Source organism: Pinus tabuliformis, chromosome X (genome assembly GCF_031772625.1).
Source record: "Pinus tabuliformis cultivar Carrire ecotype Pingquan chromosome X, CPIR1, whole genome shotgun sequence".
NCBI lineage: Eukaryota > Viridiplantae > Streptophyta > Pinopsida > Pinales > Pinaceae > Pinus > Pinus tabuliformis.
Window position 1 is genome coordinate 433878719 of NC_142308.1, and position 72089 is coordinate 433950807.

General features: G+C 37.8%; 1 protein-coding gene and 1 pseudogene across 1 annotated transcript; one reads left to right on the forward strand and one right to left on the reverse strand.

Moving 5' to 3' along the window:
• Positions 1-30887: 30887 nt before the first annotated feature.
• Positions 30888-34018, forward strand: LOC149140427 (FT-interacting protein 7-like; annotated as a pseudogene).
• Positions 34019-51315: 17297 nt separating this feature from the next.
• Positions 51316-52047, reverse strand: LOC149140428 (uncharacterized). Its single transcript, XM_089450981.1, has one exon. It carries the CDS (start codon positions 52045-52047, stop codon positions 51316-51318), a length of 732 nt encoding a protein of 243 aa, XP_089307107.1.
• Between the last annotated feature and the right edge of the window lie 20042 nt (positions 52048-72089).

The following is a 72089-nucleotide window of genomic DNA, read 5'->3' on the forward strand; positions in this document are numbered from 1 at the left end:
CCTGATCTTTGAATTTATACCAAAACAATTCTTCACAGGCTAGTACATTGGACTAGGACAGATCTAAATATAGCTCCAAAACAGGTCTACCAATAATCTTTACAGGGTCTGCAATAGGACCACAAAAGATTTGAAAAGTAGTGACAGCTCTGAGACACCTGTAATCTGGTCCGAATTCTGAAGCACTAGGTCCAAGCTCCTTATTCCTCCACAAATGAGTGCCACTACAGGACTGAATATGATATCACGTATGAGTTCTGTTTCTTTGAATACTATCTTGAGATGACTTGTTTCTAAGGTGTCACAAAAAACCCAAAAAACTTGTATCAAAGTGCCACAAAAATTTGCTGAAGTATAATTGTCTTCAAACTTCGTCCTTCTGCTTCAGATTCGAGTTTTGAGTTTTCTTCAACGAAATTGGATGGTTAAAATGGGTTCCCAAATCCTTATATATAGTGTTTTTTTGCACAACAAAATGAAAAGATACGTCACTGTATGGAGGCCGACTTGAAAAACAAGGTGCAGGTCGACTCACTGTCAAAATAATTTTTTCTAACTTAAAAAATTCATTATCTCCTCAACCGCTGGGAGTTTCGGGGCTAGTAAGGGCTCATTGGAAAGAGGGAAAAATCCTCTTTAAGATCCTCTTTAAGATGGTCTAGGTCCCATTGAGAAAAGGTGCCTCTAAGGTCGAAAAAATATTTTTCTTTGTGACTGTCCTTAAATTATATATATATATATATATATATATATATAAAATTTATTTTTATTTTTATTTTTTAACTTAAAAAATCATTTTCTCCCAATCTAATAAGAGTTAGAGGGTGTGTAATAGCTCGTTGGAAAGGGGAAAATGTCCTCTATGAGCTTATGCCAAGTCCTTCCTTAAATGAGGTCATTTTACCACCAAGAAAGTCATATTTGTGAAACTGTCATTATTTTATTTATGGAAGCCATTAGGATTTTATGTCTAGGGCTCCTTCTTCATGGTCTTAGGCCTTTATAGCTTTTTAGGATAAGGGCATCTTTGGGGAATCATTATTTCACAAGATATTTAGGGCTTAGGGCATCCTATTTGCCAATCAACATTTAATCATGCATCATAGAAGGGTTTCATGGTAAGGGATTCATCATCATGCATCATCAGATCATCCAAGATAGATCATGGGCATCTAGGGCTTCATTAGATCATGCATCATGGGTATGCTTATTAATGCAAGCATTTCATTAATACACATAGGATTAGGTTTGGGGATTCCTTAGGGCATCATGAGCATTATTCAACATAGGGATATACATGCCATCACAAAAGGGTTATCACAAGAATATTTTCCATCTCCACAAATGCCATATTGACATCAATGACAACCTTGATTAACATCATCATTTTCTTACCCAAATTCTCATTCAGGCTCGCCCAGGCTATCATTTAGCCTCGCCCAAGATTGTCGTTCAGCCTTGCCCAACTCGTCATGTCACCTCGCTCAGCTCGTCGTGCCTGGCTCTCCATGTCAACTTGCCCAGCTCATCGTTCGACCCCGCCCAGCTCATCGTGCACACCTGCCCTGGCTTGTCGTTTCTCCTCACCCGATGCCTTCACGTTACACCGCCCAACTCGTGGGTAAGGGCGCCTGCACCTTCGTGCAACCTACCCACACCTCGGGTCTGGCTCGCCCAACCTTCCCGCGCCCCAACTCTTCACTCACCTGACTGTTCACCCATCTGTTTAGACTTCAGGCAGGCGCGCCCGTGGCAGCTCGCCCTGCGAATGTCACCCAACTCGTCCAGGCATCCTCGCCCTCCAATTCACCCGTCGCCTTGCAGTTTGGTTTTTCTGTGATTTCGACCTAGTACTTCGGCTCAACCCGTTCACCTACACCTTGGCTTGGATAGTATGCTCGCACTTCCTTTGCTCGTCAAGTTTGCTTGGTGTGCTTGGAATGACTTGCATTCTTGATTGTCTTCTCCTCCATGCATCCTCCATCCTTTTATATGGTTCCTCCATGGATGTCGATGGGTCGGCCTGCCCAGGACAACCATATAACTTGGCCACCAAACATGTCGGTTCGCCCATCCTCAAGTTGGCTTGCCCAACTATGGGTCGGCTCCACCCAACCGTTTGGTTTTTCGCCTCTCATATAAACTTGTCGCAACTCGTCCCACACTTAGTCGTTTTTCGACTTTCTCAAATTTTCGACCCCCGTGCTAGCTCGTCGCAACTCGCCCTCTTATCATACTTCGTTGCACATGACTTATGCCTTCACCGCATTTGACTCAGGCGCGTTTAACTGACCGCCTGATTCATCGCCTTTAACCGAGAATCATGTCACTCGGCTCGTCGCACATCACCAACTTGTGGGCGTGACATATTCCCCCACTCTAAATGGTTGTCGTCCTTGACAACATCATCCCAACAACCTCCATCACCAAGAATGTAAGTCCACACAAATATGTGTATGGGTATCAAGATGTGCCCACCTCTGATCTGCCTCATCGATATGCCAAACTCTGCAAGAAAATCATGCGCTGGTACCCCTCATGTCGGTGACTAGTTGGGTAGCTAATCCAACCATACATCGCCTCCATAAGAACGCATGCCCCTACATCATCATGACTCATCTCTGCACACTGCTGCCAATCATGTCCATCTCAGCCCAGATGTTTGCTCAAAATGTTGGAGACTCACTGCCATGAGCAACTAACAATGAGCCTCATCCCCATGATAGTCTAAGAAGAGGGGGAGGAAGTGGAGGCCGAAGGCTCTCCCTCTTCCTCGCATATCAGCTCAATCCATATATAAGGATCTTCCACCTCTAATCTCTGCAAGTATGCTTCCTGGCTCTCCGTCTGATCATCCGGTCTAGCATCCTCATCCTTCTCCATTTCCTCTAGTCTGCTTGATAGATCCAAGATACTATAATACAACGCTCTAATCACCTGTGACTGCTCCATAAGTTTTGCCTCTATAGAAGACAACCTCTTATAGACTTCCTCATCTCGCTTGACTTCCTCCACATTCATCATTGTTAGCTTGCATTCGACTGTTGTAGCCCCTTTGGTTGGTATACCAATGGGTACTTCCTTATGCTCGTCATAAATATACAACTTCTTCATGTGTGGAACTATCATAGCTTCAAATTGCTTCATAAATTCCATGCCTAGTACAACTTCATAGTCATCTATCTGCACAACTGTGAAATTGACCTTCCCTGTCCATTCACCTAGTGTCACATCAACCTTCTCAGCCACACCAATCACAAAATCAGATGGAGAATTCACCGCTTTCAATTGTGCTTGAATTGGTATAAATTTAAGCCCAATCTTCCTCGTAGTATCTTCACTCATGAAGTTATGAGTTGCACCACTATCCACCATAGTGAGAATAGTGCCTTTCCCAATCTTCATCTCCACATATTCCAACTGGTTCCTTTCGGGATCTCTTCGTGAGATCGCTTTCGTAGCCACTGCAACTCCCAAAATCTGCATAACTCCAACGAAAGTTTCTTTTTTCTTCTTCTTCGCATCGAATTGTGCCATCACTGCCACTTTTGATAGAAGGACAATTCTTCACCGTATGTGGTTCTTCACATATCCAACACTTCAAGGGCTTCTTCGTCTTCGTCTTATCATACGATCTCGAAGGCTCTTCTTTCGTAGACTTCTCTTTCGGCTTATCAATCTTCTTCTTTCTCTCTTCGGTTCCTTCATAATAATGTTCTACCAAGCGATCAACTGCTGCAAAATATTCTTCATGTGTCTTAATCTTTTGCCTCTTCACCTCATTGCGTGCCCAAGGTTTCAATCCTATAATGAAATTGAACACCTTGTCCCTTTCTGCCATATTAGGTAACTCCAAAACTGCACTTGAGAACTCTCGTTGATATGCTTGTAGACTCCCTATTTGATTTATGTATTTTATCTTCATCCTTTCATCCCATGTCTCGTCTTGTGGACTAAAATGAGCTTGCAAAGCTTTCTTCATGTCATCCCACGAAGTGATTTCCACAACATTGCCATTAGCAATCTGGTCCATCTTTCTTTACCACCACATCTTAGCATCCTTTGTCAAGAATTGAGCAACTACCTTCACTTTGGCCTCATCATCAGACATACCCAAACACTCCAAGTATTGCTCCATATCCCATAGAAAGTTACCAAGAGTTTTCGCACTTCTTGTCCCGTCATAAGAATCAGGTTCTTTGACCTTCACATGAGAAACTCCTCCACCAGAACTTTGTCCAATTTCCTTCTTCAGAACCGTTATCTCATTTTGAGCATCTCCAAGATTTTTCTGCAACTTCAAGATATCTGCCAAACCTTGGTCCCTTGTAGCTCCAATCTCTTTGACTTCTTTCTTTGTTTGTGTATACAACCATTCTGTATACTCGTATCGGCTTTTGAGGTCTTCAAAATCTTCCTTCAACTTCGTGTAGCTATCTCGAAATTCAACATTCTCGGCCTTCATCGAAGCTACTTCAGAAGTTAATTCCTCCATTCGATCCAATACCTTATCCATGAAAACTGTCTCAGCATCCTTGCTAGATTCCCCTGTCATAACTTGAGGTTCCTCCGCTTGACTTGCCATCATCTTTCTCTGTGATCTATTAGCGACCATATACTTCTTGTAAATCTGGTTCAACTGAATCAACCTCTGATATCACCTGTCATGCCCCTATCCTAGCGGTAGTCTTTCAACTGCACATAGGCAGGTGCGGCACTGCTACCCAGTTTCTTTTTAACAATACTCTCGAGTACGGACTACGCCTAACATTCAATACTTAGAATATTTTTCAACTTCACTAAGCATTCATCATTCTCTTACACAGCGGAAACATTCATCATCATCATAAAAGTACAACAATACAATATTTCTTCAAAGGGAGGGGAAACTCCCTCATTAGATCTTGCCCAACAATATATAAATATATAATTTTTACAAGTGTTTATACAACATCAACCTTTACAAGGCAACCCCAAATTTACCTTGGGAAAAATTGCCAAACTTCACTTCCAATTCAGCCTTCGTTCAGCCTCACCCAAGCTTCGTTCAGCCCTGCCCAATTTCTCGTTCAGCCTCGCCCAGGCTATCGTTCAGCCTCGCCCAAGTTTGTCATTCAACCCTTCCCAGATCGTCGTGTCACCTCGCCCAGCTCATTGTGCCTAACTCTCTGTGTCAACTTGCCCAGCTGGTCGTTCGACCCCACCCGACTTGTCGTGCACACTCGCTCTGACTCGTCATTTCTCCTCGCCCAACGCCTTTATGTTACACTGCCCAGCTCGTGGGCAAGGGCGCCCGCACCTTCGTGCAACCTACCTGCACCTCGGGTTTGGCTAGCCCAACCTTGCCGCGCCTAACTCTTCACTCGCTTGACTGTTCACCCATACGTTCAAACTTCGGGCAGGCGTGCCCGCAGCAACTCACCCTGTGACTGTCACCTGACTCGTCCAGGCAGCCTCGCCCTTCGGTTCACCCACCACACTGAAGTTTGGTTTTTATGCAATTTCGGCCTAGTGCTTCGGGCCAACCTATTCGCTTGCACCGTATGCTCACACTTCCTTTGCTCGCCAAGTTTTCTTGATTTGCTTGGAATGACTTGTGTTCTTGCTTGTATTCTCCTCCATGTGTCCTCCATCCTTTTATATGGTTCCTCCGTGGATGTCGATGGGTCGGCTTTCCCAGGACAACCATATTACTCGGCCACCAAACATGTCAGTTCGTCCATCCTCAAGTCGGCTTTCCCAACTATGGGTCGACTCCACCCAACCGTTCAATTTTTCTCCTATCATATAAACTCGTCGCAACTCGTCCCACACTTAGTCATTTTTCGACCCCCATGCTAGCTCGTCGCAACTTGCCCTCTTGTCATAATTCGTCGCACATGACTCGTACCTTCGTCGCATTTCTTCACATGTGACTTGGGCGCGTTTAACCGATCGCCCGACTCATCACACCACGACTCATCGCCTTTAACCGAGAGTCATGTCACCTGACTCATTGCACATCGCCAACTCGTAGGTGTGATAGTGATGGTAGAGTCAAAGGTGATATTATGCTTGCAGTTTGGATGGGAACACAAGTAGACGAAACATTCCCAGAGGCTTGATAATATGATACAGGAGGTATGATGAATACAAGATCAAAAATATATTTGTCCCCAAAATTATGGTATCTAAGGGTCAATGTGATTGAAGCCCAAGACTTGTAGATTCCTGAAAAGATAATTTTTCTGAGCTCATAGTGAGGGTGCAACTGGGTATATAGGTTTTGAGGACTAGAACATGTAATTCTAGAACCTTGTCAAGCCCATTTTGGAATGAAGATTTGATCTTTGTAGAAGCTGAACCATTTGAGGAACAACTTGTGTTATTGGTTGAGGATCGACCTAGTAGCAGTGGTAACAAGGATGTGGAGGACTTAGGCCAAACCATAATTGCACTAAATACAGTTGAAAGGAGACTAGATTACATTATGGTAAGCTCAAGGTGGTTCAATTTAGAAAAAGTAAATGGAGAACCAGATGTTAAGTATCATGGAATAATTCATCTACGCTTGTGTTTTGATGGGGGTGTAGAAATTTTGACTGTAGATTAACTTGATAATGCAATATAACTAAAGAAAAATACTTTAATCTACTTCTACAATCAAACTTGCGGAAGCTTAATAGATTTGAGCAAGATCAAGTGGAACACATATAACAAGAAGAAGAATCAATGCACATGAAACACATAAGAATACTTAGGGGAAAGCCTCAGCTAAAAACCCCACTATATGTATTATCATACAAGTTGGAAATATCTAAGAATTACATAAAGCTTTAGCTCTCACAATGATTCGGATCTTGGGAGGAGGCCCCCAAGATCTAAAAGATTGAAATGGATCTTGGGAGGAGAGACCCCCAAGATCTGAAAACTTGCAATGGATCTTGGGGGAAAGGACCCCAAGATCTAAAAACTTGAATTGCCAGAAGAAAAATAGGAGAATGCCCAATAAACAAAACCACAAAGAAACTTTTTATTAAAACCCACTGATTTGGATTTAAACATGAATGCAACAAAATACAGAGATAACCATAAAGAGAGTTATGCAGCAGAAATACTTCATTTCATTAATGGAAAATACTGAAATATGCTTACAACCAGAAATGGAAATAAACCAGCTAAGGCGATGGTAGCTTATCTCTGAGAAGAGATGTGGTGGCTACATGCCTCTGAACTGTAAAGGCTACATTGTGGCGGACAACCTGTCCTTTTACAAAATGTGGCTTGTTACTTATAGTATTTTTTAGTTACAATACCACGGGTCAATTCCATGGGTGAATGAATACCATGGGTGGATTTTACAATACCACGGGCAGATGCCATTTACAATACCATGGGTAAATTCCATGGGTCAATGAATAATATGGGTGGATGAGTACCATGGGTTGATCCCATTTTCCATTTGGATCATTCCTCCCTCCTTAAGAAGCAATGGTCCCCATTGCGTAAAGTTCCCTCCTATGAAGCCTTTGTTGAATATGAAGAGCCACTGAAGATAAGGGTTTTATGTGGTTAACCCAAAACCCTGATAAACGAAGATCCGAGGATAGAGATACCCTGTAATGCTTGTGACCGACTGTGATTCTGACAGTGTGCGGCCTAGCAAATGGACTTCGATGACAAGGATTTTATGCGGTTGACCCATAACCATGATGTTGGTTGCTGATGAAGTAGCAGGTGCCTACATAGCCTGGGGTGGGAAGGCACGTCTCCAAATAACCCAAGCCGAATGCTGTTGTGTTGAAACTGATGAATGTGAAGCAGGTGCCTACTAAAGTGGGGTGGGAGGGCACGTCTCCAATGGAAACCCACTCCGAATGCTGCTCCAAAGTTAAAATGGACATAACTCGGCCAATATAACTCAAAATATTTATTATAACCTATTTTTAGAAGCAGAAGGATCATTTTGCATCTTCCCATGAGTTGGAAATCCCTATCTGGACACTCTGAGATCTCAGATTCACGCTGCAACAATTCCGCCATCACAAAAATTCTGATAAAATAGCTGATTTTAAATCAGCGATATCTCCCACATTCGGACTCCGATTTGACCCTTTTTTTTTGAAATTGGGTGATTTTTCGAGAGGAATCCAGATCTGGTATTTGTTTTTGTAAATTTTGTACCAAATGTTTCAGATTTGATCTGCAAAGTCGCCGCCCAAAAAATTCCTGCAAAAAAATTGAGACTGAAATATGCATGAAACCCTCATTCCCATGGAATCGTAACCTGCTCTGATACCACTGATCCGGATCTTGGGAGGAGGCCCCCAAGATCTAAAAGATTGAAATGGATCTTGGGAGGAGAGACCCCCAAGATCTGAAAACTTGCAATGGATCTTGGGGGAAAGGACCCCAAGATCTGAAAACTTGAATTGCCAGAAGAAAAATAGGAGAATGCCCAATAAACAAAACCACAAAGAAACTTTTTATTAAAACCCACTGATTTGGATTTAAACATGAATGCAACAAAATACAGAGATAACCATAAAGAGAGTTATGCAGCGGAAATACTTCATTTCATTAATGGAAAATACTGAAATATGCTTACAACCAGAAATGGAAATAAACCAGCTAGGGCGATGGTATCTTATCTCTGAGAAGAGATGTGGTGGCTACATGCCTCTGAACTGTAAAGGCTACATTGTGGCGGACAATCTGTCCTTTTACAAAACGTGGCTTGTTACTTATAGTATTTTTTAGTTACAATACCACGGGTCAATTCCATGGGTGAATGAATACCATGGGTGGATTTTACAATACCACAGGCAGATGCCATTTACAATACCATGGGTAAATTCCATGGGTCAATGAATAATATGGGTGGATGAGTACCATGGGTTGATCCCATTTTTCATTTGGATCACACAACTAGCCACCTCTCAGTACAATCCTCACAGATGCTCATAGGAAAAATAGACTTCTCATAAGTCTTCCACACTGACCTCCAAGCTCCTATTTCCTAGCGCAGTTTTTCCTGGGTGATCCTACTGTTACCAAGTGTAACACTGATCACTCACACTGATCTCACACCCTGTAAAACTGTGCAATCCTCAAGGAATGAATTCCTTCTGCATGCATGAGTTTTCCTTATAGGAAAATTTATGCAACTGATAGTACAATGTCCCTGTCTTTAATCTCAACTAGGTCTTTCTCATAATAGACATGCATGAGTTAATGATGAGAGAATCTTCAGTTATCTGGAGTACACTAGTTGGATGCATGCATGCATTAAATGGCTGAACTCACAATTAGTTCCTCCAATAGTTTGGAACTAATCTAACTGGACTTAACTCAGTAAACTGAGCTAACAAATTACAACTCAAATACAAATCAACCTTATCTTATTAATTAAGGGATAATCTCCTTAATTTAAGGGATAATTGTTGCATGACTTCACAAAGACTTCTAACTTGAATTTCTCCAACTAATTAACTCAAGATGAATTAATTAATTATTTTTCAAGCAGCTAGTGAGACTAAATTCGAATTTTAATTCTCAATTTTAATTCAAGGACAAATTAAAATTGGAATATTCTTGTTGCCACATTTCAACACTCCCTCTCAACAAGAAAGGGATTATCTGCCACCCCGATCCTGTCTCTATGGAACTCGAATTTACACTTTGATAATGCCTTTGTCAAAATGTCAGCATCTTGATCCTCTGTCGAAATATACTGTAGCAACATGATCCTCCTCGCTACACAGTCTCTGAGATGATGATACCAGATATCGATGTGCTTGGACCTATCATGAAATACTAGATTCTCAGAGAGTTTGATACAACTCTGATTATCACAATAGATCATAGTTGGATCCATCCTCTGATCAAACAAACCAACTAGAATTTTATGCATCTAGATGGCCTCACATGCTGCTTGACTTGTAGCCATGTATTTAGCCTATGCCGAGCTGAGTGCAATCAACCTCTGTTTCCTGCTGTACCAAGAAACTGCAGCTGACCCAAGGTTGAAAATCCCTCCTGATGTGCTCTTCCGATCTGATGGACTCCCTGCCCAATCTGCATCAGTGAAGCCCTGTAGCTTCACTCCCTCTGTCTGTCTGTACCATAATCCATACTGAGATGTGCCTCTGAGGTATCTCAATACATGTTTGCCGCCTTCCAAAATATCTTAGTAGGCTGAACCATAGCTTGACTTAGCTGGTTCACAACATAACGCAAATCTGGTCATGTGTTCACTAAGTACATCAGTGAACCCACAAGCTGCCTGTACACAGTAGCCTCTACTACTTCTCCTGAAGTAGCATCCCCCTTCCTCCAATTACTTGCTAGAGGAGTCTGCATGGGCTTGCACTTCTCCATGTGGAATCTCTTGAGTATCTCATTTGCATACTTGCCCTGAGACACCAACAACTCCCCATCCTTCTGCCACACTTCCATGCCAAGGAAGTGATGCATAAGACACATGTCTTTCATCTTGAATTCTCTTGCAAGGTCCTCCTTGCAAGACATGATCAACTGATCATCACCTGTCAATATGAGATCATCAACATAAAGTACAATGATCAACTGCTTACCTTTCACCATGATGTGGTACAGGTTCGCATCCACTTCAATCTTTATGAAGCCCAACCCGGTGAAGTAGTTGTCTATCCTGGTGTACCAAGCACGAGGTGCTTTTTTCAGCCCGTACAGAGTTCTCTTGAGTCGACACACATGCGATTCATGTTCGAAGGTCTCAAAACCTTCCGGTTGCTCTATGTACACCTCTTCCTCAATATTTCCATTGAGGAATGTAGTCTTCACATCCATTTGATGGATCTTCCAACCCATCTGTGCTGATAGTGCCAACATTGGTATGATAGATGAGTACCTTGTGATAGGAGAAAAAGTCTCATCATAGTCAATCCCCTCGACTTGTGAAAAACCATGGGCAACAAATCTTGCCTGATGTTTCTCCACACTACCATCAACGGCTTGCTTTACCTTGTAAAGCTAATGGGAACTCACAATTGACTTGTTCTCCGGTCTTGGAACCATGTCCCAAACACTGTTATGAACTATGGAGTCATACTCCTCCACCAGAGCATCAACCCAAATCGGCTGCTACACTACTTCCTCAAAGGAAGATGGCTCGGTCTCAACACATTCCCCAACAAGGGCCATGTATCTAGTGTACTTCTCAGGTGACCTCCTCTATTTGCACTGAGAAGATGGTTCTCCCACATTCTCTCTCGCATTCGACAATAATCTGTCAGCTTCTTTTGTGCGCTTCTGTCCATCTCTCAAAGACTCTACTTGAGTGGATGTCTCCACTCTTGGATCCTTTGCATGCAGCTTCTCCGCATCAGTCTGAGGCTCCTCCTCCTTAGGAACGAACAGTTCCTCCAAAGCCTGTAGTTGGAGCTCCCTCTCAAGGGAAACTCGCATGGCCTTCTGCTCATCAAACTTGAGATCTCTGCAAACCACTGTCCTCCGACTAGTAGGTAGATACACCCGATAATTGTGGGGTGTATTCGTGTACCCCACAAGTATCCCCAACTCTGATGTCGGCTCAAGCTTATTTCGTGAATCCTTTGTCACATGGCAATATACCGATGAGCTAAAGATCTTGAAGTGACCCACATCTGGTCTCTTACCAGAGAAAGCTTCCTCTGGTGTCATCATCCCAAGTATGTCATGCGGGCTTCTATTCTACAAATAGACCGCTATGTTGCATGCCTCAGCCCACAAATGAAGTGGTAGGCCTTGGTCATGCAACGTTGCCCGTGTTGCCCCTACAATCGTTTTGTTCTTCCTCTCAGCCACCCCATTCTGCTGTGGGTTATAAGGTGCCGTCAACTCTCGTTTAATTCCTTCCACTGCACAAAAGTCCTTAAACTCTTGAAAGACATATTCTCCACCGTTGTCGCTTCTCAAGGCCTTGATCTTCTTCCCTGACTCTTTCTCAACCAAATCTTTGAACTCACAAAACTTTGAGAAGGCTTGATCCTTCTTCTGCATGAAATAAATCCATCATTTACGAGAATAATCATCAATGAAAATCACATAATACCTTTGCTTCACTGTGGATGCTTTTGAGAATGGTCCACACAAATCAGTATGAATTCGCTCTAAGATCGCTTCTGCTCGACTGTCTCAATCATGAAAGGAATACTTGGCGTACTTTCCCAAGGTACAACCTTTTCATGTGTCAACTTGTTCAAGTTTACCTTTGGGAAGTCTTGTAGAGATTTGCTGCATTATCTTCAAGGCCCCATGATGCAAATGGCCCAACCGCCTGTGCCATAACTCACCAATGTCTTGGCTTTGCACCAATTCTGCTTTTGAACTCAAGGCTACACAATCATCTACCTCTAGTTTATAGAGATTCGTCACCCGAATCCCAATCCTCTTGGTCTGACCCATGGCTATGTGTCTTAGGAACACCTTTCCTTTATTGAAGACAACATCGTAGCCTTTGTCCTCCAACATCGTGACCGATACCAAGTTCTTCTTCAGTCCAGGCACATACTTCACATCAGTCAAGGTGAGAGGAGCTCCATGCTCCCTCTGAAAAGCAACTGTGCCCACTCCTGAAACATTGTACTTTCTGTCGTCACCCATCTCTATGCGCATCTTGAGGTCTTTCTCCTCCAAGGTACTGAATAAACTTTTATCGCTGGTCATGTGGAATGAGGCTCCACTGTCAAGATACCAAACACAACCCACCATTGATGACACCATGCATGCGATGAGGGTAAAGTCCATTTCAAACTGAGAGGCTAATGCCTCACCTTTCGATCCTTAGGATCCCTTCTTGGACTTCTTCGATGGGAAATTAGTTGCATAATGTCCCATCTCGTGACAATTAAAGCATCTCAATTTAGACTTGTCAACCTTCTTTCCTCCATGAGAAGAATTCGATTTGGAATGGGAAGCCTTCCCATTCCCTTTCCTTGCTTTACTTGCTAAGGCCGGATTTTCTTCATCATCATTCTTTGATGAAGAACCATCTCGTGTGATCTTCCTGATCTCCTCCTGCATCAGATTTGACCACAGTCGTTCCCAATCCGTAAGTTTCTCTCTTCCATTCACAGAGTCCTGGTAGCTGTTCCAGCGCTTCGGAAGGCCGAGGAGAGCGAGGCTCACCATATCATCATCGACAGTAGTTATTCCCACACTACCAAGCGCATCTCTGTAGGTGGTGAGCTTGTTCAGATATGTTGAAATAGTATCACCCTTCTCCATCTTGATTTTCCGAAGCTTATCCTTGAGTGCCAATTTCCTCTGGCTGCTACTGTTCTGGTAGAGGTCCTTCAATGTCTTCCACATTGAAAACAGAGTATCCTTCCCATGGAGACTCGAGACAATATGGTCTCGAACTCCCTCCAGGATGATCCATCTCGCCTTCACTACACACTTCTTCACTCATCCAACTCTTGTTCATTAGCTGTAGCTGGTTTTGGGATTTATTGATCAATGAAATCCTTCAAGCCATTGTCTTATAATACAACTTCCATTCTATCTTTCCATGCTATGTAATTCGAGCTGCCTTCCAAGGCATACTTGAGAGTCAATCCATAGAACACCATTGACCAACCTGAAGTATGAGATGAATTCAAATTGTACCTTCAACCTCGAACTTCAAACTTCGAATTCTCTTCTCAGTATACTGTTCACAGCTTTGATAACCTTTGCTCTGATACCATGTAGAAATTATGACTGTAGATTAACCTGATAATGCAATATAACTAAAGCAAAATACCTTAGTCTACTTCTACAATCAAAATTGCGGAAGCTTAATAGATTTGAGCAAGATCAAGCGGAACACATATAACCAAAAAAAGAATCAATGCACATGAAATGCAAAAGAATACTCAGGAGAAAGCCTCGGCTAAAAACCCCACTATTTGTATTATCATACAAGCTGGAAATATCTTAGAATTACACAAATCTTTAGTTCTCAAGCTAGCTAGCTCTTAGTACAATCCTCACAGATGCTCACAGGCAAAATAGACTTCTCATAAGTCTTCCACACTTCCCTCCAAGCTCCTATTTCCTAGCGCAGTTTTTCCTGGGTGATCCTACTGTTACCAAGTGTAACACTGATCACTCACACTAATCTGACACCCTGTAAAATTGCGCAATCCTCAAGGAATGAATTCCTTCTGCATGCATGAGTTTTCCTTATAGGAAAATTTATCCAACTGATAGTACAATGTCCTCGTCTTTAATCTCAACTAGGTCTTTCTCAGAATAGACATGCATGAGCAAGGTTAATTTTAGGGGCGAATAATCGCCCAAAGGCGAAATTTAAGGCTTTTTATATTTTAATGGGGCGAATTTTTAATTAAAATAATAAAAACTTTTTTATATAATTAGCCCTCATTTTATTTAAAAATTAATTTAATTTTTTATTTTAGCCCAGGGTGGATAAACTAACCGAATCGTATTTTCTTAAAATCGCCCCATTTTGATATTTGCTCCCAGTTTGGGAGAGCAAAATCGCCATTTCTAATTTACAGTTTGGGTTTTCTGGTTTGGGAGTGGTTTGTGAGGGTCGATTTGGTCATGGGATGTTAGATTTGTTTTGAAATGGAGGGCGGAGCTTAATTTGTTTTCAAATGGAGGGCGGTTCCCTGTTTTCACGGATTCAGCCCGCTGTTTTCATGAATGGCTCCCTGGGTCCCTGTATAAAAATGGTTTTGAAATAGGTTTTTTAATCATAGTTCACAAATCTAAATGTTCTAGTTAGCAGCAGCAGTTTCGGTGCGATTCTTCTCTTGTTTTGGTATCCATTGTTTCTTGGATTTGAACGGCTCATGCCACTGCAGCAGCAACAACAACAGTCGGTACTTGACAGAATTGTTGGTTGAGCGCGAGAAATTAGGCCCCTTTATGCAGGTCCTGCCCATCTGTAGCCGGCTTTTGAATTAGGGTAAGTTGGCTTCATATGTCTTGTTTTTCTTCAAGTTTGAAGTACAGGAGAAGATAGTTGCTGAGTATGATACAGATTATCAGTTGTTCTGGAAGGCCAAATTAGGTGGATTCATGCCTCCTGCAGTTGGAACAGGGGTGATAATCACTTTGGCAGTGAACGTTGAATGCTTCCGTTGGTTTGGAAGCAAATATAACCGTGGCTCCAAATTGTTCTCACAAACCCAGAAATGTAGACTGCTAGAAAATATTAGATTTGTGTTGTCTAAAATGTGGCGCAATAGTTATTTTTATTGGCAAAAGATAGGGTTGTAGGGCCCTTAAAGTATATGGGAAACATACAGCATCTGGACTTATGGAAACATGGAGCCTGGATCTTCCAATAGGTGGATCTGGGAAAAATAGAAGAATTCTTGATTTCCCTTCCCAAGCAAAAAGTGCGAATCGCTGTTAATAGCCCCTTGCTGTTCCAAACATCATTTTATTTGCTTTACTGAATGGTCTGATTTATATTCCAACCTTTCTTTTTCACTACATGCTCCTTTTTCCAACCAAGATCATGTTACTCCACAACGTTTAGTCGATGCAAATCATATATATATGGCATTTATTTCATGTATATTGGCAGTTGAACTTTTGCCAATATTTCTACGACAACTATTATTGCTGATCAGATCTTGATTGTCTGCTGGTCACATTTTTGATTTTGGGATTGTCTAGTATAACTAACATTAGAAGGTTCTTTTCAAGAGTAAATGTTCAACTCATTATCTGATGTAGAGGTCTTTTATAAAGGAGATGACTGTTGAATGAGTTGAATTTTCCTTTTCCTTGTAACTTTGTTTGTGGCTTTCCTTGAAGAATGTCTGGACTTGTTTATGTTGATTAAGTAGCATCTTTCATCAAAAGGTCGTGTTGTGCACATGCTTCAAAATTTTGCTTGCATGTAATGTTGTTTTGATTCATTCAGTTTGGATGTGTGATTGTATGTTTGAATCTTTGTCAACTTTATGGTCTTTAAGACTTATGCATTGCTACATTTTTAATGCTGTAAAGTAAGAAACTGAGGCAGGAGCTGCTGAGGAATGTGGCAGTATCTTGTAGTTTCTCAAGCTGATATTCTCATGTTCATGTAAAAGGTATATTAACTCTGCTGATATTCAAGCATGGGGTAAGTAGCCGTGATCTGCTTACTCTTTTTATGATTGTCTGTGTCCTCCCTTTTGTTGTGTTGTTGAGCTGGAAAGTTATCAGTACTTACCCTAAATATTACAACATTTGGATGTTTGCAGTCTGCCAGTATCCCAAGATGAATATTGTGATGGAGAAGGCAACTTCTTGCTTCTGATTCCCATGTATTGTTCGTGTTGGAAAGATCTAGGAAATGATTGTTGTATTGTTCATATTTTTCATTCAGCTTGATCTCGGTACAATTGTCTCAAATGTCTTTTATGGTGAGAGGGAGCATTATAGTCATGTTGCCAAGTATGGGCTGGTTCATAGGGTTGAGTGGGGGAATTGGGTGTTTTCTTGCCTGAGTCATGGGTCAGTTAGCACTATTTATATCAAATGTGGCCTGAATGCTGTTTGAAACTGGAGATACTGATGACCTCAATGATGTGAAAAATTGGAGATACCGTATGGCCTCAATGGTGTTTGTGATCAAAATCTGGATTGAACACAGTGTCTGTATAGACTGTAGTTCAAGTTTTGTATAGACCTTTTGAAAAGTTTTCGAGGCAAGAAATCTGTTGTATTAATATTGTCTGATTTGTAATAGAGAAACTGCTATGAGGTGCTTTGGACTACTTGGGAATGAATTTTTGTCTCAGATGTCGATAGTCTGTACTGTGGTAGACAATAAGATGATTTCTTTTCTCAGGGATTGCAATTGCTTTCTGGAAGATGGGGTATACCTGTTCATGGTACTTCTTTCGACATCAAGTTGATAAACCTTCCCTTAGACTTGAGTTTTGTTTGGTTCTTGTTCGTTGGGTGATGATAAAAAATGTAATATTCATTTGTATTTGTTGATTTTATACTCATGGAACTTGTTTCTTATTGTACTCAGTTCTTTTGATGCAAGAAAGAACAACAGACTAGTTTGAGCTTGAGGTACTTGAAGCGGCAGCAGCTCATGAGTTATCAGTTCTGTTTTAGTGTTCTGATTTAATTCTCTTCTATAGTATGTGTTCTAGTTCTCAAGTGTAATATGAGTAAATTTAGAATGTACTGCCGTTTGACAATACTTGTAAGCACTTTGAAGCAGTGGAATTTCATCAACACTACAGTGTTAGAGAAATCTGAGAGATTGCCTTTGGTCGTTTTTCCATAATGTATCTGATTTCATGACTGTTGTACCTACATGGTACTTGTAATGCACAACAAACCAGGAAATACTTTATTGTATTGCCGCACTATTAGAAAATATAATTGTTGAAGTTACAGGCAGTATTGCTGCTTGAAAGCTGGGATTGATCCTGTCAGGTTTTGGGCCTATAAACTGTTCTGCACCTTCGTTAGTGCTTCATTCATCAATGGATGAAATGCCTTCATTACTCAAACTGCAACTTTCAACGATCTAAAGTTATATTACTTATTGTCCTAATAAAATTCAAGTTTATCATTTATAGCTTACGTGTGTGTAAGTTACATAATTAAAATCAAGGATGCTCCCTCATAAAATGGAAAGAAATAGCCAAACCAAAATAAGGCAAGGCTGTAGTTTCCAAAATAAGGCAAGGCTGTAGTTTGAGAGTTTAAAAAAATACACACTATTATGGCAAGGCTGTAGTTTCCAAGAGCATATGGAAAGTAAACAGGGGCAAGTTTGTGGCATCAAGTCATAGGGCAAAAATATGTGGACCTATGATCTTTGGAGGAATGGATTAGACTTCCAAATAAAATTATTACAAATGTCTCAATGGTTAAAAGGCTCTTGTTCAATCTTTTCCTCTGCTGGGCAATTGGCAATGTGGAGAATAGGAAATGGATTGAATGTGAAAATAGGTGAAGACACCTAGCTCCACAAGATTAATGAAGAAACTATCAAGACCCTGGCAATGGCATACTCACTCAAGCTGATGTTATGTGCAAAATTGATCACCATATAGAAACATCACTGGAAATTTGCAAGGTCAACAGGCTTGGAAGGAGGTTCAAAGGACAATCGAGATGGATATGTTAACATATTACAACTAAGTACAATGTGGAGAATAGGAAATGGAGAGAAAGTGAGAATAGGTGAAGATCCCTAGGTGAGGTTTAAAAGGCTCCAGGAGATTAATGAAGAAACTATTGAGACCCTGCATAACAATGGCACACACTCAAGCTGATATTGTGGATCCAAATTTGACCACCATGCAGAAACAACACTAGATATCAGCAAGGTTCTTGATGGGTTGCTTGGCTGTATATCTGACTTTGATTAAAATCTGGTCTAACTGCTTGGCCTGATCTTTCCTAATCATTTGGATTTGAGTTGTAACCATAGTTTGAAGCCACCTCTTGAGGATTCTGATAGGGTAATGTGTTTGTACCTTTGTAGGTATTTTCATTCAGGTATGACACAGTGGACAGGCTAGCTTCAGTAGCTGTGAAACCACGCCATTGTTTACTGGATCTACATACGATACAGAGAAATTATTGCTGGGCTTTTTTGGTTCAAAGATGTTCACACATTCACTAGTTGATGGAACAACTACTATGAAAGAAGGATCAAAGAGGCCATCAAAATAGAAAATAATACAAGTTGTCTTTAGCAAGATGATGGATTAAAGATTAGTTGTAGACTTGTAGTTGGCTTTCATCTCTTAGGAATAATGAAGTGCAAAGCAACAACTGAAGTTTTTCCCTGTGCTCAGTAGTCTAGGTTGTAGGTTGGGTTCTCACACTTGCATCTTAGAATCTTTTATATCATGACAAGCATAATCAGCTTACCCCTTTTACTGTGGCTTAATAATGATGAAAAAAGTCTATTATAATTCATGTTCAGCCGGTTATACAATTAGTTCATTAACAAATTAAGGAAGCATGTAAATATATATACCGAGGAAAGATGAAATATCTTGACACTAAAGTCCTGATGATGAACCCTCATAAAATGGAAAGAAATAGCCAAACCAAAAGAAGGTTGAGAGTTTAAAAAAATACACACTATTATGGCAAGGCTGTAGTTTCCAAGAGCATATGGAAAGTAATACAGGGGCAAGTTTGTGGCATCAAGTCATAGGGCAAAAATATGTGGACCTATGATCTTTGGAGGAATGGATTAGACTTCCAAATAAAATTATTACAAATGTCTCAATGGTTAAAAGGCTCTTGTTCAATCTTTTCCTCTGCTGGGCAATTGGCAATGTGGAGAATAGGAAATGGATTGAATGTGAAAATAGGTGAAGACACCTAGCTCCACAAGATTAATGAAGAAACTATCAAGACCCTGGCAATGGCATACTCACTCAAGCTGATGTTATGTCCAAAATTGATCACCATATAGAAACAGCACTGGAAATTTGCAAGGTCAACAGGCTTGGAAGGAGGTTCAAAGGACAATCGAGATGGCTATGTTAACATATTACAACTAAGTACAATGTGGAGAATAGGAAATGGAGAGAAAGTGAGAATAGGTGAAGATCCCTAGGTGAGGTTTAAAAGGCTCCAGGAGATTAATGAAGAAACTATTAAGACCCTGCATAACAATGGCACACACTCAAGCTGATATTGTGGATCCAAATTTGACCACCATGTAGAAACAACACTAGATATCAGCAAGGTCAACAGGTTTGGAAGGATATTCGTTTGACAATCGAGTTGGCTATGTTAACAACTTAACATATTGCAACTAAGTACAATCAAAATTAGAGATAAGGAGGATGAATTAAATTGGTCTAACAACCTTGATTCAGTCGGCTACACAACAAAGCTTGGTTACAAAGCAGTGCTCACAGAGAAAACACAAGGGGAGCCAGTATGCTGGTAGAGAAGCATATGGAAAATCAAAGACTAAGTCAAAACTAAGTTGTGTTTAGAAAAAAGATATTGAAATTTAACTGAGGATATAAACCTAGGATACCTACCACAGTCCGGGTAGAATTTGAATATTTTTCTTAACCAGACCATATAAGGGTTCCCCTACATATTAGCATCACTGGTTGTACTTTGTAGTCCCATTTACCTATCTGTCAGGCTTTATTTAGACTTAAATAAAATTATCTTGCCTTATCTACATTGTTTCTCAGCCTTATATCTTATGCTACAAAATTAGATAGAACTTTGTAATAAAGGCAGGACAACCTTTCAATCTGAGTCTTGACTTGCAGCATCCTACAAGTTGGTCAGGCTTAAATTTTTCTGTTGGCAGGTATTGAACGATGATAATATATCTATAAAATATATTTCTTCTGTACTAACTGTATTGCCTAGAATATTTTGGTCATTGAAGTTGTGGGTTGGCAGGCTCTAATAGCCCACTTGGAGCACAACCCCTTGAAAAATTTGACTTTAAGAAGAATTACATGAGAAAATTGCTGTCACTTAGATGTCAGTAAAAACGGGTAGGTCTTTAGACTTTTGATCATAGTTGAGAACATTCCTGAGATAACTTTCTTTGATACTCCAGACTATAAAATTTCTGAGAATGCTGCAAAATGGAAAACCTCTTGAGGAAATATCTTTAGCAAGAAGCCAAGCAGAATTTGAATATTTTTCTTAACCAGACCATATAAGATTTTGTTGTTATCACGAAGAAACTTGGCGAGCTTTACCCTTGACTAGTATATCATAAAGGAGATCCTTCAATGAAAAAGGTTTGCTTTGATCATAAAAAGAAAAATGCAGGTTTTGATAATTCTGGATTTGTGTTATTTGCTAAGGTTCAATGTTCACCATTTTGCCCAAAACTGGAACTAGACATGCTTAAACCTTCTGCACTCCTCAAAATAGTTCCGCTTACACTGTTTGATTTATAAAACAGAGAATGCCAAGCCAACTGAGCAATGGCATTCATCAACTCCTATATCTTCAGACTTGATTGTTTCTCTTGAAGTCTCATCTTCCTAAGGCTAGTGATTGGTCAGAAAGAAGCCCTGACTTTCAGTAGATGAGCTTTTCTCTAAACAAACCTCTTGATGTGGAAGTAATAGTGGCTTTCCTTGACCCTGTCAAGACTTCCAAATTAAGCTTTCCATCTTATTATATTTTAACCATTTATTTTTCACATGCTAAGGGATGGAGGCTCTACCCTTTCCATACTTAGATTTCTGGTTGTTCAAATTTCTTCCTCAGGTAGCAATACCCTTTCATTTGGCTTAGCATTAGCTTTTGAGTTTTGGGCATGGTAGACATACTGTAAGCTAGCTTGGGAGGAGGGGACCAGGTCCTGAATCCTGTCAACCAACTTCTGTAGGAAATTAGGAATAATTCAAAGAAAGTGATGTTGTTTCAATGTTATACAAATGAATTATTATATTTTATGTCTTAAAATTTAATAGTTTCCCATTATCATTGTTAAATAATTTTTGTGAAATTCCATTTTGCCTCAAAATTCAATTTCTGATATATGTTCTTTCAATGTTGACTCAACAATTATTTTGCAAAGTATAATTCTATTTTCTATGAACAAGTGAATTAATATGAAGCATATCTCAACGCTTGAAAACTGTTGATGCAGGTTTGCAGATCGATTGGAAATTTTACTTGTGGAATATTTAGTGAGATGTCAAAAGATAATCATGGGAAGAAACCATTAAGGAAAACATATGTATTGTCATACTTTCAGGTACCAATATATTGGAATTATCAATTGCAGCTTCTCAGGGAAAAGACGCAATTTAGACATTTTATAGACGAGTAACTTACAAGTACTTTTGTTACAGTTGGTGCTTAGCAAGTTAGTGACAACAATCCGGAAAAGTATGCAGAAAAATTCAACCTTAGGGCAATTATACAGAAACATGCAAGAAGCCTATGAGCAAAGGCAGACCCCAATGGTTTATCAGCCTCCACCTGCCTTGGTAATGGTCTTATTTTTGAGTTTGGGTGTTTCATTTTATCTAATTTTCCTCTCCCTTTATTTATTTGTCTTGTCATGTCCCAACCATTTATTCAGGCACTTAAGGAATTGAAAGAGACCACAATTCAGTTGGCCGCAAGTACTGGGAATATGGATGCCCAGTTGATGAATCAATTTTTAATGTTGACAAGGACGTGGATGACTTGCTTCCTATTGAGGTGAAAGAACAACAATTGAGTAATTTGTTGCAATCTCTGATGGTGGTTGGCTGCCTTGCAGTAATGCCCATCATTAGAAAGATCCCAACTTCTGTGCTTTGGGGTTACTTTGCCTTCATAAACTTGTGTTATTGGTCTGTTTTCCCATCGGGAAAATCAATAATGCAAGGTCAAATCAGTTGTGAATGATTGATGGCATAATGAAAAGGCGAACCTTTACTCAAAATAATAATAATAGATCATTTTTTATAAATGTAGCTTTAGAATGATCTTGCTTTGAAGTAGAGACTAAAATCAAGGAAATGATAGGAAGCCTACAATGCTGGATTAGTGCTTAGTTCAAATAAGCATGACAATGAGAGGCCTTTTGAACATGATTGTGAGGTTATTGTTGATTCAAATATTTTTTCAGCAGAAAAATAAAGCATGGAGTGAACATTTAGTGCACAAATATCCCCTGTTTTAATGGATGACTAAAACCAAGAGGCCTTACAACCATATATGTAAAGTCAAGTCAATGGTTCTACATGGTTCAGTCATTTAATATACTCAAAACTTTAGCCCAAAAATTAATACAATATAAGTCTGCTCTAGAATACAACAGAAGCAAAATAGATCACATATATGCCCTTCCCACACTCATTTCTTTTGCTAATTTTGGACACTGACTACCATTTCAGTTCTGGGCATTTTTGTGGTATTGATGTTTGGCCCAACGGTACCAACCGAAGTCCCTTCCTTCACCATTTTGGCCCCAGCAGACACCGCACATTTCATCTTCTTGTTAGTTGTTATAATCTGCTAATCTGGTCAAGACCACAGACTTGTTTTTCTGTGCTGTGTCCTGGTCGTTGTATGAATAATCCCACTGCTCTGCCCATGTAAGCCCAAATGAATTTCTACGCTCATTGGAAGCCATTAATGCAATCAAATACTGTTCACACAGCGCTTCAATATTTCTAAAATAGTTAAATTGATGTTCACTAGAAGTGTAACAGAGGAACTGAAACTATGAACAGGTTGGACAATCATTGTTGATTCAAATATAACAAAAGATATAATTAATGTTTCTAGAGTAGAAGATACATTTGAGTGGAATTGTCCTTAGCTCAATTGTAATCGCAACGCTATGTCTTTATTTAAATTCAGTGACTGCAAAAAAATATAATGGGTGTGGATGGTTTCTAAGGTTGAAAAGGAGATGTCAATATGGTGTAATAGATGGTTATCATCAAGGGGGATAAGTTAGTACTGGTGAAATCCCTACTTGAAGCCATCCCTGTGAGCAAATGCAGACCCCAATGGTTTATCATCCTCCACCTGCCTTGGTAATGGTCTTATTTTTGAGTTTGGGTGTTTCATTTTATCTAATTTTCCTCTCCCTTTATTTATTTGTCTTGTCATGTCCCAAGCATTTATGCAGGCACTTAAGGAATTGAAAGAGAGTACTTTGAGACATTTGAGAAGGAAAGGGCCAGTGAACTAGGTTTCTTTGGTTTTTAGTGCATTTGTTTGCATTCTATATTTGTAGAGATTACATCTTAGATTAAACTTTGAGTTGGGCTCATGCTCTGGCCATCAAAGCATTTGAATGCTGGGGGTTTTACACCCCTTTAAAGTTTTGCAGCGATCTTTTGATTAGATCTTCAATGTAAGACTTCACGGAAGTCAAAAACTGGTAGGCAGAAAAAGTCCTGCATTTTGTACTGACAATGAGATGTCTAGGGTAGTTTAAAATAACTTCTTGTTTCTTTTGAATAAATCTTCTTGTAATACTAGAGAGGCCACTCAGTTTTGGTGATATTTTCAGTGCTTTGTTTAGTTATGTGAATTCGTTAGATGCAAAACAAGTATTGGTTAATTTCATGAAAACCAATCTGCAGAATTGGAAATGTAAGCATATGTGCATGAATGTAGTAGAGAAAGGGGTACTGTTCTAATTGAAGTGAGAGTGAAAGAGACCTTTTGAAAATGTTATTGTTTCAAGCAGTTGGAACGGTATCAGTAGGAATCAATATGCAGAAATTAAACAGAATAAATGGGAAATTGACAGCACTTTCAGTGTGCCTTGCTTGGCATATCTTGTTGGATGGTGCCCTTATACATAAAATTGAACAAGAACTAAATCGTATTATATCGTGGTACTGATTTGTTATAGCGCTTCAATATTTCTAAAATAGTTAAATTGATGTTCACTAGAAGTGTAACAGAGGAACTGAAACTATGAACAGGTTGGACAATCATTGTTGATTCAAATATAACAAAAGATATAATTAATGTTTCTAGAGTAGAAGATACATTTGAGTGGAATTGTCCTTAGCTCAATTGTAATCGCAGCGCTGTGTCTTTATTTAAATTCAGTGACTGCAAAAAAATATAATGGGTGTGGATGGTTTCTAAGGTTGAAAAGGAGATGTCAATATGGTGTAATAGATGGTTATCATCAAGGGGGGTAAGTTAGTGCTGGTGAAATCCCTACTTGAAGCCATCCCTGTGAGCAAATGCAGACCCCAATGGTTTATCAGCCTCCACATGCCTTGGTAATGGTCTTATTTTTGAGTTTGGGTGTTTCATTTTATCTAATTTTCCTCTCCCTTTATTAATTTGTCTTGTCATGTCCCAACCATTTATGCAGGCACTTAAGGAATTGAAAGAGGCCACAATTCAGTTGGCCACAAGTACTGGGAATATGGATGCCCCAGTTGATGAATCAATTTTTAATGTTGACAAGGACGTGATTGACCTGCTTCCTGTTGAGGTGAAAGAACAACAATTGAGTAATTTGTTGCAATCTCTGATGGTGGTTGGCTGCTTTGCAGTAATGCCCATCATTAGAAAGATCCCAACTTCTGTGCTTTGGGGTTACTTTGCCTTCATGGCCATAGAGAGTTTGCCAGGAAATCAATTTTGGGAAAGGCTATTGTTTCTTTTCACTGCTCCAAGCCGTAGATACAAGTATGAACTTTATTCAAACTATAATGTGATTGAATTTAATGCTTGTAATATAGTTTTCAAAGCTGATCAATGTTGAACTGATGGTTACAGAGAACTTTAGGAGTATCATGCTACATTCCTTGAAACGGTGCCTTTCAAGACAATTGCCACTTTCACCATTTTCCAGACATGTTATTTGTTGGCATGTTTTGGTATCACATGGGTGCCTATAGATGGTGTTCTCTTCCCACTACTAATCATGTTGTAACTTGTTAGTCCCAGCGAGGCAGTATATCCTTCCCAAGTTTTTCAAAGGAGCACATCTTCAAGAATTGGATGCAGCAGAGTATGAAGAAGCCCCTGGAATGCCATGCAATATAACAGTGAGTGCAAGACACATATCAAACAAATTTTAAAAATATTACTCAATTCTATTTCATAAGCCCTGCAACATGAACAATAATAAATTGAACTGTAACATATATTGATTGCAGGAAGCTGGAATTCAGGGGTTTGGACTAGGAAGCATGGGAACAGGTGCAAATGATGGCGAAGTTTTGGATGAGATGATTACATGAAGTCGCGGTGAGGTCAAACACACATATAGTCCACGGATAACTAGCTTGAGTGATTGCACACCAATTCATGGATCCGAGTCTGTGTTAAGTCCCCAAGTTGCAGAAGCTAAACAAATATATAGCCCCCGTATAAGTGAGATCAGACAGACACATAGCCCTCACAGAGGGGAAAAGCATTCGGGCATTCCCCTGGTTAGTTAAGGAAAAAATATGAGTCCAAGTGCATTTGGTTTGAGGCCACATAAACCAACTTCCAATTAGGTGTTTGGAGTCTAAATCCTCGGCTAGTAATCTTTCCCTTGAGTGAGCATATCTTATGTTTAATAGTACATATTTTGTTGGCTTATCATTATTTAATCATTGTGTCATAAATCACTCGGTTGTATTTGGTGTGTCTTCACAAAGAACCTCTGTCCATCTCAGAGGACAGGGTAGACCATATAGTGCGTGTAAAAAAATGTAATGGAAGTCAAGCTTGAAGTATTTCTGTTTTCTTGAAGCATGAAATCTATTATGTCAGTCTTGTGGTTTTGTAGACCCCAGGCATGCCAAATAAGCATGGTGGTATTAAAGGGTCCCGTGAGTGGTTTGAGCTTCATAGAAAGTCATCCTTATTCTACCAGTTGGATCATAACCACAAAGTTTTCAGCCTTTAATGTTTCATTGAAATAAAAAATGTGGAAATTAAACTTGACAAATGAAAAGGAAATGGTAAGGCTTACAATATTAGAACTTCTGTAAATGTTTAGCCATTACCTTTAAAAACTAACCAAGGGAAATGTCAAATGATCAAGGATATGTTGAGATGGAAATATCTATTTTTCATGACAGTAAAACATTTAGATAATGGAAATAAAGAATATGTGCATTCAAGTTAAATCAGATTTATCTTGAATGGTTGGGAAGATTCGTTATTATCTTTAATAATTTAAGTCTTGTAAAGCAACAAACTTGAAGAAAAACAAAGAATATGAAGCCATATACAAGGAATATGAAGCCTGCGTGTTATGTTAATTTATAAGCAGTTTTATGCTCTGCAGTATAATCTGTGACAAAATTGGCTACAATATTCAACAGACAGGACATTATGAGTTTCTCAATTTGTGCTATTATATGCTATGGATTTTCTAACCGATATCTTGAAAACGCGGTCTGCACTTGCCATCTATGCCTGAGTTCTGCAGCGGTTTGTTACTTTCAAGCCATGCCTAATGCCATATTGTTTGTTGCAACTTTAATGTAGACAGCTAACCAGGAAGGCATTGGGTCATTCATAGAGGATGCGTAGGCATGATTCCAGGCTTTTGAAAATAATTGTGATTTCCATCACTAGTCATAGCACTTGATAGAAAGTTGGGATATTCATGAGTGTGAATTTATGTTTGTGTGTTTACATACTTTCTTATGAATTAACTAATGCTCAGTAGTAGTAGACATTGGACACGTATATTTGTATACTTCTGTTTTAAACTGAAACAAATCCAGGGCTAAAAGGAATGGATTGATTGCACTAGTCATCCTTCTATAACTTTCCAACATAGGCTGGAGTAAATAGATTGTAATTTGGGCAATTTTTCTAATTGCAAACAGGAACATACTTGTGTATTGGCAGGGAAGTTATGATGGCCATTATGTCAGGCCAGGTGATCGCACTCCCTTGATCGTGAGCACGATTGTGATCAAGATGGAAGACTTCATTGTCTAGATTGATTGTTTAGCAGTGATAGTTAGTGGGCTCATTCACAAAAGCTTCTATTTCACTAATCCTTTTGATAGAGTTGTCAGATTCAATTTCCAAAGGTTTTAAGTACACTATAGAGTTGAGTTCTGAGAGAGTTGTGATTCACAGTGTTAAGTATAGCAGCTATGACACTTGAATGAAGACAAGCATAATAGAGGTATCAGACTCTGTTATAAGCTTACCTACATATTATAAGGGACTTGGTTTTTTTTTATAATTTATAGACAAGTTCCATGTCGTGGAAATGTGAAAAAAGATAGTGATATTGCCACCATGTGGCTCTTATCATATATGGTTTTATACTTCTTCAAAAAATTCTCTAAGAGTTCACAATGCTAAAATTCACTAGGACTTTACAAAGTTCTATTATTTAGTGAAAGACTTGCCAAGTTCTTACAAGATTTTATAATTGAGTAAAATATTCGCCATGCCTGGTGAGAGATTCGCCAGAAAATTATATATACATATTATATTATTGATAAAATCGCCTTCCATTTTTCCTATATACCATGGAGATTCGCCCAATTATTATATTTATAAATTTGGGGGGGTTCTTAAAATTTTCCTTGTGCATGAGTTAATGATGAGAGAATCTTCAGTTATCTGGAGTACGCTAGTTGGATGCATGCATGCATTAACTGACTGAACTCACAATTAGTTCCTCCAACAATTTGGAACTAATCTAACTGGACTTAACTCAGTAAACTGAGCTGACTAATTACAACTCAAATACAAATCAACCTTATCTTCTTAATTAAGGGATAATCTCCTTAATTTAAGGGATAACTGTTGCATGATTTCACAAATACTTCTAACTTGAATTTCTCCAACTAATTAACTCAATATGAATTAATTAATTATTTTTCAATCAGCCGGTGAGACTAAATTCGAATTTTAATTTTCAATTTTAATTCAAGGACAAATTAAAATTGGAATATTCTTGTTGCCACATTTCAACAGGGGGATATCATGTAATGGATGAGGCTACCCATTTAAGCAGTGATTTATGGCCAACTGCTAAACAGTTATGGAAACCATCTATAGTGTGCTTGAATTGGGAATTTTCGGAGCCACAAACATGTTACCTATGAAAACCAAAGGAGGAAGAAGTACAATAGATGCCTACTGTTAGCAAAGTATGGGTAGAAATGGATTAGAACAAGAACAATTATTGATAGATTTGACCCAAGCTGGAATGAGAAATACACATGGGAAGTTTATGACCCTAGCATTGTTATGACCTTAGGGGTCTTTGATAGTTGGCACATCTACATGAACAACTCAGATAAGAAGTCTTTAGCGCTCAAAGATGTTCTCATTGGAAAAGTGTGGATTCACATTTCAACACTAGAAAGCAATCAAGTTTATAGAAATTCCTATCCATTGTTGGTTCTCCAGCGTTCTGGTGTGAAAAAAATGGAGAAATTGAACTCATTGTTCATTCCATGCTAAAATGGAAAAATGAATGAAGCTCTATTTTCTGAGTTTTGTTCTCTTACGTAATATTTAATAGCTAGATAATGAGTGGAATGAGTTTGCATTTCTTTCGTAATGTTTAATAGCCACTAGAAGATGCTCTGTATGCATAGCTTGAAAGCATCTTCTTAGATATAGGTTCAAATGCAGTTATGCATGGTCTCGTTTATCAGTCTAAAAGGGGCATGGTAACAAAGTTTTACATGTCAAAGTCATGTGGTTGTTCCAGCCTTTGTTTAAGTCGGGAATCACCAGCTTGCTACATGTTCACCAACTTGTTGCTATCATGGACACATACAGGAGGGATTCCGCTGGACCGCAAGATCCTTATAAATAATGAGGTTGTGCAGGCAATCACTGGGCTCCTGGAGGATATCTCTTCTTAATACTTGAAATTTGTATTAAAAGTTATTATTCATTTGCACCACATCATGTTGCAAAGGAAACACGTAAGGAAGATCATAGATGAATAATTATGATGGAACGATTTCGATAATAAAATTCGGATTCAACATTAAGCTGCATTTAATTTCTTTGTAAACAATCTACAAAGACATGTGGTTGCTTTGACTGGTTGTACATGTGAATATACAGTCTGCTTGCGTTTGCTTGGCTTGTATTTTTGACATGTAGTGTTTATGGTTGGACTATGTTAAATGTGTTTACAGTCAGTCGCAGGAAAGAATACACTGCACAAAATGAAATTCTCATTCCAAACACTGGACTCATGACTAGTCTGTATAAGAAGAACATGAAGAGCAAGGTAGAAAATGGGCAATTTCTCGGCACATACTTCAAAATTAGTAACAAATTGCTGTTAAATATCATCTTCTCGTTCTTCCTCCTCCTTTGGATAATCTTCATCATCAATGGTGTCAACGTCCTTGGGTGTGTTTCCTTTATTTCATTGGTCGCGACCGGCTAGATTCAAATACTCAGGATCCTCTCACAAGTTGAAAAACAAGGAGCAAGTGAAAGAGGCCCAGAAAGAAGAAGGAGCAAGTTGCAGCCACGATCAAAAGAAGAGAAATTCATGGTGGGTGAGAGTAGGTGAAGTGAGGAAGCTTTTGGTTTATCCATTAAAAGGCCTCAGAAGATCATTTTCAGGATTCATGGTGTCATCCTCAAAGCGTGCTCAACAATCCTCTACAGGATATGTTTCTGGATGTCACAGGGTGTGTTAAATATAACTCGATCGGGGTCCTGTGAGTCTCATTCTGATGAGTCAAATCCTACAGAATTTAGTTATAAATATGTGAAAATTTTGCTTGAAAGCAACAATTTCTGCATGAATTAAATGCCCTTCAAGAGAATTGAGAAGGGTCTAGTGACATTTATTCATTCGGCATATTGATGGTTCACTTGACAATAATTTTGGATCCCAGACCAGGATATAAATGCCTGATTATTCACATAGTGGTTTCCTAGTGCATTTAACCATAGATTGTGACTAGTATTAGGAACATAGTGCCCTGTTATTGATACAACATGTTTCTGGTACACTCGATAGCAAGTGTGTGCCTACAATCAACAAATAAGTGGTTGAAAGTGACAATTTATATACTTGAACTATTAATACATAGTCTTTTAGGTTATCTGGTTTGTTAGGATTGATTATCCCTTGTAAGATAAATTGGGTGTTTTTGAGCTTTCTAAGAGAAGACTTGTGTATTTTAGTTCTGGTAGGGCTTTGTTTATGGGCATTCTTTCCACTATTTATTTCAGAGTTCATTGTATAATTTTCTAGGAAAAATTTGCAAAGGTACATAGGACTAAAGAAGAATTGGGATTGGTATAGAAGAGTAATTGTAGCAACTCTTGCTCTGCTAATGTCTAACCCTTTGTTTTGATCACAGAGGTAAGTGTGCCCTGTAATAATGATGACAAGAAAAGTAATTAAGGAGGTCATAGATGCAAAGAATATCATGTCAAAGGATGGAGAGGGATCAACCAATCCATTTGTGAAGGCTGATTTTGATGGACAATGAAAGCGTACAAAGACGAAGTATAAGGGTATGAATCCTACTTGGAATGAGAAATTGGAGTTTACTGTAAGTGATCCATCAACAATTATTTGTGAGGAATTGGAAATTGAGGTTTGCAATGATAAGAAAACCAATATGGGTAGACATCATCATTTTTTGGGAAGAGTTAAGTTACCTGGGAATCTCCACCAGAAAAAGCACCACAAGTTGAATCGCCTCCACCTACAGAAAATAAGACTGCTAAAACAACCACGAAGCTCCAAAAAGTAGCAAAATAAGATCACGTAGCAGCAGTAGCAATGCATCATTTTGAGAGACCAACCATGGCCCGACCCTCAATCATGACTACAAAATATCTCATGAAGGATTTGGGAAGTTCTTATCCAGGCCACAATGATCGACTTACTTATGTTTTGGTTGATAAAATAACATAAATTTTTGTAACAATTTTCAAGGCAAGAGAACTTCCATCCATAAATTCTACAGGAATGCTCTATTTTGAGATTTATTTTCACACTATACTGTAATAAAAACATTCAGCTATGCATAGAGAAATATTGTATACTAGGATGGTTCCTCTATTGATGATATTTAGCAATCTTTAGAAAATTAAATTCAGGTTGCAAGGAGTTTTCAAGTTAATTGTAATAGACTGTAGTTAGTGTCCAAATTAGCGATGAATTTTGATCTCCATAGGACACCAGACTAGTTACTGTAAGACAATATTTCAAATATATGAACATGGGTAAATTTTCCAAAGATGTCATGGCAGATGGAAGTTTCTAGGTTAAGGGGTTTCTCATTGTTTATTTTTCGAGAAAATAATATTCTCAGTTAATACAGTTTATGCTGAATGATTCAAGCTCTTGTTCCCAAATAGTTAAATTATAGGTATTTGTTTGGCTTGATATTCTTTAGAGATGCAATGATGTTCATTATGTTGGTAAGAATTGTGGCATGGTAAGGACTCCATAGGGCTAAGAAAGTTGACTAAATTATTGTCCCTGTGCATTTGTTGCTTAGAATCTAGGCATAATGTGTGAGTTTCCATTCTCAAAAACACTCATTGAATAGTTCATAGTTTGGTAAGTTTAATTTTGGTTCTGAAATATTTGGTTTGTTACAGGGTATGCAGGTGATCCATTTGTGAAAATCATAGTGGGAGGCGAAATTTTTCGAACACGAAAATTTCATAACACTGCATATCCTGAATGAAACCAGATCTTTGCCTTTGGAAAAGGCACACTTCAATCATCTCCTGCTATGGAGATTTCTGTATGGGATGGAATAAATTCAAGGGGTGACGTCCTTGGGGAGTTTGCTTTGACCTCTCAGAGGTTCCAACAAGATTTCTTCCAGAAAACCCTTTGGAACCTTCATGGTTTAGGTTGGAAGGTGATGGTAGAGTCAAAGGTGATATTATGCTTGTAGTTTGGATGGGAGCACATGCAGATGAAACATTCCCAGAGGCTTGGCAGTCTGATACAAGAGGTATGATGAATACAAGACCAAAAGTAATTTTTTCCCCAAAATTATGGTATCTGAGGGTCAATGTGATTGAAGCCCAAGACTTGCAGATTCCTAAAAAGATAAATTTTCCCGAGCTCAAAGTGAGGGTGCAGCTGGGTATACAGGTTTTGAGGACTAGAACTTCTAATTCTAGAACCTTGTCAAGCCCGTTTTGGAATGAAGATTTGATCTTTGTTGCAGTTGAACCATTTGAGGAAAAACTTGTGTTATTGGTTGAGGATCAACCTAGTAGCGGTGGTAACAAGGATGTGGAGAACTTAGGCCAAACCATAATTGCACTAAATACAATTGAAAGGAGACTAGATTACAATATGGTAAGCTCAAGGTGGTTCAATTGAGAAAAAGTAAATGGAAAACTAGATGTTAACTATCATGGAAGAATTCATCTACGTTTGTGTTTTGATGGGGGATATCATGTAATGGATGAGGTTGCCCATTTAAGCAGTGATTTAAGTCCAACTGCTAAACATTTATGGAACCCATCTATAGGTGTGCTTGAATTGGGAATTTTGGGAGCCAAAAGCATGTTACCTATGAAAACCAATGGAGGAAGAAGTACATCAAATGCCTACTGTGTAGCAAAGTATGGGCAGGAATGGGTTATAACGAGAACAATTATTGATAGATTTGACCCAAGATGGAATGAACAATACACATGGGAAGTTTATGACCCGTGCACTGTTCTGACCTTAAGGGTCTTTGATAATTGGCACATCTACATGAACAACTAAGATAAGAAATCTTCAGCGCTCAAAGATGTTCACGTTGGAAAAGTGTGTATTCACATTTCAACACTGAAAAGCAATCAAGTTTTTAGAAATTCCTATCTATTGTTGGTTCTCCAACGTTCTGGTATGAAAAAAGTGGGATAAATTGAACTCGTAGTGTGTTTTTCGTGCTCTTCCTTGCTTGATGTTGTTCATATTTATTGTAATCCATTGCTTCCTAAGATGAATTATTTGCATCCCTTGAGCCTAAGTCAGCAAGACATGTTAAGAAACACAATAATGAATATTACTGGATTGCAATTAGCTTGTGCTGAGCCACCTTTGAGGCAGGAAGTAGTGCAATATATGTTGGATACAGAGTCTAATATGTGGAGCAAGAAGAGAAGTAAGGCTAACTGGTTGAGAATTATGAATGTTCTCTCTGGAGTTACATCTGTTTCCAAATGGGTTGATGATATATGTTAGTGGAGGAATCCCATTACAAAAATTTTAGTGCATTTTCACTTCCTTGAACTGGTTTGGTACCCAGAACTCATTGTACCAACAATTTTCTTCTAAATTTTTCTCATTGGTGCATGGAACTATAGGATTCGGCCTAGAATGCGACTGCACATGGATACAAAAATTTCCCATGCAAATGTCGTTGATTAGGATGAACTTGATGAGAAATTTGATCCATTACAGAGCTCTGAGGCTTATGAAATTGTTAGAACGAGATATGATCGATTAAGGATTTTGGCTACAAGGATGCATATTGTATTGGATGATTTTACTACGCAGGGGGAGAGAATTCAAGCTCTTCTTAATTAGAGAGATCCTCGTTCTACTGGAATTTTCATTGCTATAAGTTTCATGATCTCATGTATGTTGTACACTATTCATTTAACCATAGATTGTGACTAGTATTAGGAACATAGTGCCCTGTTATTGATACAACATGTTTCTGGTACACTCGATAGCAGGTGTGTGCCTATAATCAACAAATAAGTGGTTGAAAGTGACAATTTATATACTTGAACTATTAATCAAGAGAATTCTGCAGGAACCATGTGACTGTTATTGAGGGTTTATTTGACAAATTACCTAGTAAAGGAAATAAACCCTAGCTGCCTCCAAGCCTGTGAAGCAGATAGGAAAATCCTGGGAAGCTGTCGCCTCTAACCATGGAAAGGAAAACCCTGTTAACGCAGAAATTGTACCTGAGAACAAATGATGGAGCAAAGAATCAGTCATTGAGTGGATGTGGCGTCAAGGCAGTCACAAATAACCTGGAATCCCAAGAGGAAGAGGTCGTTGGAGCCGTGACGAGCTTATTGTTGATAGATGGAGTTGCAGAGTGAAACCCTCCCATCACAAACGCTGGGAATGAGAGACTGAAGCGAGGGTTAGGTCGAACGGTTTCGAAAGACACCACAAACAACCAATGTGAGGCTCCCAAATGAGAGGAAGAGGATCCTACCGAATTGTAATTGAAAATACCTGTATTTTTCAATCTGATGGCAGAGGTTATTTGAATCGTCTAACATCAAAATCAACGTCTCACAATAGCACAGGTGGCATGGGAGGGACTTCTTTTCATAGAACACGTTATGACATAAAAAACACTCTTATATTTCTCTTATAAATATTTCAATATAGAACTTAAATTAACTGTTTGAATATTCATATTAAGTAATATATTTCAATATGAAACCCTACACATAGAGAAAGTAATATATTTTAATATAAACCCCCCACACATATAGTGTTGAAAATAGCAACAAGAAATGATAAATAGAATCCATAAATTCCAGTTTAATTTGTCCTTGAATTAAACTGAGAATTAAAATCAAATCTATTCTCATAGAAACTTGTAATAGTTAACTAGAGTGAGTTGACTTAGTTAACATATGAATTTCGAGTTGGAAGTCTTTCTGAAGTCATGTATATGTTCTCCCTATATTATAGGGGTCCAAGATGAGTTAAGTATGAGTGGTAATTAGTTAACTCAGTTTACTGAGTTAAGTCCAGTTAAATTAGTTCCAAAATGCTTGAGGAACTAATAGTGAGTTAATAGTCAGTTGATGCATTAGTGCACACAACTAGTGCTGCTCCAATTAATTGAAGATTCCCTCATCAGAAACTCATGCATATCGATTCTGAGAAAGACCTAGTTGAGACTAGAGTGCAAGGACAATGTGTTATTTGTTGCATAATTTTATGAGTTGTACAGATGGTGCAGGCAATCAGGAACTGAACATAGAAGGGATTGCGCAGTTATTGATGAGCAATTTCCCTTTAAATATAGGCTAATTCTCTCAGGAATTGTGTAAAGAATTAGAAGCTTGGAGGCTTGGAAATTTGGCTAAGTATTGGCAAAAGGAAGTCATCAGTTAGAGGATAGGAAATACTTGTGTAGGTTAAGCTCAAGGTTGAGCAGAGCATATTGTATTCATCCAAATTCTTTTCCCAAGGGCGTAAGGAAATAGGGACTTGGAGAGCAGGAGAATTGGCTAAGTGTTGGCCAAAATATTGCTTATGAGTTGGAGATTGATTTTACTAAGTGCTGGGATTTCTCTTGTGAGAACAAGCATTGTAATCTCATCTTGGATTTTTTATTAATGCAATACAGATAGCGGGGTTTTGAGCTGTGGCTTTCCCCGAATATTAATGTGTTATGTGCCATTGGTGTTCTTCCTCTTGTCGATTATTGTTTTGCTTTATCTTTATGGGATTCCACTGTAAAGAGTAGACGTAGATTATTTTCTCTTGTTTTAGTAGATTACATGAGCTTGTGAATCTACAGGATTTTCTACATGGTATTAGAGCAGGATTTTTTTTGGCCGCGAGTTTGCAGAGAAGATCTGAACTTTTTTGTGCAAAATTTTTAGAAACAAATAGCATATCTAGATTCCTTGCGAAAAAATACCCAAATTCAAAAAACAATCGGCCGAATCAGAGTTCGGATGAGGGAGATATCGTTGATTTAAAATAATCTTTTTTTCAAGAAAATTTCGTGACTACAGGACAAATGAAATAGATTGATGTGCTAGCCAAGAACCTGTATACGCTTGAGGTACTAGATGCATGCAAAGCCTTGAGGAGAAAGGCAAAGGTTAGAGACTTGGTGGTTGAGAGGGAGAGTAAATTACCTCTCAACATGCAACCCTAGAAGAAGCCTTTGAAGCAGCTTCAGGAAGTTGTGGAGCATCTACATTTAGAGAAGCTGAGTGGAGAGATCCACTCAAGCAGAGAAGAAGTGGTCTTAGAAAATTGTGGAGCAGCCACAATTGGAGAACTTGAGAGGAGATTGAGTGGAGGAATTTAGTCATGCAGAGACCTCTAGTAGGGGGAAAGTTTTAGCCAAGCGGTTAGAGGGATCACATGCAGCCATACCTCCAGGTGTGAGATGGGACGATGTGAAGTGATAGTCCCAAGAGGGCTAAAATTGGGCAGGATCCATTGAGAGTTTTTATCTCATGGATCAGACCTTGCTACGGGAGCTCAAAGTACATAGTAGCGGGAGGAATTAGTGGGATTGATGTAGTCAGAGATCAAAGTGACAAAGGCTAGAGCAGTCATATAATGAAGAAGCGCAGAGAAGGATTGAAAAATGTGCAGAAAGGAAAAGTCAACATAAGTATAGAGTTTTCAGTTGACAGATGTAATAGCAGTCAGAGACTTTGATGAAAGAGACATCATTCTGATTCAAGTTGGATGTGTTTTGTTTCTGGAGTTGCTGGAGCAACAACACTAGAGAGAAGTGTTGCATGTAGAGCATCCCAAAGGTTCAGGATTAGGATCAAGTTGAATCCCTTTCTTGTTGAGAGGGAGTGTTGAAAATAGCAACAAGAAATGATAAAAATAGAATCCATAAATTTCAGTTTAATTTTTCCTTGAATTAAACTGAGAATTAAAATTGAATTTTATTCTCATAGCAACTTGTAATAGTTAACTAGAGTGAGTTGGCTTAGTTAACTTAGGAATTTTGATTTGAATTTTTTTTGAATTCATGTATATGTTCTCCCCATATTATAGGGGTCTAGGATGATTTAAGTATGAGTGGTAATTAGTTAACTCAGTTTACTGAGTTAAGTCTAGTTAAATTAGTTCCAAACTGTTTGAGGAACTAATAGTGAGTTAAAAGTTAGTTGACAACATTAGTGCACTCAACTAGTGCTACTCCAGTTAACTGAAGATTCCCTCATCAGAAACTCATGTATCTCAATTCTGAGAAAGACCCAGTTGAGACTACAATGCAGGGACAATGTACTATTTGTTGTATAATTTTTCTGATTTGTACAGATGGTGCATGGAATCAGGAACAAAACATAGAAGGGATTGCACAGTTATTACTGAGGAAGCTCCCTTTAAATACGGGTTAATTCTCTCAGGAATTGTGCAAAGAATTAGAAGCTTGGAGGCTTGGAAATTTGGCTAAGTATTGGCCAAAGGAAGTCATCAGGAGGAGGATAGGAAATAGTTGTGCAGGTTAAGATCAAGGTTGAGCAGAGCATATTGTATTCATCCAAATTCTTTGACCAAGGGCGCAAGAAAATAGGGACTTGGAGAGCAGGAGAATTGGCTAAGTGTTGGCCAAGAGTTTTCTTGTGAGTTGGAGATTGGTTTTACTGAGTGCTCAGATTGTTCTTGTGAGAAAAAGCATTGTAATCTCATCTTGGATTTCTGATTAATGCAATACAGATAGTGGGGTTTTGTGTTGTGGATTTCCCCAGATATTTATTGTTATGTGCCATTGATGTTCTTCCTCTTGTTGATTATTGTTTTGCTCGATCTTTATGGCTTCCACTGTAAGGAGTAAAATAGATTCTTGTCTCTTCTTTTAGTAGATTACATGAGCTTGTGAATCTATGGGATTTTCTTCATAGAGAAAGTATATGTGTGTGTGTGTGTGTGTGTGTAGTCTAACTTATATACAAAATGACCTTTTCACTGGTGATACAATCTCAAGTGAGATTGTGATTTTTTTTATTTAAAATACATTTTTGAATGCATGAATGGATTCAACACCCTGAGAAACCTATAAGGCACTTGAATTCTATAGATTAAACAACTTAAACTCAATTTTTTATAAATTTCTGCAGGATTTTGATTAAAATTAACTAGAGAAATGCTTTGAAAAAATGTCACTCCTTAAGTTAGACTACTACACACACACACACATATGGAGAGAGAGTATATGTTAATAAACCTAAAAATTAAAATAATTTAGGGGAAATGTGTAATGCAAAACATGAAAACAAGTTTACAGCTCAAGAGATTTAATCCCTTTTAAGGCTTGATAAATTAGTGGTTAAGATGGATCTATCTATCTACGTATCTATATCATTGTTTAAATTGTATTTTTGAATATTTTATTATTATTAAAATTTATGTTAAAATTGAATGAATTACACATTTCCCCTAAATTATTTTACTTTTAATTACTTCTTTATTTTGAGCATTGAAATATTTTACTAGGTCAACATTAACTTATACTCTCTCTCTCTCTCTCTCTCTCTCTCTCTATATATATATATATATATATATTTATATATATATATATATATATATAGAATATAACTTAGATTTTATGGGTTGAAAATATATTATTCATCTTTCCCCCCTATGGGGGTGAATCCTGAGAGAATACAAAGATTAGGGGGTCGCGTCCACCACCTTGGGAATATGAGGAGAGTCAATGTGGGGTGCGACATGGTTCCCCCCTCGCATGCATAAGTATGCAGTTTTACTCAATCTCAACACTATGTATTGTGATAGAGTGGAGATGAACAAGGTTTGAGCAAGCTAGTTTGGGCATCCAGAGTGGTGGCAAGATGTTTCCTTGCCTCAAGAGAGATTTCAGGATAATAACTTACAGGAGAGGTGACGACATTGTCTCTAGTCAAGATTTAGAGTAGGAGTGTGGATGATATTCTTTGGGAGGGGTATTGAATGCACTAGTTTATGGGATGCTCAACGGTTTGCTCTACATAATTCACTAGAGGCAAGAGCAAATGAAGTAGATAGAGGGGCACTTAGAGTGAGGCATAGCCTGGTCGAGCTTGTGTTTGTAGATGCAGCTGAGCCAACCTAGAGTGAAACACCTCGCCTATCATGGAAGGGAAGGGAACCACTCCACCACTACTAGGTAACTCTTAAACCTCAGGGTAATTCTATGCTTTTTATATGGTATAGGTTAAGAAAGTTGTTTAATATTGTGGTGGGTCAAAGAGGCCTTGAAGGCCTTGGTGTTGGGTAGTGCATGTGTTGTCTGTTATAGTAGATACTCTTAGTGGTAGTGTCTCGAGCAGCCGTCAACTTAATTAGGCTTGGGTTCCTCTATGTTGTATTCTTCCTTATATATTTATGGGCCTGTTATTTTCTGGTGGTCTAAGTCTATGGATTTTTCTGTTTGACACCAACCTTGAGCCCTGGTTGGTAGCCAGACACGCTTGGTGGATTTCTATGTATATGCATAATTTTATATTGTTGTGATGTTCTCCATATTACATCCTTATTTGGCCTTCTATTGGTGTGTTCATAACCAGTGGTTGTAAGATCAACAGTTGTAGAATTTACACTTCTTTTTCTTTTAGTATTGGATCTTGAGAGTTTTATATTAACAGTTCACAGCTTTTGGGGAAATATGGAGCTCCAGAAAATGCACAACAAACATGGGGAGGGGGACCACAATAGAGCTCAACAACAAGCCCTAGAGGCTGTTGATATTACCATATAGCGGTGCCACATAACACCCAAAATGAAATTCATAACTTGAAGGCTAGAGCAGTCCAAGAAATACAAGTCTTCTCAGATTTTGAGATCTTAGAAGACATAGCCACTTGGATTCCTGACCTAGGGAACACCTAGGGATGAAGGAAGCATTATTACAGAGCTTCGACCTTACATTGGAAGATGAAGACTTTGTTGGGAATAATCTTGATGGATAAATAGGTTGAGAAATGTAACATATTTTATGGCTTGGAGGATGTCAAAATAGTACCAACGTAATTGAAACTACCATTTAGGCATGATTGAAGAGACAATTGCCCATATAGAATTTCATTTCTAGTGCAAACCAAGTTCACATGCTCCTCCACAATCAAATCACAGAGACACCGCCCCCAAGGACTTCTTTAGATACTTGATTCGCCATGCGTTCATTCAATTTTTATTTTTATAATGCACTCATAGATAACCTTGTTATGCTTGTTATGTTGACACTTCTTGAATTTTGGACTAATTACTCTATAGATAGGTGGTCAAATATATATAGTTTCCCATTTAGACACATTTAAAACACATACCTAAAAACATATTAACTACCAAAAACATATTAACTAATAATACTTTATATATACACCTATTTTATTTAATTTTTTATTATTATTTTATTTATATATAAAATTCATCTTTCATCTCATTTATCAAATTACCTATTAATAAAAAAACCATTAAAATAATAAAAATAACTAACTTAAAAACATTTTAATTAAATAATTAAAAAACAACCAACTTAAAAACAATTTTCAAAATAATAATGATTTTGAGATTTGTAAAATATCATACTTTTTCATTTGCAATTTTCATGGTATAATATACCATTTTTTAAATATGCTACTTTTCTGATTTCCATTTCTAATTCATCGTTGTTCATTTCTTTACCCTAAATATAAATTTTTAATATATCATTTTTATAATTTTCATTTCCAACTCATCATATTATATTTTCCATTCTGCCTTATCTAGAATGTTATAATGTTGTTATTATTCATGTCATTTTTTATCCTATGAAATTTTTTTTTATACAGCATACTTTAGTTTATGCAAAGTTTACTAGTTGAATTACTAATTTATGCAATGTTAATTGGTTGAATTTGCATAGTTGATTAATGTACATTTTTTAACATTTATAGGGAGTATTTTAAAAAAATGCCATCAATGTGCTCGTTAGATTATCTTCGCGATTTGATTTGTGTTGTATTTAATAATTATATTTGAAAATTATTAATTTTAAATACAAAACTATGAGAGGGAAATATAAAAAATAAAATAAAATTGTAATTAAAAATAATAATAATATGGTTTATATTTATTTATAATATGTTTAATTTTTAAATTACAAATAAAATTATTGGAATATATATATCTATATCTATATATATATATATAAAAGGTTATAAGTTCAAAAGTAGAGGGTAGAGTATGTATGCTTTTGTAGACATAACAAATAACAGGTCTTATACACCAATGTGGTGTCTGGTGGGGGTAGAGTATGTATGCCTTTGTAGACCTAGCAAACAAGGGGGTTTCATACACCAATGTGGTGTTTGGCTTGGTCGTGAACTTAAAATTGGATTATATATATATATGATAAAGAAAAATGCTTTATATTTATTAAGTGAGAATATACAAATGTCTAATCCATAAGCTCACATACATGGTAAAAAAGTAGAGCTCTAAACATTAGTTGACATTATGGTGGTGTCCATACCAGAATTTTATGTATGACTTAAGAACGTTTATCTTACTGTACATTACACAGAAGACTGCATATAAGCATTCCAAGTGCGTTATTGTTTGAGTCTGAACAAAATGTAATGTTCTATGCAATAACATCGTTCTGAGAAAGATATAACATCGATTGTAATTGGTGCGAATGTTTGCATTTTGACCGAAACAAATGAAAATTATAGAGATGATTGAGTGTTTTACAAATTACAAGCCTCAAAAGGGAGAAATAGACAAAGAGAAAAACATGATTTTTTGAAACATGTTATAAGTAGAAGGTCATCTAGTCGTGCTCCACTCCATATTGAATACATGGGAGGATGAAAGTTCTACTCATGAACTGCAATGCATTCTTGGAGAGGCCATCAACTCTAATGTTTAATTATTATGTGATTTGTGTGAAGGAGAACCACTCAAATGAGGTAAAAGCTTCCTTATTGTTGTGTAGGATGGACTGAAGGTAAATGTGCTCCAACTGAGCTTTGTTGTTCGCCTAGTCAATGACTAGTTTGGGTACGCCCATCACCTGTAATCTCTTTACATCTTTCATTAATGCAATATGTAGGAGGACATGAAGCGCAATGAATTCAACCATGTTGTTGGTTCCTCAACCTGGATCGTATTTGACCTATACAGTGACGGAGAGGAAAAAATGACACCAACACCACAGTATGGTGAATTTCCTTGTGCAGTCTGTCAAAGAACCCTTAGGGAGTACTAGGAGTAGGGTGGGGCATGATGGGGGAGCACCTCCACATGGGTTTCAGATCCACTTTGTGCTCCAAGCATAGTTTGGGCACCACGTCATTGGTAATATATGGAGGAATGAACCTAGCATAAAAGATTGTCGCGTTCCTAGCCCACCATATGCAGTTTATCAGAATGCTTGGAAAGCCTTCGAATGAGGTGACACCCTTATTTTCAAGCCATATTTTAAAGCAATCTATCAAATCATTTGATGACCATGTTTTGCATAAACACAACGTTGATAGAGTATTGTAAGTAACCTTCCCTATATATGCACAAGATACAATGATATGAGCAATGCTTTTAGTGGATGATTTACATAAAATGCAGTAATTGGGTGCTTCTCATCCATTCTTGATGAGATTGTCCCATGTAAGTAATTTATTGTTAAGAGCTAGACATAGTGTGATCTTGGAGTGGAGCATGGAGTTTCCACATACATTCCTACCACCATTGTGGTTCATTGGTGAAGAGAGAGGTGAAGTGTGACTCATATCCCAATTTTGTAGTGAAATCTCCAATGTGTGGATTTTTTGACCAAACTATGTCATTTTTTATCTCTTCCCGAAGTTTGATGAAGTTTGATATGAGGAGATTTAAGTATGGATCTCATTCCTTAGTATTTGAATCGAAGAGATTTAAATCAGTGGCCAATTTCCATCCTTTGCAACCAGGGAAAATTTTAAGCAAGGAAATTTATCTTGAAGTTTTGAAACCTTGGTGAATCTTGTAGTCCATCATATGCAATATATAAAATGTTTGACAATATTTTTGTAAAAATATTCAAATTTATGATAATTTTATACAACCTCTATATACAATTTTAGCGATCTTTAAGGTGAAATACGGTATACTATAAAATTTGGGCAAATCATTCTTAGAAAAAATGGAAATTAGCGAATCTTTTTTTTTGGAAAAAGCATGGAAAATTAGCCCACATGCGGATATTAGCCCCTAGATTTTTCCATGTTTGCAACCACTGGCATGTGGGGATTGTTCTTTGATGTTTGTGAGGGAAAAACATCATTTATGTTTTAGATGATCAATAAGTCCTTCAGATAGTTTATACTCATCACCTGAACCTATCATGGATTAAGCCCCAACTTTACATTTGTGCCATTACCAATGCAACAAGCTATCTAGTCCCCAATGAGAGGCAAGGACACAAGCATTCCAAACTACCAATCCTTTTGTGGATTTTCTAGGTTGGTGAATCCAATAAATATAGTTGTATGTGGGAAGGTATTTTTCTTTTTAAAAGTATTCCCCCATAAGGATATGTTGTGTATAGGTCTCTAGAGGTTCCAAGATACAAGAACCTTGCTAAAAAGATGGATGTTTTTGAATTCCTAGCCTCCCATCTTTTTCAGAACAACCATTCTGTCCCATTTGACTAGTGGAAAGTTGTCATTGTGTCTATGCTCAACCCACGGAAAACTAGAGTAGGGTTTTTGAATTTTATGAGTATGCCTTTTGGGACATGTGCTATGAATCACTAATAAGCTTGGATGCTTTCAAGGATGACCTTTATTAATATGGTTCTACCTCCCCAAGATAAGAATTTATTTACCCAGAAAGTGATATGAGCTTCCACTTTCCGATAGAGATAGGGCCATTCCTAGTATTTGTATCCAAGTGGCTTGAGGAAGAAGCCAAAGTATTTGAACCCATAATCAATGGGGATGGGTTGATATGGGAAGGATTGACGGGAAATAGATGTAGAGGCAACATCAAGTAAATGAGAGATGAGCCCATATTTATGGGAGTTAATCTCCATACCAATTGTATAGATAAAAAGGGAGAGGATGGAGTGAAGCGTATTAATGGCCTTGAGGGAACCATAAAAAATTATAAGGATATCATCAACAAAAAGGAGGAGGGAGATGTGATGCTTGGGTGCAACTTCAATTCTCTTGAAAGTGTTCCTAGTAATGGCCTCCTGAATAAGTTTGTTGATGGCTTCCATGATTAAGAGGAAAATAAGGGGTGAGAGAGGAAATGCTTACTAGAGCCCCTTAGTAAAATTTAAGAAAGCAGACGGGGACCCATTGATGAGTATAGCTAGGGAAGGATACTGGAGGCAAACTTGAACCCAATTGACCAGATTATGGCTGAAACCAAGTTTTAATAAGATCTATTTGACGAAAGTCCATTTGAATTGGTTGAAAGCTTTGGAGAGATCAATTTTAAGAGCCAATGCATTGAATTGTTTTGTCTTGATAGAGTGGAGGGCTTCCTGTTCAAGGGATACTATGTCATGTATCCATTTTCCACAGGGAAAGCCAAACTTATTACTATATATAATCTCATTGAGTATAGGCTTGATGTGTTGGGCTATGACCTTTGAAATTATTTTTTATATTACGTTGTAGTTGGATATTGGCATGAAGTTCTCAAAATAATCACCTTCCTATTTTTTCTAGTTGAGAGCTAGGAAGGCGGAATTTAGAGAGCCTAGCACATGTCCAAATATTTTGGATCCATATATGACCTTGAGGATTTCATCCTAATTTAGGAAGTTGAAAAAATCGATGTAAAATTCCAATGGGATCCCATTTGGTCCTGTGATTTTTCATTTTTTGCATGGAGAAGATTGCAATCTTTACCTCATTCTCTAATACTTCTTCTTGTAATGGCTGATTCATCTACTCTATGATTTCCAATTCAATCTTAGAGACAAAACCTAAGATTTGTTGAATAGGACAACCACAAGTGTCTTTGAATAGGTGCTTAAGATGTCTAACTCCCTTGAGAGATATTTCTTGAAAGGAGTGTGCTAAGGATCCATCGCTTCTTCGGATTCCAAATATATGTTTTTTTTTTTCTTTTTATAGGAAGTGAAAATATAAAAAAACTTGGTGTTTTTGTATCCATCACTAATCCATAAAGCTTCAATTTTGAGATTCCATTAGTTTTTTTTTTTTTTTTTGAGTAGATCGTCTCTATTTTTCTCCAACTCTCTGAGGGAGAAGAGTACATCCTTCAAGAAGGCTCCATTTTAAATATGATAGATGGTGTTTATATCTTGTTCCACTTTCTTAAGATTAGGTTGTTGTTTTCTTTGAAACGTTGGGCCATCCTTTAGAATCCATTTTTAGTCTGGAAATGTTCTCTACAAATTATGTCATGTAGGAGTTCAGGTGAGAGGAAAGTAGATGTATCTAGGTTTCTATGACCAATATTCTGAAATCATCTTCAAAAAACCAAGAGTGATTGAAACGAAAGGGATAGGGGCATATTTCAAAATATAATGATATCCTAAGAAGTATAGGGTGGTGATTATACAATCCTTCAGAGGAAGTCTAGGATTAAGAGATAATTTTAGGATTGAGGAAGTCATTAGAGAGGGAGAACTTGTCTAACCTTTTGGAGATAACATCCTCATTGGTACAAATTTTTTTCCAAGTAGGAGTGATCTTGAGGGTTTAATATCTATGAGATGAAGGTGAGAAAAGAGAGAGGAGAATAAGTCATTGAAGGGCTCTGGCTTAGGTTTGGAGCCCCAAATCTCTCTCATGGATAGAGTGAAGTTGAGGTGTCTACCTACAATGGTGTGGCAGGTAGAGAAAATACTAGACTCAACTAGTTCTTACTAGAATGATATGCGATCATAATAGGGCTCATAAATATTAAATATAGTAATCCCATAACCAATTTCCAGGGAGGTAGAGAATATCTTCGCCAACAAGGGATCAAACATCAAACAACTGTGCCAAAACCGCACAATATCATAACTTAGTTTATTGAAAAGAACAACTAAAAACAAGTCTAAATAAAAGATATAATAAGTGGGAAAGCAAAGTAATAATTGAACCATGTTGTTGTTTGAAATAACACTGAGTGGAAATATTCATTAAAGCAATATGCAACCGAAAGAAACCTCAACATAAATATGTTATAGGAATATAGATCTCCCATTTATCAACTAGTTGCTTTTTAGTTGTTAGCATCCCCATTGAGACAAAAAAATGAAAAATATGTTGCACTATATTTTAAAACAAAACTAACTACTTTTTTTTTTCCCATCAGAAAAATCGCAATCTTTCATTATATGGTGGAAAATTACATGTAGTAAATGCTGTTCAACATATGCGGATTTCCTTCATGGCTTTAGAGTCTATTGGTCCTTCCTGTACATGTCTATATCATAATAAAAAAATCATCACACAAGATAATGCTGTATCAAGCTTTCAAAAATAAACATCATGCAGGATGTTTGTATAATAAGAAAAATATATAATTGCACCTCGCAGGATGCTGTTCATAAGTAAAACTAGATTGCTACATCATCATATATACATGGCAAAATCAGTGGTCATCCACCCGGGGGTAGATTTGATCTATGTAAGGCCTATGGTAGTATTGATACTGTGAGATGCCCCTCTATTCATGGATTATCCACTGTCCTCCTAGAATGTGCGTGGCTTCCTTGGATAATCCGTCGGCACTGTGATTATGCTCCCTGTAGATATGACGAACAATGATATTATTAAATTGTGATTTGAGATGCATAACTTCATCCAGAATATTTAAGAGTGTGTGTGCGTGACATCTAGATTTCAGATTGATCCAGTTTATGATAATATTTGAATCCCCATATATCTGTAAGTCCCTGCAATCATGATTTAATACAAAATGCATAAGGTGTCTAATGGTAATGAGCTCAGTGAAATTGTTCATTCCTATGCCTAAGCCCATCTTAACTTTGAAATGATGATGATCTGATAAATACAGAATGAACCCCCCCCGCCCCCCAAAACATCCATGCTGCTGCGCAGCACCATCGAAGAAGGCCCATGGTATGGAGTGATCTATGGGGTCCGGGGCAGCTGGTCTGCGTATGCAAGGAGGGGTATATTCCGACAGTTCATGATATGTTGCAACAATTTTGGCAGTAACAGATTGCCATCGAATCGAGCCAGTTTCAAAGATCAGTTTATTCCTAGCCAGCCAAATTGCCCAGCTAATGATGAGGGGAAGGAATGTGCGGTTTGCATCGGAGTGAGCTCGATACCAAGCCTCCCATGCTACTGAGATGTTTTCACCCTCCTAAATACCCATGAAGCCGATCTCCTCAGTCACCTCCTTCCATATCTGTTTAGTTATTCCACATGTAAGAAAAAGATGAGTGGTCGATTCGGACTGCTATTTGCAGAGTATGCACCAGGTGGGACCATGCACAGACCTGCGCATGAGCAATTCCCCAGTGGGAACCTTGTTTCGGAGTAAGCACCAAAAGAAGAGTTTTTTCTAGGGTGGGGTCTTTAATTTCCATATGATCTTCCACCAGCTCTGTATTATTTCCGGTTTTTTGTAATTAATCAGACACAGGTACCCTTCCTTGGGGGAGTAATATCCAGATTCAGCCTTGTCCCACATGAGTTCGTCTGGTCCGTCTTTAATGCGAATATGAGATTCACTCAGAGCATTCATGTAATCCTCCCAGTTTTGATGCCAGACAGGAGGCAGATTTAACTGCGCTGCTGATTTCCATGCTTGAGTGAATATGGATGAGTTCTCCTGATCCGCAATGTGAGCTATTACTCTAGTATTCTGTTGTTCGAGTAACCGAATAAGCTCTTGTGGGAGATAACACCTCCCTCCACCTCCTGTCCATGGATCCATTCTGATGCGTGCCCTGGATCCATCATTTATTCTCCATGTTAAATGGCTGCAAATGAGGGGGAGCGAGTACAACAGAGCTTTCCATACTGATGATATACCTGTTTTGTTCCAGCCAGGTAATCGGATCCAATCCATGAGTTGTAAGGGCCATATGTATTTGTGGTATGAGATAGATGTCCAGAGATTTTGCTTTGTAAGCAAAGTCCATCCCATTTTCGCAGCCAAAGCGTGTGCAAAGTGTGTAAGATCCTTAAGGCCCCAACCTCCCCACTTCTTTGGCAGAGTAATGTTGTCCCAGCTGATCCAAGCAAAAACTCGTTTATCCTGTCTTCCATTCCAGAGGTATCTACAACATGTTTTCTTTAGGTGAGAAAGAATACCTCTAGGTATCCAGGCTAAAGCCATCCAAAATACAGGTGTGGCCTCCAATACTGATTTAATGAGAACTAGCGTCCCTGCTCTGGATAGAAAGCGTTGGCTTCAGTGTGAGATCCGTTTCTCTAATTTTGTGATCAGCTAGGTCCAATCCGTGATCTTGTGTCCCGCCGGCTTGATCCAATAACCCAAATATTTGAACCCCTGATCCGACGGTCGAGGGTTATAAGGGAAATGATGTGTGGCTAGTTCGGATTCTTGAGCTGAAGTATAAGCCCGGGATATAGTTGATTTTGAGTGGTTAGCCATCATACCAGTTGCCCTGTGGAATGAGGCGAGAATCTTATCAAAGTTGGTCGTGTCCCGTACACTCCCATCCAAAAATATGATGACATCATCTACAAATAGGAGGTGTGTTAAATAACATTGATCAGTGATCTTCATGTCTGATAATCTGCCATTCTGCTTTTCATGATAGATGAGTCTGCTCAGTCCTTCCATAACAGGTAGGAAAAGGAGCAGGGAGAGAGGGCATCCTTGCCTGAGACCCCTTTCAGCATGGAAAAAGGGGAGGCGGATCCATTAATGAGTAGGCTGTATGAGGGGGTTGTTATGCAGGCCATTATCCAATTTGTCAAAGGAAGAGGAAAGCCAAGATGAATAAGCGGCATTTTGATATAAGTCCAGTCCATCCGATCAAAGGCCTTGGCTAAGTCAATTTTGAGAATGATACCTTTAAGACAACGAGTTCGGATAGTATGAATGGCCTCTTGAGCAGTGCCAATCGCTTCATGAATCTGGCGATCTTCAAGAAAAGCAAATTGTTCAGGGAGAATGTGCTGAGAAAGAATAGGTCTGATACGATTGGCAATGATTTTCGAAATAATCTTATAGAGGCAATTGCAGAGGGAGATGGGACGGAAGTCATCAAAAGAGACAGGGGAATCAGTCTTAGGAATGAGAGCTATGAAGGTGGAGTTGATAGCATTGAATAGCCTCCCAGATGAATGACATTCCTCCACAACCTGAAGGAGATCCGAGGCCAATATATCATAGAAAGCCAAATAGAATTCAATAGTCCACCCATCGGGTCCCAGGCTTTTATCCTTCTTGAACCACTTCAGAACCCCCTCCAGTTCCTCCAGTGTAACCGACGAGGTTAATTCATTTGCTTCTTCCTCACCTACAAAACGGGGGAAAAGTCCAGCCACATGAATGATATCTGCTAAGTTGGCTTCATGGGGTACTTTGAACAGACTCCGAAAATGAGATGTGCCCAGTCTGGAGAGTTTTTGGAAATTGTCTGCCAGTTCTCCATTAGGAAGGGGTAGTTTCCAGATTGTATTAGTGACCTTCCTTCCTTTGGCATAATTCTGGAAAAATATGGTATTGTCATCTCCTGCCTTCAACCATATGGCCCTGCTCTTCAATCTCCATGCTTCCTCCCTTTCCTTAAGAATCTTGTCTTTCTGCTGCTCAAGCTCGATCAGTTTGCTCTTTTCTTCAGCTGAGGTAAAGCCAAGATTCCTATCATCCATCAGTGTTTCCAGCTCAGCTTCAATTTCCAGTATCTTTTGATCATCCTTGGCCCTCTTCTCCTTAGCCCAAGCCATGGTTAATTGTTTAAGATGAGAGAGATTATAGCAGAAACCCTCCGCTACCGTTCTGTGATTAGATATAGGGTGGGAAACCCAATAGTCCTTGATCAGTTTAGTGTACTCCTCATCTTGAAGCTAGACATGATTGAATTTATAGGGAGCCCTTGGCTTGGCTTCAGGTCCCAAAATTTCCAAATAGATAGGAGAATGGTCGGATTTACCCCCTGCCCCGACCCACTGTCTGTATCTGGTCAGTCTGTAGAGAAGGGGGATTTTGATCATGAATCTGTCAAGTCACCTAGTCAGGGCAACATCCCCTATCCTCGGTTCCTCCAAGTAGGCATCGGGTTATTCATTGGGATATCAGCGAGTTGATGTAGCTCCAGAATGTCTTTAAAGAAATCAGACAAGGGGTCAACCTGTGCATGTGATCCCCAGGATTCCCCAAATTCCATAGAGAAATTAAGATCGCCCCCAATGATAATCTGATCTATAGATGTCATGCTTAATCCAAGAAAATTCTACCAGAATTCCTCTCTCCTTTGGCAGGGGCCATATACATTGATAATCCTCAAGGTCTCCCCTAGCTCGGCCAAAAAGAAATCCATGCCTATGAAACCCACTCCCCCCCAAGTGGCAGATACATTTATTGTCTGAGGATTGTAACCGATGGCTAAACCTCCAGCCCTACCTATGGCATCCATCACATGGTGATGCCATCCAGGTCGCAGGGTGGCAAGGGTATGCTCAATGATGTCAGCATTGCCCAAAGTTTCTTGTAGCATAAGGATATTAATTGGTTCATTATCAATCAACCTCCGCATGGCGAGTTTCTTGGAGGTACTAGCCAGACCTCTGCAGTTAAAGGATAGGCATTTCATGGTGGAACTCCCTTTGGGGTTTTTAGTGCTCTAAGGACCCCTTCCATGGTGGATTGCTTGCCCGTTACTACCTCAGCTCTAGCTTTCAGAATAGCTTTTGATAGGTTAGATTTGTGCCCCTGGGATGAAAGAGCAGGGGGTCCAGGGTAGACCATTCCCAAACCGGTATGTGGGTCGGTACCAGATAAGGGCCTTGACCGAAGGTTGTAAGAGTGTGACAATATCTAGCAGGATGAGGCCACAACCTCTGTAGGGAGTGGTAAGGAATGGATAGTAGGAGAGGATGGTGCACTGATGGGAGGAGGGGGGAGATTGCACAAGTAATCAGAGATGCAAATACATCCGAAGGTGCATCAACGAAAAGTGATAATGAAGGTGAAATCAGAGGGGAGGAACTAGATGTACTTGATTTCTGCACCACCTCCGCAGCTGCTGCAGCCCTAGCCCGAGTCAATGTGGGCGAGGGCACCCTGTTTGCTTCTTATGCCTCCTTCGACGATCCACCCAAGTTGAAATTAATTGGTGCCGGTGTACTCATATGCAATGCCGAACCCGAGGCTTGGGATGCCGACACTGGAGCATTTCCTTTTAGAGACGGAGGTGATCCTAGGGAGTCCACAGTTTTCGTGAGCAGAGGGCATTCTTTGAATACATGCCTAACCTTGTGACACCTTCTACAACGAAACGGTACCCCCTCATAATCCAAGATCTGAATCCTGGTATAATGCCTCCATTTCAGGGTGATCTTTTCTTCTAAGCCCTCCCTTGTGTCCAAGTAAACTAGTATTCTTGCCAGCGGCCGATTTTTTGTTTGAACATAAGTCTTATCATATTCCAAATATGTTCCAAGGGAATTGCCAATCCTAATAAACACCGCTTCAGACCAGAATTGTAGTGGTAAACCAGGTAATCGTACCCATATAGGTCCCGCTCCAATTTGTTCCCGCTCTGGGTCGAATAATGGTGACCAGCATTTTAGGAGGACCGAATCCATCTCTATGTGCCAATATTTGGCCAAGATCAGATCGGTGTATTCATCTTTCGAAAAATGTAGACCAAACCAGCCCCGAGCCAGGCTCTGTACCTCCGGTAGCTCCTGAAGAATTCCACCCCATATCTCCTGAACCCAATTTAAGAGCTTGGTTGCTGAGTAAGCCCTCCCTCGCACATGTCCAACAAGTAATCTGTTGCCCTTATCCACGACCTCACCCATTGGGATATCTTCACCAAATGTGATGGTAAGATCCTTTGTGGACTTCTTCATGCACTTTACCTTTCACTTTCTTGTTCTCGGCGCCGATGGGTGCTCCGTCAATGGATCAGATTCCGCATCCTTCAGGGGAGTCGCCGATTTAGGGTTTATGACTGGGGAGTCAAAGCATCCCGAAGGGATGGAATTAGGGTTTTCCAAAATTGGATGGGGCGATTTCTGGGGGGGGCACTAGGTTAAAGGAGGGGAGCGGATCGAAATTAGGGGAAGGTGGCGTAATAGCAGAGAGAAGATTGAGCGTACCAGGGGAAAGCGGGGGAATGTCTAAACCTGGGGTCTCCAAGGAGAGTGATCCGATACGCAGCGGTGATGCAGAAGATCCAGGGAGCGCAACAGTCAGCGAGAGAGCCGGGTGAGAAGGTGAAGATCCGTTTATGCTAGCGTTAGTGCCGCGACAGTAAAAAATGGATTGTCCTTCATAAGGATCCTGGGAATAATCGATCGCCTCTTCTTCATAATCCATTGCTTCCATAAATGGAAACCGCCTTTGAAAACCGCCAGGAAAGGAGTTAGTTGACCGAGGATGGTGAGACGGATGTCGACTGGTCGAGGAAACAGGGAAACAACTATCGAATTTACCCAAATTAACTGTGATTTAATTTCAGTTCTGTCTTTGTGCAGGTGCAGGGAGACACACTCGCCACCTGCCCACCTGCGGCCACGTCAGAGCCCAGAACCACATCTCCTCATCAAAACAAAACTAACTACTATATGCAACATTTATTTATTTATTGATTTACTATCCTACTCTACCTGAGAAAAGCAAATTCCTCTCCTCAAGTATAGGAGTATTTCCAATGTAACCATGTGTGTAATAGGTATAAAAATGCATTCATATTCAAGTTTAGAATATAGCATTTAATGTATACCTGAGTACAAAAAACCAATTATTTTGATGATGATGTCAAGAAGTAATGAAGAATGAAGGAGCGATATGGTCTTATAGTTTCTTGAAACCAGCTTTTAATAAATCAAAATGCTCTTGGTTTACTTCGTTATTTGGCTCATTTAGCATATCCTCCTTTACCGTGCCATGCAGATCTTATAGCATTAGATTATTATCCTTTTGTGTACTTAGAGGATCCACAGATAGGCTTGTCAAAATTTCTCCAATCTTAGGTTCTAATGGTTTCTCTCCATCAGATATGGTCCATGATTCTTTGGTTTCCTCAACAATTTTGCAAGGGTGAAGATCTTCTTGTGAATGTGGTTCATGGAATTTTTGTTCTTCTATCGCTTTTGGGGAGGCAGATAAGTTCTTGACTGTTGTCAAGATTTTTTCTTTCTGAGAAGTAGAAATCCCAACTACTACTAAGATTTTCGAGAGTTCTTTCAAACTCTTGATCATCCTTGAATATTTCTTTATTGGTTCCTAATCCTTGTTTGTTAGGTCCCTATAATACTAGTGATTCCCCCATTACTATTGTCATTGTATCCCTTATTACTATTGTTGTGCCCATGTAGTCCCCATATTGTTATTATAGTGTCCTATAGAAGCCCACTATTGTTATTATTGTTCCCTTACATTATTATTGTTATGTCGGCTTTGATTATATTATGACCCATTAAACTCCTATATATAGAAAGGTGGTCTTGTCATTTGTATCATCCAAGAATTGTTCATTTGTGTAATGTAAAGGAGGTTTCTCCCTCGAAGAGGCTTATTTTGAAGGCATTTATCTATCTTTTTTATCTTTTTGTGAGCTAGTTTCATAACATTTGGTATCAGAGTTTTGGATTCTAGGGTTTCGCTACTCCAAACAGGTCATCGTGGAACTTTTGCTATAAATTTTTCGCTACGAATTTCAGAAGCTAAAACAAAAACCCATTTGAGCCGAAATCGTTCTGAACCTCAGGTCCAAATTTCAATTCTTGTCTCTCTATATTTTCGGAGATATGATCTGAGGAAGTTAGAGTTTTTGCAAGCTCCAAAATTCAATCTCAAATAGGTCATCGTGGAATTTTCACTATAATTTTTTTTGTTCTACGAAGGTTCAGACTCTGAAATTAAAACCCATTTGAGCTGCAATCCTGGTGCAGCTCGACCCCAAATTGCAGATCTTGTTTCACTACATTTTCGGAGATATAGTTCAAGACATTTAGGGTTTCTGCAGGCTCCTGAATTACATCCTAAACAGGTGACTTTGGGAAAATCGTCATAACTTTCTCTCTGAGCATCAAATTGAAATTTCGTAAGAATTTTAAGAAAGAGGACAAACTGTAGTTTTCTGCGTATCGGTTTCAAGTCCTAAGGTTGAAACAGTGACACGTGGAACTTCGTACAAGTTCACTCTACTAAATTAGTCTATAATCAGGTCATCGTGGGATATTTGACATAACTCTTCCTTGAAGAATTCAATCTTGATCAAACTTGCGGGGTTAGAAAGAGAACTCAGAGGGCTACTGCAGGACACAAATTAAGAACTTGGAGATCTGAAATTATAGAGTTACAATCGTTTCAAGATCGAGCTCCTAAATTCAAGAAAAGGCGATATGAGGAAGTTTGATGGCAAGGATCCGTTAAATTGGATACTACAGATGGAGCAATATTTTGATCTCCATGAGGTGCAACTATTACAGAAGGTACATATTGAATCTTCATATTTAGAACTAGATCAATTTTTATGGTATAAAGGGATTTTTTCTCGTAAACCACTTGTTACGTGGTCAATTTTCACGGAGGAAATGATAGAACATTATGAGGATAGAAAGAGAAACACCTTCTTTAGCCAATTGATAAATCTCAAACAAAAGTGTTCAATGATTGACCCTATGACTTTCAAAACTTGAATATAAGGGAAAATGATATTCCAGAGAAGCATAGGATTGATGTCTCCATAGGGACTTTAAAGGATAACGTTCAACATGAGGTTCGTCTTTGGGAACCCGATTCATGGGAGAAGGCATTCAGGTTGGCAAGAAAAGTGGAAAGTAGAATTATGGCAACAAGAAAGTCTACCCCTCACGACTATAAAGATGGAAGTGTTGTTTCTCCTAACCTTCCACAAGCTATAAAGTTGACACCACAACAATTGGAAGAAAAAAGAGCAAAATGGCTTTGTTACAATTGTGATAACAAAAACATTAAAGGTCATAAGTGTGCTATGAAGAAATTATTTTACATTGATTGTGGAGAGGAGGAAGAAAAGGATCAAGAAACATCAAAAGAAGAGGATATACACCAAGAACCAACTCCAGAGAAAGAAGAAATGAATCCGACCATATATTGTAAAGAATTGGCAAGAATTACCACTCCTCAAACTCTCCATATAGAAGGACATATCAAAAAGAAAAAGGTTCAAGAAGTGAAAGATCACATCAAGAAAGAAGAAATGAATCTGACCATATCTTGTAATGCATTGGCCAGAATTATCACTCCTAAAAATATCAAGATAGAAGGACATATCAAGAAGAAAAATGTTCAATAAGTGAACGATCACATCGAGCATCAAGAAATGAATCCGACCATATCTTGTAATGCATTGGAAGAAATTACCACTCCTCAAACTCTCAAGATAGAAGGACATATCAAGAAGAAAAATGTTCAAGAAGTGAAAGATCACATCGAGCATCAAGAAATGAGCTTGACCATATCTTGTAATTCATTGGAAGAAATTACCATTCCTCAAACTCTCAAGATAGAAGGACATATCAAGCAGAAAAATATTCAAGTAGTGAAAGATCATATCGAGCATCAACAACAAGTTCTCCAACATTTAAAGGATAACGCCAATTTGGTGCAGAATTGAATGAAACAACAGGTAGATAAACATCGCAGTGAAAGAAGTTTTGATGTAGGCGATTAGGTATTTTTATGGCTAAATCTCAAACAAGCTATTTATGAGAATGAAATGTTGGCAATACTACATGCACTTAAGAAATGGTGACCTTACCTAATGGGAAGACACTTCAACGTAAAAATGGATCATGATAGTCCTAAATACTTTTTAGTACAAAAATTATCTTTAGAAGAACAGAAAAAATGGGTCACAAATATGTTGGGTTATAACTTTGAAATCATCTACAAAAAGGGGAAGCAGAATGTTGTTGCAGATGCACTCTCAAGAAAGGATAAGGATGTGGAAGCATTGTTTTGTTCAATTTCTATTATCCAACCAGATTGGATAAACGAAGCAAGTGATGAATCGAAGAAGGACAAAGAAGTGTGACCACTCATTCAAAAGTTGCTGAAGATCCCAATTCAAACAACATTGCCAGAAATTGACGAGGAAGGAAAAATCATATTGGAACCTAGGGTAGGCACAGAAACAAGAACCTGACAACTATGGAATTGAAAAATTTCAGAGTATCTCATCAAGTGGAAGAACTTACCCGTTGAAGATTCCACATGGGAGGACAAAAATTTTATATAGAAGCATCAAGAACTACTCAAGCGTTGAGGACAACACTTTTTGAAGGAGAGGGGCATGTTAGGTCCCTATACTACTAGTGTAACCCCTTATTGTTATTAGTAAAACCCCCTTATTATATTGTTGTGCCCATGTAGTCCCCATATTGTTATTATTGTGCCCATAGAAGCCCACTATTGTTATTATTGTGCCCTTACATTATTATTGTTATGTCGGCTCTAATTATGTTATGACCCCTTAGACTCCTATATATAGAAAGGAGGTCTTTTCATTTGTATCATACAAGAATTGTTCATTTGTGCAATGTAAAGGAGGTTTCCCCCTCGAAGAGGCTTATTTTGAAGGTGTTTATCTATCTTTTCTATCTTTTTGTGAGCTGGTTTCATAACATTGTTCTACACATGGATTAGTGTATGGAATTCATATTAAAAATCCTAAAGAAATAATAAGGAAACACACTTAAAACAAATGCAACAAATCAATCATGTATTGGAAGTGCCTCCGTGCTACTAGGATCCTATTGTCACAAAGTTATCGATTCACACAAGTTAGGCTTCTCTTCTTTTCATGAATCAATATAAAGGAAAACACACTTGCAAATAAAAATAAGGAAACAATAAGACTTTGGAGCAACCCCACCAAAGTGGATGCGTAGGTTCTTAACTCTTGTTTTACTGTTTTATCTTCGCCCCCAAGTTGTCCCTGTAACTAAAATCATGCAAAAAAACTTGAGAAAGAAATTATGCTCTAATCCCTTTAGCACCTCCCTGACAACAATGCCAAAAATGTTGGCGGAATTATATGTATCCTAATTCCAACATTTAATTATCGAATCCAAGATCGTAAGAATTAGAGATGCAAGCACAAGAAATGCAATATTAGATCCTATTATAACCTATGCTAACAACTAATACTAGAAAGAATTAACCACTAAGGATTATAACTTGTCACTGGACTATGAGACTCTAATGCTTATCAGGTTCCGAACTACAATCTTTCATTACCATCAGACAATGTTCATGTGGTTTTATTTATGTAACTTATTAGGAATGGTTGTAATCCTCCAGTGATGAAAACTCATTAAACATGTTGCAAAAAACAAAAGAAAAGAAAAAGGTAAATACCGACAACTACAAGCAAAAAGTGTGCAAGGTGAGTAAAGAAAACAAAGCAATAAACTACATAAAAGGAATAACAAGGAATGTATCAGTGGTACATAAAAACTAAATGTTGAGAAGGCTTAGAGTTACAATCTTTCATACAATGATGTTCATCTAACTTCACTTGAATAGTTCATTTACATTTTAGTCCTTCAATGATTATTTCCTATATTGCCGTAAAGTAAATAATAAGTAATCAAGTAATGAACTCACAAATAGTGCAATCGGGCTTTAAACTTAGAAATGAATGTAATTAGGCTTTAGACTCGGGAATTTTTTATTTAATGAATACACCAAAATCAATGTAATAAGAAGTGATGGTCCCGGAGCTCCCTAAGATCTGTAAAGGATCCTATGAGCCCCAAAGATGGGAAAGGTGTTTATGTCATCCCTGGCTCTTGTGGAACTCCGTATATTGGTGAAACTGGGGGCTCGATTAATCAAAGGATTCAGGAGCATGTGACTGATATCAAACATGGGAGGTCCCGATCCTTCGCTTTGTTAGAACACGCAGAGAAGTTATAGCATCATATATGCATTGAAGAAGCTAAGGTCATTGCAAGTATTGTTCATTTTCATCACCAGAAGTTTAGGAAGGCCTTGGAAATTGAGAGGAGGCATGTCAATTTGAATAGAGATGATAGTTGGAGTATCAACAGGTGCTGGATCTTTCCCTTATCTTCCTGAGTTAAGCACCTCCCCTTTGATTTATCTAGTCTTTTGATTTATCATATTCTTTGCATTATTCATATACTTTTTCTTATTATTTATTTTATTTTTTATTTTTACTATTTGGAATATTTATTATTTTTTCGGCCTCCTTTTTAACTTTTATAATAATTCTAATAATAAAAAAAACTTTATTTTAATCATTTTTATTTAATTCATTCTTTTGAACTAGTTTATTCATTTTATTATTTGATTCTTATTAGTTTATTGATTTTAGTCTTCAACTTTGTTTTTTCGACTTATTAATTAACTTAGTTTCTTTGTTCCAATGTCTATTTGTTATTCTTAGTTTATGGCATTTTTATTTTGGTTTTTACTATTATTCCAAAAAATATATTATTTAATTTGAACTTTTATAAGTTTGACCATGCTTATTTATTTTATCTTATTTTAATCAATTTGTTTACCTTTATATTCCAATTAACTTAATTTTATTCTTATTTATTTATATTGATCTGTGTCTAAATATTTGACTAAGACTTAATGACTATTTTAGTTCCTATTTTTTTATATTTTAATCTAATTAATTTAAAAAATTAAATTAAAACAATATTAAATTAATTATTTTCATATTTTATTCTATAAAATTGGACTTAATATATATCTTAATATTTAGCCGATGTCCCTTTGCATTTTATAATTCATTTCTTTCTTTTATCTAAATTTTGACTTAATCTTAATCTTGATGTTTGACTCAAGTCCCCTTTAACATTCTTAAAATTCTTTTTCAAAACTAGTCGTTATTTCATAACCGTTAGAAATTTAAAAGGTCTCTACATTGATCTCTCTATTTAATCTAGTGCCATGATCTGATTCTCCATCTTGTCCTGATGATGAACCACACTAGATGGTTCGAAACGTGTCAACAAAAATTTTCTCATGTGATTTTCACCAAAAGATAGCTCAACAATTATAATATGGATCACATAAGCCTAAATTCAGGAAAAAAGAAGTGAAGCACATGAGAAATAATGGACTCGCAGTTGACAAGCAATTACACAAATGTATATAAAAAAAAGTTGACTTGCTTTCTGTTTTAAATGACTGTGGATAATGATAGATATTCTCACAAACAATCAATCCTTCAAGGTAGGAAACAACAAGGAAAAAGAGTGGAGAATATTACAAAGAGTATAGTGCAACAATTGATGCATTTTGTTGAGTTTAAGTAGTAATTAAAACTGCAAAAATGGAATTGAAATATTGCAAACTGAACATGAATTGAATGAAAATCAAGCACACACATACTAACAATTAAATTAAGAATCTGAAAAACAACACATACCAGTGGATGGGGGCCCTACTGACCTTGGCATACGTTGTGTAAAATACATGAAATAATAAGGAATGATCTATTTCATGTATAGGAATATCATCTCTTCTTATTGACTGGAAACTTCAAACATTACAAATGCTTCAACATAGTTTCAATTTTTCAAAAGGTGGATAGATCTCCTCTATTACAATAATTAACAACCTCCTTTCTCTGCCATTTAAGGCTTTATTTATACATAAAACCCATTGAGGAAGGATAAGATCCAATCCCCTAAAGTCAGAAAACAAATTTACAACTTTAGAGGAAAATCATAGAAATCTGATTTTTTTGTAATTTTATACAAATTGGTGTTAAAGAACCAACCATATCTCCTCGACCATGATGTCTTTTGGAGAGATGTTTCTCTGAAGCTTAATTTTTCATATTATAAAAAAATCATTTCTTAAAATTTCCTGATTCAATTCCATGGCCTCGAAAATCGTGCTTGAAGTTGACTGTTTAGATACTTTTGCCAACATGGGTTTTTCAGAAATTGTGTACAAATCTGCTTCAAAGAACCAACTGTAACTTTTAAACCGTACTGAATATTTGGAAATGGTTTGAGATATAAGCAAATTGCTATATTTTTCAAGAACCCATTTTTCATATTATTGAGATTCGCCATCATATGTAAGTAAATCGAGGAAGAACATGGAAATTTCAAAACTATTACCTATTTTTGGTTGTAGCATAAATCATGTGCTAGGATCCCACAAATGTGAGTTGGGTATATTACATGGCTTGTACCAACATATTAGGCCCATTTGGAACATAATTTACCATGGTAAAGAAAAGAAAAACATATTTTATAATTTCGACTTTCTTTCTCCATTTCTGTAAGTGCAAAATTGAGTACCGAACTACTGAACTAGTACTGAACTAAGAACCGAACAACCAAATTGTTACTGAGTTGGTAGAGAAATAAAATTTTTCATATTCAAACATTCTTATTATCCATATAACCACATTATTAAACTGTCATTGATAAAACCATATTAAAGACATGTTTAATCATTAAAAAGATAAGAAATCCATCATCATTAACCACAAGGTAAAAGAGGTACATTTAGCGGAAGTTGGTGGTACAATTTTTATAAAAAGTGTCATAAGTGTGGGCATATGGCCTATGAATGGAGACTTTATAAAATGAATATTCAAGGCCCAACATGACCCCACCATATACTTGCCTATCCAAACCTAGGAAACCACCAGTCCAGGCAGTCTACATGTCCCAAGGCTTTCTTGCATGGGGTATTTGTTAGATTCTTACAAACAAGTAGAAATATGGCATTCTCTAATGACATGTAAATGGAGTCTTATGGCCAAGTACCCATCTAGCATGCTCCATTGCACTACTCATGGAGTCTCATAGTCAACGTAGCATTTATGACTTTCTCCCATGAGGCAATAAAGTGCGAAAGGATGCAATGCCATCACAACAATCTTCTTCTTGAGCTTCCAACTCCATCATTTCACGTGTCACAACAATTAGTTTATGATGAGGTATACTCAAAATTTTCAAACTAGAAATTTCAATTGCCCAACTTTGCTTCACCCAGAAGCCTGGTCGACATGATATATGTAGTCATGTTGTTAAGATCCTTTATAGGTGGTGTTATTTTGCATGGTGGCTTTGATCGTCCATCCCATTCCAACACTCTTCCTGCAATCCGATCTTTCAATCGACCAACACTTTGTCATCCTCTTCTGCATTATGTTTTAATTCATTTAATGTACATGGTTTAATGAAGTTCTTGCACTTTTGGTTGGGATTTATTTAGATCTCCTCTAGAGATCCTCTTTCTTTCCTTTCCCACACCCAACAAACCACCAAGAACAAACCACAAATGGAAAGAAGAAATAATGAAAACAGTGAAAAGACCACAACAATAATATTGGAAAAAAACACAAGATATCATGCTCAAAGTCAACAAACAAAAACAACAAGAAACTTGTAGCCAATAATAACAACATAGATATACAAAGCATTCCCATGATTCATTAGCCCATAAAAATTCAATCCCTTGAATTCTAGTTTTCAGTGTGCCCATCATCAATATATCAACAAGATTTTATTCAGAGTCCTTTCCAAGGTTTATAGCAACCTCAAAATTCCAAAGTAAATTAATTAATTAATTAATTAATTTTTTATTTTTATTTATTTATTTATTATTATTATTATTTATTTTTTAATTTTAATTAATTAATTAATTAATTTTATTTTTATTTGTTTATTTATTTATTTTATATTTTATATTTTATTTATTATTTATTTATTTTATTTATTTATTCATTTTTTTTAGAGAGCTTGAGGGGATGCTCTCTCATCTCTTTCTGCATTATATATTATTGGTTCACATGCCTAGAATTCACATGAACTATTCTTCCTATTTCACTATTTATTAAGGAAATATTTCTTCAGATGTTCCTCTCCACAGTTCCAACATGAAAATGAATTTCTTTTCTCTCCAACCTTATAATTTTCCTTTCTGGCCTTGTCATCATGACATTCCTCTATATCTCTAGAGGTTGATGTTTGTTGCAACAACTCTTGTATGTACGAAAAGTGTTTTAATGACATTTTGTTCAACCTTTCTTGTTCTTTTTGTGCTCTAATGAGCCTTTAATTATCTACCTTACAACTCTTCAACTTTCAAGCCCTTGAGGGTCACTACTCTATAAGGGGAAATTTCCCTTTCTTGCTCATAATGAACTTGGTCCATGCTATAATGTATCGTATTACTACCCATCCTTTTATTTCTTACTACAATTGAATATTCTTATGTGCTATCATACAGACACAATTGCTAGTTATATTAGCATAAAAAAATTGACTTGTTACCTTGCCATGCCAACATTATACATATTGGCCTAATGTATGTTGATATGTTGTTGTTCACACGTCTAAGATTCATGTCATCCACATATTCTAGGAATCAAAAGTGCATATTAGCATGTTTATATTCATATAATCACCAAGTTAAAATCAACATTTCACCAAAACTAGTAGTCATGACATTTGCAAGTTAGTATTCCAATTAGAAAACAACTAACATATCAGAATATCCCATTCCCATCATTTAACAATTATGATATCAACCACTAGTAGAATTTAGAAAATAAATGACTACATGACTAAAAATGACTAAATTCTACTAATTTTTTGAAACATAGCTATAAGTCACTAAAATAAATAACTAATTTGATCGTCGAGTAAAAAACACAATTAAATAATTAGTCACACAAAAGAAATGACCTAACATTTGGTAATTTGGACATTAATATATATTAATTCTTGTTATATACATTATGGTTTTTATTATGGTCTCATTATATTAGACCATTCGGTAATCAAGGAAAATTTTAAGGATAAAGATTTATCTCAAAGTTTAGAAACATTGACAAATATCCCTAGTCCATAATATGCAATCTGTAAAAATGTGTGGTGATATTTTTGTAAAAATGTTCAACTTTCTAAAATTTTTATATAGTCTGTATATGAAATTTTGGTCATTTTTAAAGTAAAATAATTTTATATTATGAAATATTGGCGAATCATTTTTAGAAAAAAATGGAGATTAGCGTATTTGTTTTTTGGAAAAAGCATGGAAAATTATCCAACCGACGAATATTAGCCCCTAAAATTTTCCCTGTCTATAATATATTTTTCAAAAAACAAGAAGGGGACTTTAACATATAAGCTAGAGTGAAATCTACAACATATATCTGACTTGATCCATGGCATATTCTTGAGCAATGATATTAAAATGATGAAACCAAAATCGATCTACAGGGTAGAGTTCCTTCATTATGAAACTTTACTATCAAATATGGTGTCCATTCACTCATGGAAATTTTCCGACACATCTAGTGAAACTTGGTATCTTCATAGTTAAGCTAGTGAAACCCAATACCTTCATAGTTACATTAATTTCTTATAATATTGTAATGCAAATATATAGATATATATATTGTAAATGTTTTTTTCCAAGGTTGTATATTGTAAATGTTTTATTTACATTTATCATATAATATTATCATATGAAAATATGCTAATGTCATATACGATATGATATTGAAGTGATTAAATATATTATTTCCAATGATATTACAAAGATCCATGTATTACATTTCCCATGTAACACTGCCACCCCACATTTACCCGCTTTTGCAAGTCCTCCAGATAAATGTGAAGTGGAGTGCCAATATGACATGACCTGACCTCCAAGATTCAATTATGGAAGTGGGGCCAACAACTGACAACTTACTGACATCCCTCAAGGCTTATATGACACGCAGGGGCCAAAGAACTACCCCAAGTGACCGAACCATGAGCTGAAGCTATTTTTCTCTGACTAGCACCCCAACTGCGTGCAAAAACCTGCAAGGGCACAATTATGACCCTCCAACTGCAACACAACACTGCCTCCATGTGGTTGCAACAAAAATCCTCAAGTTCAGAAGGTGCAGGCCCCAGATCTAAGCCACAATTCCAGGCGAACCTCTAGACCACTGCCAAAAACTTCCTCATACTTCTCAGAATACTAAATGACATAATGACAAGGCTACACATGCAAACTTGAGTAAAAAATTTTGACCTAGATTGACTAGAGAATACTAGACATTTCATGAAACGCATGGTGAGCATGTAAGCTACAGGTCATGAATGCACATCTAAGTGTAAATCTATGTTATTTAGCTATGAATCATCGAGAAGGTATAATTCCCTCTCAAGTAGTTGCAATGACACTTGTTAGCCCATGCATTCATCAACCATTCATCAGTTAATCAAAGCATAATAAGAGCCATAGCTAGAACATGTTGTAAAATGATGCTTATAACCAACATATAATTAAAATATTGACCATGACAAATCATCCATAAAATTCACATAATAATAAGTATAAATACTCATGAAACACAATAAGAAAATAGCTCTCATTGACATATGAAAAATCCAACCAAGTTAGGGACTTCCACGTACCACTCGACCATAGATTGAGTTGAACCAAATATTTCTTTCAGCCAATCACCCCGTTTCCATATCCAAGCATGAATGTGGGATATCATGGGATAACCAAGATATATCAAACCAATGGAATCCAAAGGTTAAACCACCTCAACCCTCAAACTACTGTAATCTTGCCAAAACTAGTCAAGAAATCACAAAACCAAAAAAATCTTGGATGCCTTGGAATTTCTTCACCATACCTTGAGGAATTTTCCTGTCTCCACCCACCTGCTGAGGGATTCCCAAAGAAAAAAATCTCCACCCCCAACCCTTGGGGAATTTTCCTGAGACCACCTCACCTAATTGAAATTTTTTTTGACAATCCAAAGCTCAGCCAAGAATGAACCCCATCACACCATTGCTATCTAGGAAATGTGTAATAACAATGGTGACAATTCCATGTAAAAATATATATAAGGCCACGGTGATGGGACATGTATTCCAAGATGAATGGTGGGGGAAATATCCAAATGGGTGTTGATTTGGTTTATACTGGCTAAGGAAATTGGCATTTTATTTGTGAAAATAATGGAAATGAGGAGAAAAGGAAGGTGAAATGTCATAGGTTGCATGTGAGGAGGAAAATGAAGGAAAATAATGGAAAATGAAGAAAGTAGAGGCCTCATTAATAAAAAGGCTTATGAGGATTAGTGGGCAGGACTTGATCAATTCAGTTTTGGATTTCTCTCATTATTCTCTCTCTCTCTCTCATACTCTTGGATACTTAAAGTTTCCTTGGGGAACTCTTGGAGAGTGTGGCATACTTGGACTTTTGTAACAATAAGCCAAAGGAAGAGAAGGAAAGCATAAGAGGGCATTGGTATCAACAACTACAACAGATTTTTCTTGCAGGTATCAAGTTTCATGCATGACACATGCATGTGGTTTCTTGGTTATGATCTGTTAGTGGCATGGATGATTTCCTAGATTGATAGTGGATTTTCCTAGCCTTTCCATTTCCTAGATAGCCATGGTGATTGTGGGTTTACTTTAATTGTTTGTTTTGTTGGGTTCTCATGTTTCCTTAGCTTAGGTTGAGTTGTTATTTCCTGGAAGCCTTGGTTGGGAAAACGCTCATGAAGCCATGTAACAACTTGGGTTGATTTATTAGTTCTAGAAGCTTTGGTTGGACAAATTCTTTGGAAGCCCTTGGTGGGTTGAGTTACTAGTCTTGGAAGCCTTGGTTGGAAAAATGCTATGGAAGCCCGACAATAGTTGTGGGTTGAGTTACTAGTCATGAAGCCTTGGTTGGATATACTCTCTGGAGCCCGACAACAGCCATGGGTTGAGTTACTAGTCCTATGAGCCAGGTTGGAACAAACGTTCTGGAGCCCTAGAAGGCTAGGATAGAGACCGATCAGATGATGGTTTTATGATGTATTATACCATGAGGCGGAATCACTATTTGATGGGTTGAGGTGAATGGAATCTGGAAGCCTTGGATGGTTTTTGATTGATGTGTTCTATGAGATCCCACATTCATGCTTGGAATATGGTTCAGTCATTCTACGGTCGGGTGGAATGAGGAAGTCCCATCCCGGATTTGGATTTTGCATCATTAATGAAAGGTTATTTCTCCTTGTATCTATATGAGCATTATGATGGATTATTTGTGGTTTATATGATTTCATTGGTATTTCTGTCTCTATTATGCTGGTTATTTACATGTTTTATGACAATATCCATGAGTGGCTCTCATCATGTTCTTGCTTGTTATTGAATGATAAATGTATCTATGACCTAATGGATGGAATGGCAGTTAAAGTGATAAGGAAACAATGCTTCATGGTGAATCTCAAATAAGTATGAGACCCCTATGCTCAGATCTATTATTTACACATGTAGGTTGCATATTTGCTAAGTGTTTGAAAAAATTTCTGTTATGGCTAGTAGTGGTCTATTCAAGGTCTTGAACAAGTATTTACTTTAGTACTGTCATTTCCATGTTATTTGAATGATTTGAAGAGATGGTTCAATTTTTGGTAGTGACCTGGGCTCTGGGCCTGAAAAAGTGGTTCAAATCCTAGAGTCACTGGCATAGCACTGACAAATTGGGTCTCTAGTTGCTAGCAGGCAAGCCTGTGAGAGTGACTATAGGGTTACAATCGCATGCATGCCTTGTCGTGGGTGCGAATTTGGGTTTAATTAATCTAAATGATAGGTTAACTCAGGGGTTGGGAACCTGGAGTGGTAGATTAGTTCCTTAGGGTCTTGAAACACCTGAGGGAGGTCTGTGTGTTGCGTTGCCATAGATTTCATTTCCTTAAGGTCACCGAAGAGGTTGAATCATATCATAGTATCCTCTCATCACATGTTTATCCTGGCTAGTTGGTTGCTTGGGTAGATGTGGGAGGAGGGTGTTACAGAGTGGTATCAGAGTGGTGTTATGCTCTCCTTGGGATGTGGGTTGATCATGATTTCATGTTGATTGCATATGTTTTCCTTATGCATGTAGTCCATGTGTTTGATTCATTTGCATGGTGTTGATCATGGTTGTAGTGATGTTGCCATGTGAAGGTTGAAGGTGTTGTTGTGGAGTATGTCTTCCTGTGTGTATGGTTGATTATGCAGTTTTTATGCATGTATGGTCTTGGTTATAGTTATGCATGAATAGTAGGTCAAACATGCCATGTGAAGTCATGATATGAAATTTAGATCATCATGGTACTATTTCTTGTTATGATGCTAATATGTTGGCTGAGATAGAGCAGGAGATGCCGATCATAATAATGAGGTTGCAACATTAGACTTTGGGGTAAGAGAAAGTTGTCATACATGTATTGTATGTTTGGCATGCAGGTATGTAAGTTAAGGATTGTAATATGCATTAGGTTTAGGTAGATGTCTTTTGATGTTGTGGTTACATTCATGATAGATGTTAGTTGATTGCTGTAGTTATATGCACATGTGTCAGATAGTCAAGAATGATGGTAACCTGTAGTTGTATGCATTGCTATTGTCATTTTATATTAGATAACATGATGATTATGTTATATGTTGTTAATGAGTATGTTATAGGTTAACTTGTTGTTATATGACAATTAGCTTGACGATTAGGTTATATGTTGTCGATGTGCATGATATATACCTTATGGTTGTTATATGCTAGTAACTTGATGATTAGGGTTATTTCATTAAGGTATTGATGTCATATGTATCATGCTAAATTGGATTGGCCTATGCAGATGGTTAGGGTTACGATATTTAGGTATGAGACGACATATTGTTATGACTTTGCACACGTAGTTGTTATGCATGAACGATAAATTCTTATGAGTTTATGATGTGAAAATGTTAGTTAGTTAGTGTTATGGATATTGTGATTTTATTTACATTGAGTTGACATGTTGTAAAGTTATATCTTGCTAACTAGATTGATTGTGCAGACAAGATAGCCTCCCCCACGATACATTAAGGTATGAGCTTTCTTATGTCATCTATTTAGTGTTTACATGTTTGATTATATAATCTAATTGGTGTTTGAGTGTTTGGTGTCTATTATGTCGCCTAGTTGATTTATTTAACATGGTATGTTTGCAAGTTGGTTGAATGTTTGATGAATTGCATAGTATGAGTACGTGTTTATAAGGTTTCTTGCCGAAATGATCTCATTTTAAGAGGATTGTACTAACACATATGTGTTGAGACAGTTGATATGTACTTGAGTGTAGTAGGTGATAGTTGTAGTATTGTGTCTAAGGACTATGAGTTGACTATGAATTATGAATTGACTGTTAGTCTTGGTAAAGGTTGATTTCAAATTGATAGATACGATTGTCTTGATATTTATAACATGTGGTTGACATGTGTGAGCAATTGTAGGCTAACATGTTAAATATTACCGTGACAAGATAACACTTGATGTGTTTATATAACTAATGGTTGGGTGATGTGACAATACATAGTAAGCCTCAATTGCAACAAGGTAAAAAGGGTAAAAGAAAGGAATTGGACAAGAATTCCTTTGGCTATGTTTGGAGAGCCTAATTCCAAATGAATGAGTGCCTTGCATACATGGAGTCTTCTTAACCTTTATTTTGTCTGACATTATGTGGATATGTGCTATGGTCATGAACATGTGCTTGACAAGTATATTAGCCAGTATCTAGTTGCATGAGGATCTATCAAATGGTGGGGATGTGTTCAGGTTTAAGCAATGTGCATGGCACAACAAGGTAAGGTAACCAACGTATTGTTATGTTTATTTATGCACTGACAGTTATGTGTTGATGGTAGTATGATGCAGGGGATTACATGGAAAAGATATCGCCACGAAATCTTGAAGAAGGCTCGGGTTGAGATTTCCTTGGGAACTGTTATCACTCAGGTTGTTCCCAAAAGTTGTAAGAAAGGGAATACGACTGAGGTAACCACAGACCAATCTTTTAGATACAGATTCTAGCCAATCTGCATCTAGAGAGGGCTCTCTCTTTATGATTTAGCTTTGTTTTAAGGTGTATTAGGCTTGTTATGAAGTGCAAGGGTTTTGTTTAAAGTTTGGTTGGAAGGATAGGGACTCAATAGAACAGTGAGGTAAAACTGAAACGTTTCAGTCCATTGGGCATGATGGAGTCAAAGAAAGACGGCTTCTTGGGTTAAGTTTCTTATCAGAGGATTTATCACAGAGCAAGGTACTCAAATATGGAACAATTTATAGGATGAAATCTGATGGAATGGAGTCAATGGGAGAAGGGAAATTAAGAATCCTTCATCATGTTGACAGAGGGAAAATGGATAATTATTTCCAAGGAGCAATTAAGAATTCCTTTGCTAATATTCAAAATGAAAGAACCAGGGGAAGCAAGAGCAATTAAGAATTCACTGTTTATGCTAATTCTGAAGAAAACATTAATAATAATAGAGATTGAACACAGAGTGCAGCCAAAAAAATTCTGAGTTATTCTTTTTCTCTATTATTTAGATAACGAAACATAGATGATATAATAAACACAAAAACTGTAAAACACAAGTTAGAAGAGACTTATTGATCCATGAAATGATTTAAGAATTCTGCAACATGGTCCTTAGCATCAAATCTTCATCTAGAGAGCAAGACAAAATGGTTCCAACAACCTTTTTATTCCAAAATTGCTCAGTATTACAGTCACAGCTATGAACATCCACCACCAACCAACCCCAAATACTTTGTTTGGGGGGGTATTTATACAAAAATGTCAAGATATTATGCAAAATATCTGATAGAAATAAATATCTGCTGACAATTAATGTTTCTTTTACACAGATAGAGACAGACAGTCTCGAAAACAGGGAGACAATAAATAGGTGCAATAAATTTGTGTTGCACTGCTTAATCCGTCTTTATGAGAGGTACTGGAGGTAGGTGCTGCAAGTTGGTTCCCAGCTGTTTCCTACGGATCCTCTGCGCTGATCTTTCTGCTTTGGCCGGACTTCCTTTAACGCTGATGTGATGCATTTTGACCCGCAGGACCGTGGTTTATTGCTGTTCTACGCATTATAATAAATGGTGCACGATTTTGCATTTGACCTAAGATAAGTTTACAAGATTTCTAACATGCTTTTCCACCACTCTAGTCTTGGTATTTGATGTCTCTGTAGCTTCCTTAAAGTCTCATCAGTCTCTGTGTACCTGAAGAAATTAGGTGGGATGGTGAAGAGATGCTTCACCTCATGCTCTATGTAAAAAAGATTTTCCAAGCTGTCATACAGGGACTGGCCAGATGGAAGTGCTTTTTCTGTTGAAGTAATTGAAGATGCACTAGCTTGATTTACAGAAAATGTATTTAATTTGTGTATATAGTCCTTGTGCTTCATCAGACGCTCATTATCTCCTACAGGACTTGGCAAACCTTTTTGATTCAGGACTGTAAATTTGTCTGTGAAAGAATCAATTTCCACCTGCATGTCCTGGCATCTTCTGTCCAAGTTTTGCATTAGAGTTCTCATGGTTAGAACTCTCTTGATGTAAAAAATGGTACCTGTTCGGTCTCTAATATCCAGTGCTTCCAGTTCTTCACTGGTCTCGGTATTCAAAAAATGGATTAGCCTATTAGCTTGCTCAGGCATTTGCCCTAATACGGCTCTTGTTTTCTGAATTTCTACTTGGGCTACTTTTATCAAATCAATCTGCTCATAAATGATCTGAATAGATCTCCATATACCACTAAGTGATTGAATGATGTTGGTCCAAAAAATTCCTCTGATTTCTGCCAGAGGCTTATGCAGAGATAGATCTTTTTCCAAGGCTCTTACCTTGTTCTCCAATGCTTTGACCTCCCTTGTTTTCTCTGCCACACTCATTTTAGATTTGTCATAGCTTTGCTCAATCTTTGCTAGTTTTTATTTTACTTGTTTCAATTCAGATACTTGGAGTTTCAACTCCTCCATGGCTTTTATTAGTTGCTCTGTGGTCATAGCAGTGCTGCTGCCTGGTGCTGTTGCTGTTGATGTTGCTCCTGTGATGATTTTTGCAGTTGATGCTAGGATAGTGGAAGGTATTTCTATTATACCTATGGGAGGGGCAGTTGTGGCCGTTGGATTTACTTGAGGTGGTTGGGAGGCCGACTCTCCCTTCTTTTCTTGTAGTGATTTCTCCAAAGCCTGTTCTGTTTCACTCAATCTCTCATTCAACCTCATGAGCAGGTCTATCATGTCCTCTTCGGATTTTTTTTGCACAACATCTGCTATTTGTGGATGCATAGAGGGCGGCATTTTGAGTTGTTTTCTGAGGGCAGCAATGTCCTCTTCCTTCTTCCTCATTAATTCTTTTATGCCTTTGGCATCTTTGGGATCATGTCCTAGCTCAATGATAATATCCTCCAAGGATTTCATCCTGTTGTCCTTTGCTAAAGAGGAAGATTTCTCTAAGTCTAGTTGAGCAGAGGTGTTCTCCAATGAGTTTTGCAATTTATGAGCCAACATTGCTTTCTCAGCTAGTGTGGAATACACCATCTCTCCGGTCTGTTTGTGCAGCTCAATCTGGTCTATTAGATGAATGTCTTTGGCAAAGACCTCCAGATTTGTCCTGATATAGTTAACTGCCAATTGTGGTTGCTGCACCTTAGGCTTGAAGTAGCTCATGATCATTTTTCCCTCCTTTATGTCATAGGCAAACATCAATCTTTGCTGCTTTGTGGGGGCCATCTTGAGATATTGGTCATAAATTTGCAGCCTCAATGGATCATTTCTAGCCTTTATCTCTGTGAATGTTCTTTTGACATCAGAGGTTTGCTTGCTTGGTGGCCTTGTGGATGAAACTTCCACACTATGCTGCCTTTCTAGCTCCTGCCTGTGTGAGCTGGTTGATGTGTCTATTACTGGGGATGTCTGTGGGCTGGTTGCCCTCTCACCTCTTAGGCTTTCTATTGTTTCTTCAATGATTTCCTCTTCAGATAGAGGATTCAGTCTTTTCCTTTTAGCAC

Bases quoted from the DNA above. Each gene is read 5' to 3' on its own strand.
- LOC149140428 (XM_089450981.1), bottom strand. From the start codon at position 52,047: ATGGGTGAGGTCGTGGATAAGGGCAACAGATTACTTGTTGGACATGTG.